This window comes from Calliphora vicina, chromosome 1 (genome assembly GCF_958450345.1).
Source record: "Calliphora vicina chromosome 1, idCalVici1.1, whole genome shotgun sequence".
Lineage (NCBI taxonomy): Eukaryota > Metazoa > Arthropoda > Insecta > Diptera > Calliphoridae > Calliphora > Calliphora vicina.
In genome coordinates, this window is record NC_088780.1 from 110575237 (window position 1) to 110647325 (window position 72089).

Below are 72089 nucleotides of genomic sequence, written 5' to 3' on the forward strand. Positions count from 1 at the left end.
ACAGACTTAGGTTTTTGACAATTCCGTCTCGTCTCTATGTTACCCTATGTAATCTAACTTTTGTATATATGTGTATATAAAATGAATTGTTTTTGCAGGAATTTAAAACAAATTATTTCAAATAAATCCACATGTTTATTGGTTTTCAAATCACATTCTTGTGTTAAAAATCTGATTCGAAAGTGTTTTAGAGGATAGTTATCGATTTTCATTTACATAGAAAACTAAATGATGAATGATTATATTTTGTAAATTGAAATGACAATGAATTGATATATTACGATCGAATGCAAATCAAATTATGTTGGCCAAGTTAATTCTAAAGCAACAGAAACTTTTTCGAAACTACAAAATTGAAATAAATCTGAAGAAGCTAAAATGAAAAAAACAGAATAGTAACTAAGGAATCAAAACCATTCGCAACAAATAGCGTTACAGGTCTAATAATATGGATCAGTTAATAGCTACGCAAACAATTTAAAAGAGTTCCCAGAGAAAAACAAAAACTGAACGTTACTAGCAGCTTTTGTAACACATACGAGCAAGTTAAACATTTACGATTGTGACTTGAACTCGCAATCTCAAGACTATTGGCGAGTTCATATTGCAATAATTTACTGAAATGAACTAAAACTTTAAAGAAACAGTAAAATTATGAATAAATTAAATGAAACAGAGCTTCTAATTAATTAAATCAATTTGAGCTTAATTCACTAAAAATTTAATTCGGCATTTAAAAATGTCAGCCATTCATTCCATAAATCCATTGCATTCATCTAATTCCTTAGCTTTATTCAAAGGCTTTTATTTAAATATAATTGATTCATCGTTGAATTAATTCATATCAGAATTTATTAAACCTATAAATTATGGAATTGTTTGTTAATTAATTTGCAACACAAATGAGATATGACAATCGTGAGATTGTCTAAACTGCAGGTTCGAAAGAATTAGTTCTTAATTACATTATCGAAATCAAATTAAACCATTGTGTTAATAAATTCAATATGAATTAATTCATAGGCTTAATTCCTTTGTACATCAAAACTATTGAATTAAATTCATTGAGAATTCATTCTTTATAGAATTTATTACTTATTAAATGTTCATGAATTCAAATATATTACAAAACACAGCTTTAAAAATGTATGAAAATTAATGATTAAATTTTTCTTCAATTCTAATAATTTTTTCAATTCATTTTGTAAATGATTAAAAGCAAACCAGTAACAAAACTGGGGCCAAATCAGCGCATTCGAAATCGAGTACTTTTTCATCGAAATGTAGTTAACGTGGATCACGGCAGTCGTTATCGAAACTTATATACTCGAAGTTGTACTCGATTGGTAATCTCATATCGAAAACAAACACTGCCGTTTTGTGGTAAAACTAAACAAATCAACCAAAACAATGATGTAAAATAATAAATAAATAAAAATATACGTATTTTTCTGATATTTTCTCAAAATTAGTGTAAAAAATATACATATTTTATTTAAAATTGTAAAATTTTGGGCCACAATTTGTTTTGTATTTTGTTTATGCTTTTCACAACTTTGCACATCGTACTTTGTGCTAATCAAAATAAAAAACATTCTGAAATTTCCCACTGGCCGATGATGAGGAATACAAAAAAATATTTGGATCCATTTTTATTAAAAGTTTTCTACATTTGATTTGCCCCCTGAATGAAGAAAAAATATTTCAATTCAATTTGTATTCAAAGGTTCAACGAATTAATTTGTTATGAATTAATTCAACGATAAATGAATTCTATTTGAAGATTTAGATGTTGGGAATTTTTTTAATTCCGAATTAAAATTTTAGTGAATTAATTCGAAGCTTTGATAACTGAAAATTGGTTTTAAAACACCTTTTGAGAGATTTTCCTTAACATTTCTTATATACACATATTTCTTAGGGTGGGTCAAAGTGTAGGGGGCGAACAAATGTACAAAGGCGTATCGCGATTCTTGTTCTATGGGACATTCCAAGAAATTTTGCCGAATAAACCATAGCTCAAAAAAGAATTCTGACATTCTTATGCTAAGGTATACACGTTACGATAAATCGTACAAGTATGAAATTAGTAATGTGTATCATGTTGTTGTACTAACGGAGTATGAAAATAAAAAAAGTTTTTGTTTTTTTGAGGGCGGATCATCGATAAGTACGATAATTGGTATCGTGCCTCATGCTGTCGTACTTCTAAATGTATTTCTTCAACAGCTTATTTATATACATGTCAGTTATCAGGCCTGTCACACATTTCGTTCGGAATGATTTCAATTCCGTAGTTTCATTCCGAAAGAAATTTTCTTTTTACTTTTTCTGAAGAAGCAAAAAATGGAATTATGTAATTCTACTTTCGATCGGAATGGAATTCTGTGACAGGCCTGTATATTAAATGAAATAGTACGATTTGTAGTAATGTCTATCACAAAACCGTACTTAAACTCGTACTACGATTAGTACGAAAATTAGTATCGTGTAAGTATAAAACGCTGTCAATAGTTACCAATTTTTATCGGTATCGACGGTATGACTTTGTGTCGACAACGACTTACATATTAGGGGTGAATATAATTTGAAATATTTAACATTCATAACCATTAAAAAATATCTAAAATGTTGAATTATTTTATTTAAATTCCACCTTAATGAATATTCAAGCAAATAGATGCAATTGTTTTCAAATAAAAACCAATCTCAACCAGATAACAACTAAACTTTTATTAGGTTATGAATACCATTAGTTTATTTTAATATTTGTTTTTATTTTTATTTTTCTATACAATCTTTTTGAAAAATATACTTCGAAAACACCTAAAAAACGTATACATATTTTGCCGAATGGGACCACTCAGGATATTTAATGGTTAGTAAAAATATTTTATGGACTTTTCAACAAACACAAACAAAATACCCATGATCAAATCTAAAAGAAGTTATATGTCTAAAATGAAATGGTCCATGTATGTAATGGCATCACGCGAGAACGGCTGGAGTGATTTGGCTGAATTTTTTTTATTCGATTCGAAATTTTCAGATGGTTTGTAAAGAAAAAAAATTCAAAAACTCGGAAATTTTAATTTTTAATAATTTACCTCGTATTCACTTCTCATTTTTCTTACCGGGCGAAGCCGGCGGTCATCTAGTTTTCAATAAAAAAGTAGTTTCCTATTTTGTAAATGGTGAATACGAATACGAGGTACTTTTATTTTTCTAATTTAGATGAAACAGCAACATTTTATGTTGATTATATACGATACAATTTAAAGATATTTATTTTTTTAATGTGAAAAAGCTTATTTATAGCGAATTTTCTTTCTAAACGTGGAAGTGTTGAAAATAAGGATTTCATTTTACAGCTAAAATATAGAAACAACTCACAATTCTGATAAAATAGTCAACATTTAGTGAATACCTTTACATTATTTGAAAAACTCAAATGCATTTTTATTTTTTTTGGAAGAAGTCATAATTTTGAAACACCTCTCATATGTTAAATTTAACTTACCAATATAATTTACAGACTTATTTAACAAACGGTCAAATAATTATAAAAATAATTAAATTTTAAACTAACAACTGCTTTTTGGGAGGGAAAAATTAAAATTCTATCTACATATTTCAATATCTTGTTTAAAATTGAGCAAAATGATTTATTTTTTATAGAGTAAAAACTAAAAATTAAAGAATTAAAACGTTTTGTTTGTTTTGTAAAATATTTTTAAAATATAAAAAATTTCATATATATTTTTTTTAAGTTTAAATGTAAAAGCTTGTTTTGTTTCTTTAAATTACAACATTTAAGCTTAAAAATTTCATTTTTTTTTTATTTTATAATACATATAATTATTTTTATATTTTTTCACACATTAAAATCTTAAAAATTATTTTCAATAATTACATTTAAAAGAAATAGAGAAAAATAAGCGTTTGTTTTTAACAGAAAAATACAATTTCAAAATATTACATTTTGTTTTTTTTTTTAAATATAAAATATAATAATAATAATAATTGTTTTCATATTTCAAATAAAATTCGAAAATATATTGTTTTAAAAGTAATAAAATTAATCAATTACGTGTTTTTTTTAAATTATAATTAAATTAAAAATAAGAATTTCTCACCAGGCAAACTATAAAATAACTTCTTTTCATCTTCTTCTTTAGTTTATTCTTTATGTTAACTTTAATTTACGTTTGCACTAAACCTCTAATATCCGTTCCTATCACTGCTCCACCACCTTGAGTTGCGTTTGTTGCTACTGCGCCAACCGTTGCAGCTCCTCCGCCGATAAATAAAGCTGATGTATCCAATATACTATTGGCTGTTGATCCATTACACAGGTCGCCATTGTCCATTAACATGTCATCATTGAAATCAAGAAAATCACCCAATTCAGAGCCAATAGTTTGTTGTAATGTTTTCAAATGTTTGTCGGCAAGTTCGATGGCGCGTTCGATTTCATCACTCTCATCTTGATGGACTGAAAATGACGAAGAGAAGAAATAATGTTAGAGAATGTTTCGTTTATATTTAATATTTTTATTAAAAAAAAAGTTTTCCGATTATCTTATTAGTAAGTTTTCCAGTAAAAAACAAGTATGTGGAATTATTGAAAAATGATCATAATTCAATAAGCTTAGTAATAGTGTATTATATTAATTGTTTAAGGTGAAGAACTGCTCATCTTTTGAGGCAACTACCAAATCAAGCCAATTTCGGATACTCTGTTCTGAAGTGAAGCGTATAGTTGTCGGAAACAAATAGTTGTCGGACGTGGCAAGGTTTGAACTATAAGGCGGGTGAAGCAAAACTTCCCAACCATTTCTTTCTAAATAGTTTTTAACAGGTATTGCTACATGTGGCCAAACGTTGTCATGATAGAATATTACGGTTTCATGTCTGGCCGCATATTCTGGACGTTTTTCGCCCAATGATCGCTTCAAACGAATCAGTTCCGTTCGGTACAGGTTTCCTGTGATGGTATGGCCACACCAAATACAGAGCATTAACTTAGCGCCATGGTTTCGATTCGGCTGGTTGGCCGGGCTTCACATAGTATCTCTTACGCTTCGAGTTATCGCAATGGATCCATTTTTCATCGCAAGTAATGATTTGGAGCAAAAATCATTTTCTTTTATCAGCATTTCAGACACACATAATCGTCTTTCAAGGTCTCTTGGCTTTAATTCGTATGGTACCCAATGACAGATATGTAATGCAGCACTTTTTAAACAGCAAAATGTCTAGTTTTACAACATTTAGAAGGTGCATAAAGAAAATTGCATAAATGGTAATGGTTTTTGTTCTATTACGAACGTTAAAAATGTAAAACATTATGAGGTTATGGGTAACCTTTAATAAATGCTACAATGTATATTGGCAACATTTTGTGTCAGAAAAGAAAACGCCATAATATTCAATACTGTATCCCAAAACCGAAAGCCATCGTTCTTAATTTTTTTTAAATCCGTAACCGCGATTATTAATTTTTGTCAGTTTTTTGAAAACTCTACAAAAGATATGTAAACTCATTTTCGATAGTGTTTAATGGTTTCAATTGTAATCAAGCTCTTAGGCTGATTATCAATTGCGACAATATCACAGAATATAAGACATTTTAATTTCAATCGCTCGTTAAACTCACCTGTTGTAAATAATTCTTTAAATGCATCTTCTGGCAGGGAATTTAAAACATTCTCCAAATCATGTTCTTCCAGTAAGTGGGTATCACCCAATGGTATATCATCTAAAAAATATAAATCAATTCAAGACTTAATAAATGCACACGGTTGATAAAATGCCGTAAACTACCTTCTGGACCGCCCAACATTAATTCGGGATCACTTAAACCACCCAAACCAGTATCCGCCGAACTGGCCGAACTATTTTCACATATACTCAACATATCCTGAGTAAGAAAATCATCGGCCGTAGGCAGCGAAGTGGTCGAACCCATACCCGAAGAGGTGAAATTTGAATTGGAGTTGGTGTTTAGCAAATTAATATCGGCCGTAGTAGTTTCGGCTTGAGCATGTTTTTGCGCAGCAAAGGAGAACTGTGAAATGAAATCTCTAAGTTCGGTTGGTGTGGAGGCTGTTGTCGCAGGCGTAGCCGTATTCGTGAAGGTGGTGGAGAAGGAATGTTTATCGTTAATATTACGGGCATGAAGATTTTGCGGCTGCTGGTGATGAGAATGATGATAGTGCTGGGGCTGTTGGTGATTATCATGACCAAAACTAAACAAATGTTGGGGTAAACCATGACCCACCATACCGCTAAGAGGTGCTAAAGCTGGTGGTGGTAAAGATGATGTTGTGTTAGCATTTGCTATAGATGAGGTTACGCCATACAAGTGCTGCTGTTGCAGCTGATGTTGTGGTTGTTGGCGTTGATATTGTTGTTGTTGTTGCGAGGTACTGGATGTTGTTGAATGTTGTGAATTGCTGGCTATAGATTCTAAAGATGTCGTACTACTTTTACGTTTCAAACTAGTCGATACTAAACGTGGCATTTGATGATTTGTTACTGCTGCCGCCGTTGTTGTAACCGATTTTTCTACAGTTTTCTTAACACGTTTTTGTGGTCTACCCACTGGATTGCCCGTAAAACCAACAGTCATTTTACGTTTACGTGCCTGTTGATTTACTAATGTTGGTCGTTTATTACCATTACCATTACTGTGTTGGTTTGCTGGTAATTGTTGTAATACATGTTGTTGTTGCTGCTGCTTCTGCTTATGTTGATAATTTTGTGTTTTAACTACAACACCTCCCGTTGCCGCAGTTGTTGCTACAACATCTGTGTTAATAGTGTTGTTGGCTGATAGTTTTGACGTTGATATTATTGACTCATTCATTATAATGGGATTTGTGGAGATTTTACGTGGTCTTTGCTCGTACAAAAGACGATTGTAAGCATCACGTTTGCGTGCATGTTCCATACACAAGGGCAAATCATGGGTTATATCAAATACTGGTACTCTACATTGTGTATTGTCGGCAAATTTGGCGGTACAGGGCAAGAAGACTTGTTGGGCTGAGTTATAAACGATATGTTGTTGGCAGTGTGAGGCCATTTCCAGGGTATAGGCATCACAACCATTTACGCAACAGCGTTTAACATTGGCGGGTAGTCTGAAATAGAAAATCAAATTAAACAAATTAATTTCTTGAAGTTTATAAATGTAAGTATGTATGTAAAAAAAAAAATAAATATCTTTAGAATTAAAAAGAAAGACAGATAAATTATACAAAACTATTAAATTTGTCCGGATTAATATACCCAGCAAAAACCGTTACTGATTTGGAAGCAGTAGTAATTGGTACAGCATCAAATACTATGCCTTAATGCCTCCAGGATGCAATAGGCAGTTATTTGCTTTACTTTACTGTATCTTTTCACAATTTTTGTAAGCTTAATATTGTGAAAAACTAAGAAAGCAAAAAATTAGCAACTGCTTCCAAAATTTGTATTTTATTCAATAAGCTAAACCGAGTTACGCGAATATATGTTTTGTAACCTCCTCCATTTTAGAAATAACGGTATATCTCGAAAACAAGAGCAAACTTTAAAAAACGGTTATCACCAGCGGATTCAGCGTACTCGAATTAGTTTATGCAGTGGAAACAGTGTCACTTACTGTATGTAAAATGAAACAAAAGTTTCATTCAAATGTGTTTAATTTAGAAATTAAAGTTTCGTTAAGTATTTAAGATAGAGGAAGTTGATTTTAATATTGAATTTAATTCGAGAACAAAAGTCAAGTTTCTCAAAAAGTTCGCTTAATAAGAAATACATATGAATAGTAATAATAGATACTTACTCTTTTTTATTTTGTTCACTCTGTTGATATTTTCTCAACAGACGATCGACGCACAACAGACGTCGTCTAGCAACTAGTTTGGGTAATTTTTGCAGAGATCTTGTGGAGAGTAGTTGCATTGCTTGTCGGCGCAGCTGTTGTTTGTACACAGCAATGCGCTCTTCTCGGGCCAATGAACGATTTATCGACTTGTCCATCAACAGGAATTCAGAAGATTTACGAAAATCATACGTGTTAAGCCAATATTGTTGCAGACAATAGGGTAAGCCAGTGGCGGTTGCTAAGTGTGTCGTATCCAAATCTACATGATGTTGGGACATTTTAACTATGGCCACGGCACCTTTGGTTGTGCTGCAACCCATTTGCCAATTGTAGGGTGGTAAATCATAATTGAGATTTGTTGTGTTGGATGAATTTATTTTGCGGGTTTTAGTTGTAATGTGCGTTGAATTTGTTTTTGTTTTTAAATTTTTTACAATTGTTGTAGTTGGGTCATCGTCGTTGACGTTGATTTTCGTTAAAGTTTCTGAATTTGTTGATATTTTATTATCATCAGCATCGAAATCGTTTGGCGTTTGATGTTGTTGAGAGTATAAAGCTGTAGTTGTTGTCGCATTTGTTGTATCATGTTGTATGGAAGACGTATTGATCTGTTGTTGTTTTATAAGTTGGTTTGTTGCGATTGTTTTCGAGGCGGGTATTGACAATTTCTTGTTCACATTTGTTTTGAGTTGTGTGGATAGTGATGAGGGTGGTGCTGTTGTTGGTGGCTGTGCATCAATTTCAGTTTGAGGTTTCACAAATTGTATATTATTCGAAGATTTCTCATTCTGTTGCGGCACCATGGCCATACGAAATATGACATTCACCGGTATTTCATTTAAATCTTCAGTTTCGGAATGTTTAACTGGACCACCACTTGCATTGTCCACCGGTTTTAAAGGAGCTGCCGTTGATGTGGATGTTAAGGGTGAAGTGGCTTTCAAAGGTGAAGTAATTGATTTGACATTGTCATTGCAAAGTATCGTTTCGGCCTCTGCGGATTTTTTCGACTTTTTTAAACACTCCACCTTGTGTAAATGCTGTGCCAATGTGTGATTATGAAATTTCGATGGAGGCAGACATTGGGTTGCTGATTGAGCAGGAGTTGGAGGAGGTGGCGGTGCTAACGGAGTATGTACGATAATAGGAGCTACTTTAGCCATGGCAGTTGTAGTCAGCGAGGAGGGATTCATGGTAGTTGTAGTGCTGCCAACAGTTTGTACTGTTGGCGTTACACAACCCATGATGATGGGTGTAGTTTGAGATGTCGTTGTTGTTGTTGTGGCTTTTGGTGACAACACCACATTGGTCACTTGTGGAGCCGTGGATGCCGTCGTTGTTTCCAAAAGCAATGGTGTTTGCCATAATGACGGTGTTGGCGGAGTATACAACGGTGGTGGTGATGTTGATTTTAAATCTCCCTCATACACAGTTGATGAATTAACATAGTTTTGATGTTGTTGATGTAGATGATGGTAATGTGGCTGTTGTTGTTGCAATTGTGGTCTCACAATACAAACATTAGTTAGTTTTTTACTATTACAATTGTTATTTGCTGTTGCAGTTGTTACTGTTAGAGATTGTATTACATTAGTTTTAGATGTGGGTGCTGTGCAAGTATTTATTGTTGTTAATGTGGTTGATGATGATGTTGATGATGACGACGATGATAAAAAAGACGCCTGCGTCTTTAGTGTATTTGATGTTATCTTTCCATTTGTTTCTGTTAAAGGTAATTTTTGTTGTTGCTGTTGTTGCAATTTTCCAATACTTAATGTTGTTGCTGTAGTCAGATCATTTAATCTGGTACGCGTTTTCTGTAAAGGAGATTCAAAATTTATTAATGATTTCGAATGAGAATTATGAAAGCATAGGCTTTTAATTAGTTTTTTTTTTATTGCATCATTGAAAATTTGTTATTCCAAAAAATTTTAAAATTATAGGTAAGAAATGGTGATTGTGACACGGAAGACAAAGATCGCCCAGACTATCCAGAAAAGATTGAAGACCAATAATAGGCGTCATTACTGCATGAAGATTGTTGTCGTTATGTATTCATACACTGAGGAAAATATTCCTCTAGTTTAGAAATTCCAGCACGATAAATGGTTACAATCCAATAAGGTACGTGTTTTGAAGTGGCATGCCTAATAGTCAGATCTCAAGCTAATTGGAAAAAAAATTGTAAAAACCTAAAATTTTAGACACCAAAATACGGACTCAAAATTTTGGAGTTATAATGGAATGGCAAAATATTTTAAAAGATACGATGCAATCTTTAATTGGTTCAAAGCATGGTCGTTCTGAAACAGTAAAAACAAGGGACATCCAACGAAATTCTGAGAGATAGTTTTTTACTTGTCAGTTAAACGTAGCATAACACGCTGTTAAGTTAAACATGAAACAAAATTAGCCGGCCTTTAAATTTTATAAGAATTGCCATACTCTTCAGTCAAAATTACCTCAAAATTGTTCATAAACATATTACAATATTTTAAATTTTACAACAAAGGCAACCACTGTTTGTGTTTTGACAGTTCTATCTTAGGTTTAAGGTTTAACTGGACAATGATTCTCAGTTAAGCCTAGTACTCTGTTCATATTTGCGAAAAATTATGGTTTTTTCATGCGAAAAATTTTATATGAAAGAACATGATCAGCTGTTGGTTTTAATTTCGTGCGAAAGAAGTGCTGCTTATTAGGGTTCTATTAGTCGATTGTTCGAACAATCGACTATTTCCTGAAAAAAGTCGAAAAGTCCCCTAAAATATGCAGTACAAATTTAGATATTTTATTTGCAAATAAATAAGAACAGGCAGGTGTATGTGGGTTGGAGAAACTTGAAGAACTAACATTAGTAAATAGGTACCGGGCGAAGCTGGGTCGGTCAACTAGTAAACAATAAGAGAAAAACTAAGATTTTAGTTTAGGCTAACTTTAAGTGACAAACTGTCGACTGTACTACATGTAGTTCTTGTTTACAGGATACGTCATGTTTATCAAAATATCATTTTTTTTGTTCACATACTTAGTACTCACCAATACCTCATGGGAGATTGTGTGATCGCATTATTTTTTGCTACTATTTTTGAGTTATTGAATTTTTAATTTGTGATATTTTCATAATGCCCATATTCAGTCATTATCAGTGTTGCCAATTCATGGTGAACAAAAAGGGCTAAATACTTAGAAAAAAGGCTAAAAAAGGGCTAAAAAGTGGCTAAAAAAGGGCTAATATTTTTAATTAAAAAAATACATACATTTGACACAAAAAACAACTTAGAATGTTACATTTGGCTATGCCGAATAGACAAACAAAAAATGTATGAATATAACATACGTTCAAATGCAAGAAAATAAGAATATCTATTCATGTATGTTGATCCTTAACATTAAAATAACGTAATATGGGGCCACACGTATATCATATGCCGATGTTTTTTAAGCCTCGTATTTATCACCTGGCCTGCAAAATGCTCCTAGGCAAATTTTTTTATATGAAAGACAAATTATGTATAAAGTAATCCTTTGTGATAACTTCGATGGATAATAGTTTGATAAGTGAATATATGGCAAATATGCCTCTCATGTAATGCAGAAAAAAAATTCTAAAAATTATACACGACGCCGGACAGAATTGATTTTCATTGGCAAAAACATACATTTTGCCATTAGTTAGTAAACATATCAAAACTAAGATAGCCAAAATATGTAAACATAAATATTTAATTTAAATTTTAAAAAAAATTAATTTTCTATATTTGATCAGATAAAAATGATCATAGCTAAATTATTATCGATAATGAACTGAATTTTTCTTTCTAAATTGGTTGGATTGAAAACGGTATACTACATGGCATGTGTTATAAAATATTCGTTAAAGTACTATATTTACGTCAATACATCGCCCAGATAAAGTTAAAAGTATTCTCTTTAACCCTATTTATGATTTTGTAAACGCCCGGACCCGCGCGTAAAACATTAACAATTTTATTAACAATTTTTATTCAAATAACGTCCATTTTCTCTATATTAGTTATGGCATTTTTTTAATGTATGGAAGGTACAACAATTTGTATGTGCTTAAATTGTTTACTGGTTCAACATTTTTAGTTAATTTTTGTCATAATATCCCTGCCAATTTTTTTGAACTGATTTTACTAATTTTCAACAGCAAAAATTTCAGATCATTAGAGTAAATATATAATTTTTATTAGAGTAAATATATATGGCTAAATGAAAATAAAAAAGGCTAAAAAAATGGCTAAAGGCTAAATTAATTTTTTTGTGGCTAAACAAGATTGAAAAGGGCTAAATTTAGCCCAAAAAGGGTTAAATTGGCAACACTGGTCATTATAGACATATCTCGTTTGTACGGAAAGTAAAATTTTGTACATTTACAAATGAATAAATACTATATTTTTTTGGAATTTATATTTATGAAGAGTGGCTTGATTGTTATATGCATGAATGTTTCATTATTGCGTTTTAGTTTTGTTGTTGTGACCCCAATGTCCTCTATATTGGACGACTTAAAAAACCACTTTTCTCAATAAATTTTTAAAAACTATAATTGCACTGTTTTTTATTTCTCATTTGCTTCCAAAATAATATAAAAGTAATTTTAAAATGATCAAGCTCAAGCAATCGGCATATCTGGGTTAAGTTTCCATTGTTTTGCCAATACCACAGGCGCGGATCCACGGGGGGAAGGAAATTTCCCCCCAAAAACCAATTTTTTTTAAATAAATAATAAACCGAATAAAGAAAAGAAAGGAGGAATAATCAATTTTAAAAATTTTTAAATAAAAATATATTTTGATGAAAAAGCATAACATTTTTACAAGTTTATTGTTTTTTATATATGGAAATGTAACGTTGTTCTCAATGATAGTGGTGATATCTATATGCGATAAATAATTTGTTGCATTAGTTTGTGTCTAAACTATTTGTGTGGTATATAAGTGTGTCATCTACATGCAAAACCATTAGTCATCGAATTGTAGGTCCAAAATTCCGATATTTTTGTTTGAATTCGTAATACAAAATTAAACAATTGTTTATAATCAAAACACTTGTTTGTTGAAAGTTTTAAAAATGCAAGTGAATTTTTAAAGTGGAAGTATGTGCAATATTTATTATTCATGATTTTTCTAAAAGTATTTTTTTAAATACAGTGAATTCGCAGAAAAAAAAAACGTCAAAACGGTTAATGTAAACCATTTTTTTTTTATTTTACATGTCCGAAATCTAACCATAAAAGCATTTTGGATCTTGTTCAGTCGTTCCATGTAAAACTTTTAAAAAAATTTACAAGAAATGTTTGAAAACTTCTAGATTTATTACTTTTGCTATACATTTCATGATTCTACATATTTCTATCAATGTGCAAAAGTTTGCTAAAAATTAAAATCGGAACTTGAAAAAAATTTAAAATGAAATTTGGCTAGAAAAATAATATCCATATACACATCTGCTCAAAATAATAGATACACCTAATTGGAAAAAATTTAAATGGCGGTAACATTGAAAATTTCCTCGCAAGCGTTAAGAATACATCATATTATTAAAATTTCTATCTGGCAATGTCATGTCAGTCAAAAATCTGGCAACTATTTGCTTTCATGTTGATTTTTAAAAACGAATTTATTTGAATTACAAAAAATTATTTGCTCATAAAAATAGATACACATCAGTAATTTGTAATTTGTTTATATACAATTTTTTTTTGTGCAATTTTTTGTTCCTATTTACGTGAAACAGTAAGTATAATTTAAATTTTAGCAACAATTTTATAAAAAATAGGACTCTTTTGAAGAAAATGGGACGAAATCATCATTGTACCGAAGATGAGAAAAAAATTGTTCAAACGATGAGAAATCAAGGAAAATCATTACGGGAAATAGCAAAGAGCATAGGAAGATCTTTACATTTTGTCCAAAATGCTTTATCTAAAAAACAAAAAAGAGAAACTCGCGGTAGACCAAAGAAAACCAGTCCAGAAACAGATAGGCGGATCGTCCTTATGGTTAAAAAAGACCCTTTCATATCATCGAAAGCTATTTCTGCGGAGCTATGTAACGAAATCAGTCCACAAACAGTTCGTCGTCATCTTTTACAAGCTAAATTGCCGGGAAGAATTGCCAGAAAAGTGCCACTAATGCGCCAAAAAAATATCAAGACAAGATTAGAATTTGCTAAAGAGCACTTACAATGGTCCGGGTGTGAAGGCGAACAAAAATGGAGAAATATTTTATGGAGCGACGAAACAAAAATAAATTTGTTTGGAAACGACTGCCAAAGAAATGTACGCCGACCAAAAGGAAAAGAATTCCACGTTAAATTTACAAAAAAGACGGTAAAACATGGCGGGGGAAACATAATGGTTTGGGGTTGCTTTTCATGGAATGGTGTTGGTCCGATATTCCGAATAGAAGATACCATGAATGCTAGTGGGTATAGAGACATATTGGAAAACGTAATGCTTCCATATGCATCGGAAAATATGCCATTAATATGGACATTCCAGCAGGACAACGACCCAAAACATAGTTCAAGATTAGTTAAAAACTGGTTCTTGGAGAATAACGTACCTGTTTTAAGCTGGCCCAGCCAATCCCCTGATTTAAACCCAATAGAAAACTTGTGGAGTGAATTAAAGATAAGGCTTTCGAAGGAAGTTTTCAAAAATAAAGACGATTTATGGGAGAAAACGCAAAAAAATATGGTACGAGATTCCATTGGAGAAGTGTCAGAACTTGATATCCAGTATGCCCAGAAGAGTGGAGAAAGTTTTACAAAACAAAGGTAGATATACTGGATACTAGCTTTACTTTAATAATAAACTAATTTTTTTAAGATAAAATTTATTAGCTTTTGTTTAATAAGAATTTTTAAAAATGTATCTATTATTATGAGCACCAAATTTTTCGAAATTTAAGAAATTTAATTTACTTTATAATATTTATTATTAATTATGAAATATTTTGTTTTTGTTTTTTACTCTCCTTTTAACTATAAATAAAAATCGACTGAATTTTTTTTATAATTTTACAATATACCATTATTTTTTTTCGTTTTTAAAAAATAAATTTTGGTGTATCTATTATTTTGAGCAGATGTGTATGTACATTTGTGTTTTGTTATTACCTTCAGCACAAATCGGCCGATTAGATGGAGTTGTGAGGATATATTTAATGATCCTAATGAAACTAAGAGCTTATTTTCTAAATCCCGGCACCAAAAACTAAATACATATTAAAAAATAAGAAAATTTGATTTTGATTTCACGAAAAGGATAAGCAATACATACAAATTCTGGCGTTTCATTTGATTTTTTATTTGTATTGACAACTAATTTTTGAATATTTAATGTTTTGTTTTTCCATATAAACTTGAGCTGGCTTTAGAAAATAAGACCCCAATAAAAACACTAAGGCCCTAATTTTGTAAATCACGGCACAAAGTGATATTTATATGGAAAGCAAAAACAAAATTTTAAAAATTTGTTTTTGTTTTATATACAAATTCTTAACACAACAAACGCACCAAAATTCAAGCGTGGTTTGCCTTTCATAATTTGAAAATTTTGTATATAAAACAAAAACAAATTTTTAAAATTTTTGAAATTTTTGAAATTTTGTTTTTGTTTTCCATATAAATATCACTTTGGTGACGTGATTTACAAAATTAGGGCCTAAATACAACACAGCCTTCACACAATATTGAGTTTTGGTATAAAAGAAAAAAATTGTTTTTAAATAATTAAAATAAGTAATAAACATAAATTTCAAAACTTAAAAACGAAAAGCACATAAATTTTCAAAACAAACTTTTAAAAGCCAAGATTTCAGCACAATCATACAAAATTGCATTGTTAGTCTCAGTATTGAAAAATATTCGTTATTCTGAAGATATTTTAAATCTTCTTAAAAAAAATATAATAAAACTTTCATATATTGAGATACAAAATGTCGCTGATCAAACTATTGATGAAATTGGAAATTTAAAACGCATAAAGAAATTTAAAAAGCTAAATTTCTATATCAAATTTTTCAAAAATGCAGAAATATTACATGTGAAAATTTAAAGGCATTTACCCCATAAAATATTAAAAGTAGTCATTTCAATGTCAGTGAGTAATACTACAGCATTCTCAAAGTCCTTACAAAATTATTGAAAAAATGTATCCAAAGGTATCCATAAAGTCATTTTATAAAACAATTCTAAACATTAGTTGAAAAGGGTTCCTCCTAATTTGATCACGCTTATCACAACTTTGCAAATATTTTAAGAGGTTCTGTCAGTTTTCGAGTGTTTTCACTAAAAGTCTTGTTTTTCTAACAGATTTACATTAAGAACTTGAAGATTATCTTACAAATATTTGTCGAATTCTAAAATTTGTCATCAGCGTGATATAAATGTATGAAACAAATGTTTTGGATGAGTAGACCTCTTCAACTTTTTTTTATTTATTTAAATCTATCGTCCGTTCTTTATTTTTATAAATAAATAATATTGTTTTGAATAAAATGTATGAATGTTTTATAAATATGATATAAAATCGAATACAAAATTAATTTCCCCCCCAAACTTTTTGGCTGGATGCGCCCCTGCAATACCATAATAATGAATATTGGCATAATAGGAATGGTTCAACAAAAATACAACACCATATCTATGGACTGGCGATAAAATAAATCAGCATAAAAATATCTACCTCTGGTAAAAATTTGGTATCTATTCGGATTGGTGCCCATAAATTTGAGTTTAGCCAAAACAAAATTCAGTTCATGATGTTAAAAAAAGATTAATGGATTGATGTAAAGTGGGTGCTCTAAAAATAAAATATTTTTTTAGGAAATTAATAGTACATTTGGAATATTTCGGTTTGTTTTGGTTTATACAGAATACTGATTTTGTTGGCCGGATATTAGGTTCGCTTCGGTTTAGTCCTGAAAAAACGGGTTTCGTTCGGACTCTAAATATTTTATAGTTATTTTTTTTTTTTGTAAATTTTAATTTTACCTGTGTATTAAATAATATGGGTGGTGTTGTTGGCACTGATTCTGTGAACACATACGGATCTTCTTGTTGAACCACTACTCCACGTTTGTTACGGTTTCCTTTAATAATGATGTTGTTGTTGTGGTTGTGGCTGTTGCTGATGTTATTTAAATTTTTACAATTGCTGTTGTTATGGTTGTTTTTGCTGTTGTTGTTAATGTTGCTGCTGTTTGTTATAAATCTTGATGCTTGCTGACATGACATGTCCCGGTAAAAAAGTTCAATGTTTTTTTTTATTTATTTTTTCGCTTCTATTATGCGTTTTTCCTGCTTTGTTTAATATTCAATCTCTTCTTTCTATATATATAATTAATTTTTAAATAAATTTCCACAATTTACAATTCAAATTAGTTTACAAATATTAATTTAGCTGCGTTTAAAAACATATAATAATTTTTTAAGAAAAAAAAACAATAAAAAATGTTTTTAATTTTTCCGTAATGAATACTTGAGAAGCAAAATATTAAAACCTGTAATGAGAGAAAAAAGAACAAAGAAAAACATTTAGAAATATGTAACAACCATAATATAAAGTACAAAGATAAATGGAAAATAAATACATATGTATGCTTAAAAAAAAGATAATTACATTAATGTTTTATTAAAGTAGTAACTATACAACTACATACATACTATAATTGTTATATAGAGAAAATCCCAAAGACATTTAAGCCTACATCTAGATGTTTACCACGCCATGAAGGAAACATGTAAAAATATACATACATATAGAGACTTGTATTCTCTTTCTATAGCTCTCTTATGAAATACACCGACTTTGAAACTGACTGACTCATTTAAGTAATTAATAAAAACAAACAAATAATCGTAATTTAATTGTTAGAACCGAATTTATATAACCTTAGCTATTCGGGGTTGTCATAGAATCCAATCATTGTCGGAATCGGCTTTGAAAACGACAGAAAAAAGTACATTGGTCTCGTGAAATCGATAGTTAAATTCTTTATCGATTAAACAAAAAATTACATTGGATTTCATAAGTCAAATGTTTGATTGTTTTTCTGATATTTTCAAAATTTAAATCGATTTCAGGACGTTAATTGTTACATTTTGAACAGCGAAATATCTCTATTAATGATTTCTATAGTATAGTGATCTAGTATTGATAAAAATTTGGTTTAATCGAAAACAAAATTAACACATCTTAATTTGTTTTGCTTCCTCCAAGCCACCGGATCAGTTTTACGTTCATATGTATATGAAAGCAATGTCTGAATCACTTTTAATTGAAACTTCATTTTGAATTATTAAAGAAATTGTCTAAAGTAGCGTGTATCAAATGATATGACCCACAATTGTTATCAACTACAAACACAGTAGAGTATTCGTGTTTAAAAACAATATTTGTTCAAATAGATTTAACTATTAAGTAAATCTATACGCCTACAATAGTTTTGCCAAGATTTTGAAAGTACGTTGTGTTTGATAAATTAATGTTGTTTTTTAGATTTTTTGTTTACAATTTAAAGATATCTAAAAAAGATAAAAGTTTTTTAATTATGAAATAAATGAAAAATAATATTAGAAATATGTACATATGTAAATAAGAAAATCAAGCACAAGTGGCTTTGCCTCCCTGCACTATAACATAAATTTCTCAAATACATTGTGGGTTTCTGGCCGGAAAACCTACCTATCCCCACAATTATTTTTCAAAAACTAACAATGTTGTGTACAGTGTTGCCATAAATTTTTTGAAGAAAACTTTTTATTTCTAAAAAAAAAACTTTTTTTTCAACAAAAAAACTTTTTTTAACTACATACATACTAAAATTTCAAAACCCAATTCGTACATATAATTAGACTGAGATAATTTATGTGAATTTAGTGGTGGAGACACTTCAGCTCCTAAATAAATCAATTACCATATTTAGTAAATGAATTTGGGAACATCATTTTGAAATAAACGGTTCAACTTATTGATATCATAAATTTACAATTTTCCAAAAAACTTTTTTTTAAAAAAATAAAACTTTTTGCATCTCAAAAACCTTGCAAAAAAAGGGAAAACTTGACATATGGTAACGCTGGTTGTGTATCAGTGCAGAGTTTGTACAGGTCCTGTAGACCAGATATTGTTCAGGAATATTATCAACGTAACAACTCGATGGAAATTTCCTTATGAAGTAAATTATCTCAATTGCGTCAAATGGGTTCAATTCGGAAATAGGTACTTACTAGTTTTTCTCGATCACTTCGTTTAGTAACTTTTTATTAGCAAACGATATTCTTAAAGTTACAAACTAAAAAAATCATAAGTATGTATGTACCTATGTTGTTGTTTCGAAATTGATTTTAAACAATGTTTTACCTTCCAAATAGATGAGAAATCGGATGGAAAATGGCTGGGTTACGATCATTTAAGTTTCCTAAAACTTGGCACTCTAAGTCAATCGTGAGGCAGTAAAATATTTAAACATTTTTGAAATTAGTACATATCAAATAAATTATTTGCCCAATTCACAATCGAAGTCGTAGCGTTGTAAGTTGTTTGTGAAAAATATTTTCCAAACTAAATTTTTTGAAACAAAAACAAAATATTAATAAAAAAAATTACGACATACAACGCTACAACACTACGACACCAATTGTGAATTGGGCAATTTATTAAATTTTGAAGTTGTAACCGATATTTGACTGTCCTATTGTATTTTAAATATTGAACTATCATGATGTTTTTTAAACTGACCTTTTGGGGATAATTAGCTTCCGCCAGTTAGGTAGATATTAAGATACGTTGTCTATTTGTAATCTATATATGGTCAATTGGTCCTTTGCTTAGGACACAGATATTTTGATGCAACTAGTCACGTAGCTACTTGTGTAACTAGGACCATCTATGATAGATAACAGGACAGTCACCCAAAACTGCTGGGTATATAAAATATATTGCCACAGCAAAAACACGCAAAAAAAGAGAAATTCTAGGTATACGAATTTAAAGAAATAAATAATTAAATGAAACGCTGTACGTTATTGTGTTTGTCACGTTATTTGATCACCTTGTACAATGTGGTCATAACACGTTTTCTTTTTGCTAACTTTCGTCGTACATACATCAAATTACTCCACATTTAAAGGTATGGTTTGTTTCGTTATAAAAAGAACTTTTAATTGTAAAGAAAACATAAAAGTATTTATAAACTTTTATTTGCAATACATACAACTAAAACATGGAAAATTAATTGAAATTTTAAAAATATTTGTAGGTACAATGTATAGGTACCTATACAAAAATGTACCTACATATGAATTGCGTACTTCAATTTTTTATAGGTACATATGTACATATTCCTTTCTTTAAAATTGAAAATGTAAAAAAACTACTTTACGATGTTTTCACAAGAAAATTTAGGTAAGTATATGTACTGTTCTTTGGCCGGATTGTTTTTGTGTTTTTGTTTGTTTATTTTGTTTTTATAATAATTTATAACAGTTCTTTGTTTGTTAATTTGTTATTGTTTTGTTTTGATTTTTTTTTTTTTGCGTCATTTCCCCATTTGAGAGAGAATTGTTTACATATTTTGTTTAAAGTTGAATTCTTAGTGCATTTGTATTTAGCTCTTTTTCTCTTTTAAATTAAATAACACGAAATACATAGTATGTATGTATATATTCATATGTAAATAAAAAACTTTATAGAAAACAAAACAAAAAACAATGTTATCTATCAATGGCGCAGTAGAGTTGCAATTTTTGCGGACTATTATTTTTGCTTTTATCTTTGTATGTATTCGTCATCGTAGTAAAACATTTTGTTGTCTCCACAAAATTATTTCATTGCTCCCTTGTTCATCAGTTTTGTTTGTATGCATTCACATACTTATGTTTTGTTTTTGCTTTTTTGTTTTTTCATACATATTATTTGATTATTGTTTTTCTATTTTGTTGTTGTTTGATGTTGATATTGTTTTTAGTCACCCATCAACGTAATTCGTTAAGTGGAACCACTTGTTTGCTGATTTTTTTTTTATTATTACTTACAAACCATAAAACACTGTATGCGATATTTAAATTTATACTACTAGTTTGTCAATTGTAACACGGAACAATAAATTATTATTATTGTTACTTTCTAAATGCATTTTTCATTTCATCTTCACTCATTGAATCTAAAACAATAGAAATTACTTTATTTTTATGTAGGTATAAACCTAGACCACCAAAGTATCTCTAATATTTTTATTTGTTACTAGGTATATATTTGTTGTAAGTTTCGGAGATTTGGTACCTATCATTTATCTGTTATTTTTGCTAAATTAGGACATAAACAAATTGTCATAACGGATTATCTAATGGCTAAATGGATGTTTTTGTTGCTTGTCTGTATACCTACATATATATTCGCAGAATTACCGGGAATGTGGCTATTTTAGGAATGGAGATATTTTACACTAGTCAATTTTACATTTCCCGCCAATCTTGTGAGTACAGATTTTATTATTTAACTTTATTGTTCCTGTATCCATGACATTTTTAAAATTTTCAAAATAACGCTAAATGATAAAAGTTTCCTTTAGATTGTTTTCTACAGGAATTAAAGTGCAGATTCAATGCACTTTAGTTCAGTGTTGGTTAAAACAAACGATGAAAGCAATTCAAATAGATACATACATATATCGTCACCTTAAATGTAAACGGACGTAACTACAATTTTATTTTTTTACATGAGAAGCAAAAAACGTTATTAAATCAATAATAAAGTATTCTTGGCAATTTTTTGCGTTTGAATTTCTTTAATAAAGTTGTATTTTTGATCGCAGGGGTCTATAAAATTTACGTGAGCATGTAGTTTGATCAATTAAAAACTCGTTTTTGAATTTATGTGTATCTAGTTACGCCCGTTTGTATTTAAGGTAACGATATGTACTTGTATGAGGTAACACATCTTACTTTTCAACCTATAGGTATCTAAATCAAATGATATTCTTTATAGGAAGATAGGTGCTCATTTCGAAATAACTTTTCAAATTGTGTTCGAATTTAAAATAAGTTATTTCTCTTATAGGTACATACCTATCTTATTTTTTTTTTACAAGTTTTGATCAATTTTATTTATAGGTAGGTTCATATTACAGGTATCAATACCTACAACGTCATAGTGCAATGAACATTTTCCATTAATCAACTTCAATAATTAACAACCCTATGATAAATGTTTTAAACAGTTACTTTTATATTGAATTAATATACAATAGAAATTTAAATAGCTCAATATTATAAAAAAATAATAAATTTCAAAAGAATTTTTTCAAAAATGGAAAAGTACTTAAGCAATTGAATTATACAACATTTCTAATATTACTTGATAATTACGTTGTTTTGAAATTTATCATTTTCCAAAACGCCACAAAAACAAATTATGTACATATGTATGTATGTATCTATATACCTATACATATTCATTAAATTTGCTTTTGTTTATTTATTGTGTATTTAAAGTGAAATCTCTGTGCTTTTGTTGTTTTTGTTTTCTTTGATTACTCATTGATCCAATTCAAAGAACGCCAGACCGACAACCACTCACTTTACAACAACAACTATGACCACAACATTTTGGCAATCACTACAATCATTTTTTGTTTTTGGTTTAGGGTAAATAAAATATTGTACTTTTTATTTTATTTACAAAAAAAAAATCACATTTTCTTGTGTATTTAGTTTTTTAGCTTTAAAAATAAAACAAAAAAATCAGCAGGGTATTCGTCATCATATTTGTACAGAACAGCAACAATAACAAAAAACCGCAAACTAGACAGAAAAAAGAAACAAAATATTTGCACTAACAACGGCAACAACATCAGCAAAAAAGTATGCATTTTTTTTAAATTCTGTTGTGGCATCTCATTCATTGCCATTAACCTCATTATTACGATCAAACCAAAACAACACGTCTTTTAAACTCAATTATGATGTTGACGATCGTCATTATCATCATTGTTTTTATCGTTTGTCATTAGGTTCAACATCATTATATTATAAGCAACGAAAGAATTCTATTATCAACAGCAGCAGCAGAAACGTTGTACTCTAGTACTTTTCAACATCAACAACTTTTAACCACATTCAACCGAAGAAATACAGTAATTTTAAAGACTTTAATTTACACAGCATTTATTTCTGGAAAAATTAAGAAAAGAATTTGGTTTTCTGTTCCTCAAAACTTAATATTGTCGAATTTTATTTGAATTATTGTAAACCTATTTTCTTGTCGATCTTATGTTAGCTATATGTTTAAAACGCAAAATTTTTGGCTTTGGCAATGTTATGGTGAAGGGCTGTTTTTCAGGGCAAGATATGGGTCCAATTTATATCGTAGATATACTATGACCGAAATTGGATTCAGATCCATTTTAAACAATGTTATGTATCCATATATCTCTAGTTTGGAGGTTCCAGCATATATCTGGGGTTGTAACCGAGTGGTTACAATCCAATGTGATATGTATTTTGAAGTGGCCCGTCCAATACCCAGATCGCAGTCCCATGGAAAACCTATAGGAATTTGTAGATAGCAAAATACGGAGTCAAATTTATACCATAAAGAACTACAAGTAGAACTTTCGAACTACTAAAATTTTCTAAGAAGTTTTTAAAATTGAAAAAAATATATTTCAGTAATTACATTTTTTTGAGTCGAGACTTGTTTGTTCTTTTGTGTAATAGCTCTTGACCATTTTCGTGAGCATATTGACAAGTTCTGTCAATATTCTGTAGCCCGTTTCTGTATTTCTCGAATCGAAAAACTTTCCGAATGAAACGATTGAATTGCAACAAAAACAGTGTAAAATGAAACAAAATATGTTTTTTCTCGCACAAGTGTTTCCGTATCTTGAGTTTGCGAGAATTATCTGTCATTTAAATAATTTTCCAGCAATTATTGGAAGGATGTGAGAAAAAGTGTTTCTGTAACAATATTTTGCGAAAAGTTTCTCACAAGAACTGTCAAAACAAGTCACATTTGAAATTGGTGTGAGAAAAATTAATTTAAAAAAAAATACATATTTTTAACTTCGTATGTATAAATATGGAACCCAAATCAGCCGAAAATGTAAGTAGCACATAGTTTGAATAAAATAATTATAAATACACATGTAATTACACAAAAATGTGTTTCTAAATTATTTTTTTAAATTCAGCAGTTTTAAGCGCCACACATTACTTTTTGTTTTATATTTAAATGATGACAATCAATAAAACACAATTGTTATATTTTGGCATTTTAAATTTTTTTAGCCTTTCACTTTTTTGGATTTATTATAATTTCTTTCTTTCGTTGACGTTTGTCTTGCATTTGACACTTAATTACTGGAAATATTCCAGTAAGAACAGAATCTGTGTTGTCTGTTTTCGCATTCAAATACAGAAACACTTTTTTCTCGCACATCGAGAAAAGATGGAATTTTTTGTTTCACACTTCATGTGAGAAGTTTTCCGATGCGAGAAATAAGGAAACGAGCTACTGATTATGATTATCTTTCAATGTCATCAATGCTGTTGTCAACATTTTCACCCAACTTCGACCACAAGACTTGAACTTCTCGAAGTGTATCGTCATCCGCTCGAAAAATTTAACTAAAAATTTAATTTTTTTGAGCGGCACGTGGACGCTGAAATTAGGTTAACTTAGCCGAGCGATTAAATTTTACGCAAGTTAACTTTTAGAGATTCTACCGTACATATATTTCATATATTCTACCGTAAGAAATTTCAGCAAAAAAAAATTCAAATTTAAATTCAAAATTAAAACAGTTTTTCACACATAAGTTCAATCTTTATCTATCAATTATTTAACAATCTTTATTTAACATATTCATAAAAAAAATTTTAAATTTAAACAATGTTTTAAATCAAAATATCCATACAAAATATGATTTTAAAACGTTGTTTAAATTTAGAAATTGTTTATGAATAATGCCTTAAAAATATAAATTTCTTAAGGGTTTATTGTTTGATTGTAAACTTTAAATTGAATATTCAGAAAAATATCCATTGTATTTCCGACAAAATTATTATGAAGTTTTTAGTTTTTTTTGAAAATTCTTTGAATTTATTTAAAGATCTGTTGAGGCACCACAACCACATTCACAAAGCAACCCAGCAGTTAAGCAAGTATTCAATGTATCCCTTAGGGCACTGTTACACGTTCAATATATATTGACCGCGATCCAGTATCGCGATATCATGCAGTATTGATGGATCGCGATCCAAATTGCAGAATAACCTAATTTTGCGTGATCCAATAAAATGGATCGCGATCCAAATATCACAATATATATTGAACGTGTAGCAGTGCCCTTAAAGACAGTAATTGCCACAAATTTCTTATCACTTGGCTGATTCCAATTTATATATTTTGGTCATTTGACACGTATGTGCTCTCTGTAGTGCAGAGAGAAGACAATTGGTTATTTTATAGATGCCAAGTAATCTATCGTGAAGACAATTGACACTTAAGTGTCTCTATGTAATCTGGAGTGTAGTCACTTTAAACGTTTTGTGAGTAATTCGTACAAACTGGTTTTATACAAATTGTGTTGATATAATTCTCATTTTTATTTTTGATTAAGTATCTGGTATCCCATATAACATAACATGAAGTCAATAGTCACTTAGTAACCTATGGTGAAGTCACTTCAAACTTTTTTTGTACTGCTCTTTATTGTATCCACCAGAAGCGTTGACTACTTTCGATCAGCTATCAAATAGTCTCATTGTAATCAAAAGAGTCATGCTTATTACATGCACGTGTTAAAATAACTAGTCAAGTAGCTGATCAAGTAACCAGTTACAAAGCTAGTAAGGTAACTGACGCTATGTAACTAGTATGTGAATCCAAAGCGTTGCCTACTTGACTCCCTGCTTAGGACATGCCCGTGTTAAAATAACTAGATCCCACCCTAAATGATTGGTAAAATCACTAGTTCGCTACTGTCTCCTAGAACTGCTGGTATTGTATTTTAAAAGTATTTTAAAAAGTTTTCGTAATATGTATTTTGCTTTCATTGTTGTCATTCTTTGAAAGAGTTGACTGGAATCGTGCAATTACACCAGTCTTATTGTATTTGTTTTACCTTTTTTTGTTATTATTTTTCTTGGTCTAATATGGTTCAAATTTCTGTCAAACTTTGATTTTACTTCAAGCATAAACGAAAACAAAAATATAAAAACTAAATCCATACAAATGTTACCATGACGTTCTATTTGTTGGTTTGGTTCGTTGGTTGGTAAATAACTGACTAGCTGGTTAGTTGAAGTCGTTAGTTGAACAATATAGTTGGTTCTATGGTTGGCTTGGCTGGTAAGTGTTATTATAGTTTGATCGTCATAGAATATGCTGGTAGTAGACCTAACTCTTCTTTGTACACACTAATTCACTATCATCAAAACCAGTTAAGAAATGTGGGAATGAAATAATGGTCATGTACACAAAGTAGTATTTCCTATTAATGTTTTTCTTTAATTTTTTTTTTATTCTTTTGTTTGTTTTTTCACTTCAAGAATTTCCTCTCTAATGATCCATGGCTGAAGACAAATAAAATAAAAGGAACCAGAATGTGTTTTATTATGGCAGTCGTATACAGACGAGTTATTAAATGGTAGTTACTACGAGGGCGAACTGAAAACCGCTATCGAAGTAGATATTAAAGTGGCAGCAGAAGGGGCCAGCAAATTGGAAACAACTTGAAATAAGTATTAGTTGAAATACATATACAAAATATTTGAAACATATAAACAATTGCCCAATTCACAATTGATGTCGTAGTGTTGTAGCATTGTATGTCATAAATATTTTTCAAAATAATTTTTTGAAACAAAAACAAAACATTAATAAAAAATTTACGACATACAACGATACGACGCTACGACACCAATTGTGAATTGGGCAAATATGTCTTACAAAAAAGAAAAGTAATAAAGTATTATTCAGAATAAACTATTAATGTTGCCAAATGTCTCAATTGTTGGGATAGTCATTGAATCCGCCGTACATCACGGGAATCGTAATTCCCGTTTTTTTATGATTTCCACAACTAATACTACTTACCTAGCGTCAATACATTTTTCTTTTTTATATTAAATCTTTTTGGTTTTGGAAGGGTGAATTTCCTTTTTTCACCCCCTGGATCGACGCCTGATTTAGGATGACAACTAGTTCCGTGACTAGTTATTTCAACACGTGACTTTCCTAAGCAGGTGGTCAATTGACCATTTTGATTACAATACCACTGTCTGATAGCTGGTCCAAAGTAGTCAACACATTAAATTCATATACCGGTTACATAGACTCTGTTATAATACAAGCTACCTAACTGGTTACTTGATCATCTACATAACTAGTTATTTTAACATATACGGGAACTGAAATAGTTAAAAAGACATCTTATAGCAATGATGTTCATTTCATTGTGCTTTCGCGCTGAGTAACAACACACATATTCTTATTCTCTTTAAAAGAGCATAACAAATGTCTAATTTTTTTAAGAAATTCATTAAGCATTGTTGTTGGTTGGTTTTTGGACGAAGCATAGCAAACACACGCGTTTCAATTACAATTGAACACAAAACAACAAAGTCAGAAATAAATAAAAAATTTGAGAGAATTTCGGCCGTATAATGTATATTCTTTTATTTCCTTAAAATTTAAATTACATTCATTTAATAAATTGGTTGTATCTGGCAAAAATTCTAAATCTAAACATTATTTATTTTGTTCTTAAGTGTTTGACATTATGTTTGCTGGGTAGCTCTCTCACCCATACATCTTCATTTTTATTTTTGAACATCACTGTCTTAAGGCCCAACTATAATATGCATACACTAGCTTAAGTCAGCTTAAGCAAATGTGCAAATACATATAAAACGTATGTGACAAACTATAATGTACTTAAGAGAGTTTCGTCGAGTTTCGTCGAATTTTATTTGCTTAAGCAAAGTGCGAAGCTGGTCGCACATTCCGTACGGAATCAGCTGTTTATTTATTTTATACAAAGAAAATAAAGAAATAAATGAAAAGGATGAAGAAAATTTATATATTTTGATAAAATAATAAGAAATACGTATTTTTTTAATTGCAAGTTGCACATAAATGTTCAAATGGGGCTAAATAGTTTTGAATGCACGTAAGTACATTATAGCCACCTAAAAGTTTCTTTGAATTTCCTTAAGCATTTGACAGACTTTTCGTTCGGTTTTGACATTACCTTAAGCTAGCTTATGCATGTTATAGTTGGGCCTTTATAGTCAAGCCAATAACCGACTGCACCATCCTCTAACAACTCTCCAATAATTTATTTCTGGTGGGTAAATAAACGTTTAAAGTGACTACAATCTAGAATACTTAGATGTATTTTTTTTCGACCCTATTACATATTTTCTATTTTTAACAATTTACTTGCATGTGTAAATTAAGGGATACTTGGCATTAATGTATTAAAGAACAGTTGATTTTGAACCTAATAATTATTAAATTGAAAAAAAAAACCTAATTTATTTTGAAAATGTATAAGATTAAAATTAAAAAAGCAAGTAAATTGAGCTGATATGTATGAATAATTTGAAAATTTTATGTTTCTGTCATAGAGAAACAAATGCGGAAACTAGAAAAAAACTCAACAAAAAATTACTCAAAATAATCACACATGCGAATTTTGTTTTTCTCACCACTTAGGTTTCTCCTAACTCTTTGACAGGAGAGTTTCCGCTCTATGTCTATTCTCTATGGTTTCTGTGTTTAAATAATAAAAAAAGTATGTATTTGAGTGACTTCGTGTTGTCCCGCAGTTATCAATCAACCAATGTTGAATTTCTTGTATGTTTTGAAAATCCCCCATTTGTTCACCTGATTAGAAAATTGTGCCGCTTTTGTATATAGTTAAGTCTAAATATGTAATATTTTATTCCTTTAGTTTTATTTTTTTTTTGTAAGAACTTTTCGTATCACCCTCGTACTATTACCGCTGTATGTGTTTGTATGTGTAAATAACACTAATAACCTAAAAGTTCATATACCCCATTCTTTCTTTAGCTTCGTCTTTGCGGCTATTGTTGCTGTTAGTTTTTGTTATTGTTCTTTAGATGTTGTTGTTTTATATGTTCGTTTTTATGATGGCACTTCTTTCTATCCACAATTCTTGATTTCCTATTAAAACGTGATTAAATGATTTTGTAATGTCATTTTCTAAATTGTTTCCCCTTATTTAGCTGGAAACTAGTTGAATCTACTCAAACTTTAAAGCACATGTTTTTTTTTCTTAAAGACAGGGAATATAACTACATGCTATACATACTACCATAAAGTAAAAAATTAACTAGCAAGTACTGAATTTACCTTACGATTTTCAGAAACGAGTATTTGGTTTCTGAAAAAAGAAAGGATTTCATTTTATTTTCCGATTTCTATAATGGGCGAATTTTACATTAGTTGTGTTCGCGTACTTGATAATTTGTAATAATTTGTACAAATTATCACTGGAAGTTACGGGATTCCGTTCGTTTACTTTTAAAAACTTGTAACGAGAGAGCAAGAGAGTGTTAAAAGTGACAGTTCGTAGATAGAGAACATGATATTTTTTACTGGACAAAAAATGTCCAATATCAACATAAAAATATGTTTAAAACTTATGGTTGGAAATGTAAATAAAAAGTTGAAAATTATTACAATTTACAAGTTTTGCAAAGAAAAGAAGTAAAATAGCCCAAAACAAACGTTTTAAATTAATTTATAATAAAATACAACTTATTTTTGCAAATTGTTGTTCGCGTACTCTTTTTTTTGTTACTTTTCATATCGAGAGTAATTTATTTTTAATTTCTAAAATAAAGTTACTGGATATTTTTTACTGGAAGTACGCGAACACACCTACTATCTAGGAATAGATCAAATGTCTTTTGAACACCGCACATACATATGTATATAAACCATTAGCGAAGGAACGTGGACTAGAATAGCTTCAGATACTTAACTAACTGCATATTGAACCTCCTGATGTCTACAATACCGAAAGGATACCGTATCGACCCAGGGCGTACAATTGGCCAAAATCTGGAAATATATTTTATACCTCGGAATTTTTGTTTACCAAACAAAATTTATTTCAAATTAATTTAAAAAAAATTAAATATGTACATTAGGCTGGGTCAAATTGTATGGACGATCCAAAAGTAAAAAAATCGTATAGCAGAAATGCAATCTACGGAAAATTCTATGAAAGTTTCCCCAAGAAACCATAGGTCTAAAATCAAAACCTATCTTGCGCATTTCGTCTTTTATCCAATAAAAAACAAGTAAGAGAGATACAGTAGTGGCCAGGAATTTAAGACAGAAATTGTTTGCTAAATTCGACGTGATTGTCAATTATTTTTTCAAATATTTCCACAAATATGTATGCATGAGGACTGTTTTAACACACAAGTGTGTTTTATTCGACTGTGTCAATTCATACATATGAACACATAAAATTTTTCTACAACTTGACCAAAATTTTTTTTTTTAAATAAACATATTTTCTCACATTTATATCATTATAATTTTATTATTATAAAATATTCGGACCAAATTTCGTATTTTTAGTTCCATTAGTTTCGGTCATATCATGTTATTAACAGCGAATGTTCGCTGAGGTGGTTCAATGTATTTCCACATATCTTTGTCCATACATGTTTTACCAATTTTTTCAAACATTTTTCAGAAACTAGAAACATTAATAATAAATTTCATACCCTTAGAGGTCCTTTTATTTTGGCTCTATCGCACTTAAAATTCAGTTGATTAAAAAAATTCAAGTATTTGTCTTGAATTGGTGGCCACCATTGTATATTCGGCTGTGCCGAATCTTATATACCCTTCACCAAATTATACTTCAAAATACAAATTTTAAATATTTTTAGGTAAACAAATTTTATTTTTTTTTTCAAAGTTGTTCTTTTAATTTTTTGGAAAACAATTTTTTAAATTTAAAAAGAAAAGATAAACTCACTGTTTATTGTTGGTGTTTTGGTTAAGCTTTGATATTTTTACAAATAAAGCTTGAGTCTCTGTAATTCTCATTCACTCTAGTGTTTTATTTGTATAATGTCTTTAGTTTTTCTAAAGCCTTTTGGGAAAATGTTTCCTGATGATCTGGCCTAATAACCAGTGAAATGCGCATAGGAACTAGCTTATCCCCCAACAATAAATTTCAGTGAATTTATCACTTATTGGGAATTCAGCACACTAATTCTTAACATTACATTTTGTTTTTTAAAAAAATTAAAATTTTTTTTTTTTAAAAAATTCAAATTTTTTTTGTTAATATAAAAATAAATCGCATTGATTCCTTTTATGAATTTCATTTTTATGTGCTGGTTTTAAATACACATATGGGCATTTCCTGGGGTAACGAAAGTACGTTCGTACGCTTTTGATGTCCAAAGAATATAGAAAACAAAACTTTTTTTTTGCGATTCGATAGCATTTTGGTAGCTCTATATTTAGTGCAAAAGACGGATTCAATCGAGTTTAAGTTTTCATAATGATAGTTATAAACATGTGGTAACGAACGTTTAATTGTCTTAATATTTTATTAAATTATTCCAATATTCGAATAATTGACAAGCCTATGTGAGACCTTTAAAAAACTAATGCTATGATACCACATTTAACCTTGTACATTTAATTATACACAAATAAATCACAATTTACCGGGCCAATTGTTGTGCATGTCTGAGACAGACACAAAGAAAAATAAAGTTAATAGATTATGGCTTATTTTTTAGGCAATTTAAAAATTTTGGCAAACATGAAAAAGACAATTAAAATACAAGTTATATTAGGCTGGCCGGGTATACAAGTTATGGTTAAAGCGAGGGAAAAAACACACAGAAAAAAGCCTATAGGCCTTTGATTAACCTTCAGCTGTTGCTTAATGGCAAAAAATAACAAACAAAAAAATACACCAAGAAAGAGAGATAACGAAGAAAAAACGTGCGCATGTCTACAATACAATTAAGGAACCAGAAGTTGCAGGAAAACAAAAGGAATACAGCAAAGACAGTATATTATAAAAAACAAAAACTTCTGGTACCTATAAAAAAGTTTATATTTTTCTGTTTAAAGATTTCCTCTTATGACCTGGCAAAGAAGAGCTACAAAAAGGAAAAGCTGCTAAAAGATAAAATAACGAGAAGAAAAGGTGAGATGTTAATGTTAATGTTTTTTTTTCTTCTTATAATTTTATACTTTTTAAGGCGTAGGTCGTGTTAGCATGTTCAATTAAGTTGAGAGAATGAAAAAAGAAAACTGAAACTAAAAACTTACATATAAAACCCACTTAAATTTCAAGAGATGTTTGGTAACTTTTTATATTAAATTAAATACAAACAGAAATGAAACAGATACCATAAGATAAAACACACAGCTGCCCTGGCAGCTGCAAAAGATGTTAGTAGTACATACAAGAAATTTACAGCAGCTTTTTATTTGTTGTTAGTAAGTTTTTTGTTTCACAAACTATAAGTTTTATTTAGTAGGTTTAAAATGAGAGCTTGGACAGAGAATTTAGTAACAAAAAATTGCCATTAATATAGAGAAATGATATACATATGAAAGTATCCTACATGTTTATCACATTGACCATTGACATATTATTACACTTGGAGCAAAAATTTTACCGGCTTTTTAATTTCGCAAATTAAAATGACCCCTTCTTTCCGTTCTGTTAAGTTTACTGTTTATATGCTTTATGAGCCCCTCCTTTTTTAGAAACACACACAAATGAAAAACGCATTTAATGTTGTATGCTAGCGTAGAATGACAAACATAGAAATTAAACAAACAGAAAATAACAAAAATAAATAAATAAATAAATTAAGCTGATATGACTGACTCATTCGTATTCATTAACCGCAGTCAGCCATTCACTTACAAATGTACTGACTTGACTTTCTGCCACACCGACAGAATTAACAATAGGGTTTCAGTGAAGCCAATATTTAAAAAAAACAGAAAACAAAAATTTAGCAGGTACCTATGCTGAAAAATTAAGTTAAATGTTTAATGCCCAGTTTTTGGCTTGTTATTTTAAACGTTTTTAGTTAATTTTTACTTAAAATTAAGTTGTATTTAAATTACAGTGCTACATAATTTGTCTTATTTAAATAAGATAAAAGTATGGTAGCACTACTAAATATCAAAAATTTATCGATAGTTTGGCTTAAAACAGCTGTTCAACCAAAACAAAAATTGATACATTTTGCCCAATGAGAAATAAAAGTTTATTAAACAATAAAATTATTGGTAGGAAAATGTACAAAAGAAGCTCCAATTGCCCCGCTTCGGAATTGTAGTTTTAGCAAGACGCTGTTGTTTGGTTTTTTTCACTACGACTCAGAATCACACTCTAAGGGCCGTTTTCTCATTGGGTGATTATCTTTTTCCCAACGAAAAACTGCAGATTAAAGAAATTTGGTTTTCTCAATGTCTCATTTGCTTCTATTCTGTCGCAAAGCTAACCCGACCTCATCTGCCAATTATTTATTTATCGTACAGATAAATTCAATCAGCTGACTGCTGTTCATAGTTTGTATGTGTTTGTGTTTTTGTAAACGAAATTAAATAGATTTTAGAAAAAAAAAGTTTAATAGAGGAATTAACATTAATTTGAATGCTGAAAAATTTTATCATGCCAGGCCTAACTACCTGGCAGACATAGAGGATAATGAATATTTCAAAAGATTCCGGCTGTCGATGGCCACGTTAAACAGCTGATTTTTGTAAACATGTTGTCAATTGAAGGCAGGGTTCCCAACTTTCACATATATTTTGAGAGGTATTGCCAACTGAAAATAATCTTTTTTGTCGGTATATTGAGAAAAACAAAATTGTTAACGGACAGTTTATCAGCCTAATAAATTTATGTCGACATTTAGTAACAGGCAGTTTGTCGATACATTGAGAAAACGGGCCTAAGTCGATTAAAAAATGTCCGTCCATATGCGCAAAGTACAGATCGCAATTTTGAATATGTATATTTCGATGGCTAGTTCATAGTTCACATATTCATATATAGAGGATACAAAACCCAAAACCATTCAACCGGTTCTACGCACCGGAATGACCCGAGTTCACTCGGCCAAGGGCTGTCAACTTAGCAAACACTGCTGCTACAACAACAACCATTCAACAGGTTTTTTCATTGTTGTAAACACTACCTGTTTGGACATTTTTTAACTTTTAAAACACACTTTTCGGTTAAACCGGAAACGGGGTTTTTAATATGTCTTTTTTTAACTACATATAATGTTATATCTTTATTAAATTATTTATGAGATCCGACTAAGCTAAATCAGAAATACTGTGTATGTAATTCGTTTCGATAGAGAACTTTTTATAAATGAATATTCTTAGAAGCTTTATTACTGTTAAGAATCTTAATAATTTTTTATTTTAAATAAAAGCAGTTTATTATGTTTTTTTATTTTAATTACTAACAACTACTTTTTTAAACTAAAAAAGGTTCCATTAAATTTTCATTAAGACTGCAAAAAATATTCAATTGCAACAAATTTATTAAAAAAAAATATGGATACCTACTACCTAAAATAAGGTAAAAACGATTTATTAATTAATTACGTTATTTTGTTTAAGAAAATCAAATACTTGATGATACTTTAGTTTCAATTTTGGCTATAACTTGGTTATTTTTGATAGTAAAAGTTTAAAATGTTGTACACATACTATGTAATATGATGTAGTAAATCGTAATCAATAATAAAACCTATTTCGAATTTTTTGATGATACCTACATTGTTTTGCATTTTAGGTGACGATATGTACAATTTCAAAAAACATAAATTTATTTATTTAATCATACATGACATCCTATCAGCCGAGACAAAAAGCAAACAACATAAATACAAATGCATACACAAAAACACAGCAACTGTTACTCGAGATGGTAACCTAAGCAACCCTCCCCCCACATCCATCCCCCTCGAAAACTATGGAAAAATGATAAATATCTACCGTTGCAATAAAAACAAGAAATATGTATATAATATTCCCGTCAGGCATAAAAGCAACCAAAGAAATGTAAATAACAAAATCACAACAACATACCGGTCCGACCTTTTGTCGTCATTCACTTGCACAAACAACAATAACAATACATACACACAAACCATTCTGGCAGCAAAAACAAAATAATAATAACTTGTATAGGTATAAAAATTCAAACACAAGAACAACTGCAAAAACAAAAAAAACTACAATTTAACACAAATTTCCTTTATTTTGTTTTTGGCGTCGCCCTTTCTTGGTTTTTTCAACTTATTTATATACTTGTTTTTGGTTTTATTTACCCTTTTTGTTTTTGTACTTCTCCAATTTCCTTTATTCCTCTATTCACTTGTTTTATGTATGTATGTTTGTGTGTGTATATATGGTATCCACAATTATGTATAAGAAAAAAATATATAGATTCACAATTTTTTCCTTTTGTTTTCTTCCTGTCTGGGGTCTGGTTTCCACATGAAATTCTTTAAAAATTTCTTATGTACATTAAAATTTAATAATTTAAATTGTATACTTTTGCAATATATTAACACAATTATATTTTATAAATATACGTAGTAGGTTTAATTAATACTTTAGTATTAAATTTCTATTTTTCTTTCTTTATTTTATTAATATGCACTAATTTGTTTAATACTTTTTTATTTTATTATTATAATATGTATGAATGTGTATGTATATATAATATTGTATATACTATTCAACGTCACTTTTGTTTTTTGTTAAACTTTACGCGATTTTTCCGTGCAAACAAACGTTGTTCTGCGATAAATACGTCAAAACTGAACTAAAAACCAGAGTATACGCCTGGCAAAAGCAAAGCAAACACACAAAACGAAAACAAAACGCTCTCTTGTTTTTCAATGTATCTTTTTGTGCTCTTCTCTGCAAAAGAATAACAGAGAAAAACTAAAATTAAGAAATTTTATTTAGGGTGTTCAGTAGTTGCAGGAATTTTAACCGAACTGAGTTTAGGAATAAAATTAATTATATGCAAATCTGTTTTGTATGAACTGTGAGGCAATGTAAAATAATTGTTTAATTTATAAAATTATTTACTTAATATTAAAAGCGTAATGCATAAATTTAAGACAACTACCTGTAACTTCAAACGAAATTTCTTTCCAAAAATGTTCAAAACGCAATTTCTTTGTTACAATATTTCTTGATTGTGAAATATTTCGTATTTTGACAATAATATATTGTTTATGGACAATGAAATAATAAACATTATTTTTTTTTTTTTATTTTTCTTCATAAATATGTTTATGTGTAAGCATTTTGCATTAATATTCTACGCCGTTAAATCTTCAACCGTATATGCATATGTATATTTACTGAATATGTATGGATATAACGCTACTTTATCATTTATACATACTCGTATTCACATGTTATCAATTTTTTTTCTACGACTACTATTTTATTTATATTTTATATCAACGATATGAAAATAGATTTGATACAAAAATTACTCACGCTCTTTCATACAATTCTATAATGCATTGTGGCGCTAAATCGGTTCTGTTTGTGGTGCTCCACATTTGAAGTAAAATATTTAAAAGTTACCATAGTCGACTATCGTATGCTCTATGCCATAAGGATGAATATATTCAAATGAAGACAATTTTTAATTAATATAAATAATATTTATTATTTTGAAAATAACATTTTTAGAATTCCATTTATGTATCTATGCATCATGTTTTTTATATAGTATTTAATTTCCAAAAAATTTCCATATATACTTCATAATTTTATATTTGGTCAATTCACAAGGTCTCTTATAAGTCATATTGCCATAATGTCTTAATATATCTCGACTCGGCAGCTCGGCTTAACCTGGTTGGTTACGATAACACAGTAAACATAGAAAATATTCTTCGACCCTATTCATAGTGGCAGGTTTGTACACTGTGCTGCAAAAGTGAGATAATGTTTATGAAAATTGCAGACATTTCGATATGAAATTTACAAAAAATTGCACTGTTAAAAGGATATAAGTCGCAAGTGGTATATTTCAGCATAAAGACAATACATATTTACAATTATTACATAGTAAAATAATTTATTTCAACTTTTATTTTACGTAAATTATCTCAAAGAAGCGTAGATATACTGAACACTATCACTGAATAATGATTTTGCGCAACATTGGAGCAAACGTCATTGTCTCACGTTGCGCTGTAAAAATATCCATATAGGTACCTATTCAGACAAGGAGGAGTGCAGGGCACACTTAGTAAGGCGACTGCGATGAAACAGCTGATTATTTTTTTTATTCAGTTTGAATTGTCAATTCAATTGTGGTTGTTGTGGCGAAAAATACAACTAACCCAAAAGCAAAAACAACAACAGGCAACTTTGACAGTTCACCTACTTTTTAACAAAAACAAAGTACCTGTTGTTTTTGTATTGTTGTAGTGATACAGTCACCTTTCTAAGTGTGCCCTGGAGGAGTGTAAGTAAATAGAAGCCATGTTCATAGTTCTCTTAGAATGTAAATAAATTGCCCTGAAAATTTTTGGAAAATTGTCTAAAACCTTTATAAGCATAACCTCACTTTTGCACTACTGTGTATGGTTGAGAAGTATCTTCATACATTCATATAATACATGCATTCAATGTAAATAATATTTTCCAATATACAAATTTTAAATGTATAGTGGCGGCAAAGTTTTATGAAAAAAGCCGCTTATTTACACAATTTGTATCAGATGTTTGAAGGTAAAAAATCTTCAATTTTGTTCTTTGTTTGTATCAGATGTTTGAAGGTAGACAATCTTCAATTTTGTTTATATTTATTTAATAAATTGATTTAAAAAATATATATTATTCCTAGCAATGAAATGTAATCAGGATCTGCTACTTTTTGAAATAGTTAAGAGATGGATTGCTTCGGTAACGGTATTTTGTGTTACCGATTGCCCAAACGATTTTTGAAGTAAAAATACACTTTACTCTTCCAAATGTTGCTTTTGCGAGTCATTTTGACGATTGTTTAACGAGTTAATTGTCGATAAAGCATTTTGTCGACCATTGCACGATTGTTATTTCACCGTAATCGTATATCAATCTTGTAAATGATGTTTTTGCGAGTCATTTTGATGATTGTTGGATGAGTGTTTATGTTATTCCACAATCGTCGTTTAAGTATGTATTCTGACGACAATTGAACGATTTTTATTTTATCGTAATCGTATATTACTCTTGTAAATGATGTGTTTGAGAGCCTTTTTGTTGTTAATGTGTCTTTAAAATCGCCGTATACGCATTATGGCGACATTATGGCGAATTTATCCGTTATGTTTATAAAAGTTTGGCAAGAAAAAGTTATTTATTCATCTAAAATCAGTTTTTGATCAAAGCAGACGTGAAGAGTGAGATAAAAGTGTTTTTTTAAATAAATTGTTTTCTTTTGCATAAAAGTGTTTTTTTATAAAATTAAACTGATTTTTTTAAAATATAACAAATCAATAATTAAAATATATTATATAAGATTAGAGTTTCCAAAAAACGAAGAATTTACAAACCACGGTTTCGGTCGGTTTTGTGAAGAAGATAAAGGAAAATTGGTACATTTTCTTTTAATGGTACTTTTTTAATATATTAAATTAGTTAGCTTATATACATCAAAGTTGGATCAATAAAGAAATAATCAAGAAAAAGAGAACTAAAACAAACTAAGGAGTACTTTTTCGTTCTTTAAAATTGTACTTTTTGAACTTTCTATAATATTGAACCTATAATCAGGAAATTACTTTGATTTCAAACTTGACGGGGATTCTATTGTGGAATATTGGTACTTTATCATCTAATTGTACTTTTTATTATATTAAATTATTTTACTTATGTACATAATAGTTGGCAATAGTAATATTTCTTTATTGTAATAGTACTTTTGGAATATTTTATAATAATAAACCTAAAAATTAGACACATATGATTCTGAATGAGTTAGAATTTGTAAAAGTTGACTACTTTAGTGATGCATTTTTAATAATAATGGGCCCAGAAATATGAAATTAGGCATTCATGATGCTGAGTGGGAATACAAAATGTGGGTCTTAATGGTAGTTTTTTAATTCAAGCAACTTGCAGACATTTCGATGTATTTTCCGGCATTTTCGATAATAATACGTATTGTAAACTTGCAACAAATTAACTTGTCTGAGTAAAAACATAGCGGAAACGGTAGTCCACCTGAAAATGTACATATTTTAGGGGTAAAGATAGCCACGAGCTGGTAGTCGGAGCCGGTAACCACGATTTTAATTGGGAATAACTTTCTTATCAACTAATTTTCTTTTGAAATGTTATAAAAATAATATTATTAATGAGACTCACTAAAAATAAACATCAGCCGGTATGAGTATATGCGGCTGTGTAAAATATTTTTGTTTAAAAAAAAAAAACGTTATTGAAAAATTTTGTATTAAACAAATTTGAGTGAAACATGTTGGTGAAAAAATCAAGGTAGTCGCTGTTTTTTTTTATATGCTGGAGAAATACACACAGATTTCTCTGTATCATATACATATATCATTCAAAAGGACTGCGTTTATTCTTTTTAAATCCACTGAGAGACTTAAAATCATTTTATATTCAACTAAGTCACGATTTTGAAGGAGTTTGGAAAATTTCAAAAAAAAACTTGTACTCAACAACCAGCGTTGCCGCTTTGGTCCAATTGGACCAAAATTGGTAGTTTCAAGTTAACAAATTGACTTTTGGTATTTTGGTTGGTTTGTTCCGATATTTGTCGTATTTTGGTAGGCTACGATATTGCTGAATGCATAAGTATTTTTAAGAACATAATAATTAAAATAATAACGAAAAACTACTTATGTTATGCCAAAATAATAAAACTACATATTTGCAAAATATGAAGATAGCATTTTCTTAAATATTTAGTTTAGTCAGGTAAATGTGTATTTATTTATTAGTGTTGAGTTCAAAAAATGCCAAAGGGCTCTCAAAACTTTTATTTTCTAATAATATGTGTTAAACTCTGCTTCAATATTTCAGTTTCATCTGACACTTTAAATATCCAATTATGGAAATTAGGACTCGTACTTTATTTCTATATGAAACTTATTTGTGTTGAATTTTTTCGAGATACCAACACTTTTAGGTGTTTTATGCTCGTTTAAGTAATTTTCGGAAGGGGTCTTATATGGGAGCTATGGTCAATTATGAATTGAATTTTTAGGTGTAATTTTATTTGTAAAAATGTTATTTAATATCTATATAAATCAAGCACTTATGACGGATAATGTCTTATTTCTGGAGGACATTTATATGGGGGCTATGTGAAATACATGGACAACCAGCCAGACAGACGTACGGAAGGATATCGTTAAATCGACTCAAAAATAAAATCTCGAAAACTGAACGATTTTAACATATTTATGATTGTAGTGTAATTAAATGACTTTCTTCCTCTGGGTAATTTTATAGCAGCAATAATATTATAATTTTAAGTTAACTATTAATTTTGAAACGAATCCATATAGCATTTCTCAAATATTTAAAATTTGGTAGGTTTTGGTAGTTTTTAATTAGAAATTTGGTAGGAAAAATATTTTATGAGTGGCAACGCTGTCAACAACACCTACCAGAAAAATAGTAACACTTCCCAGATATTTTTTGTCGCACAGTGTAATCAGTTGTTGATTTTTTCTACCTTTATTTACTCACGTCTTAAAGCTTTATTTTTTTTCGTATAGTTGTATGTACGACCGTATTTGTTTTTGTTATAATTTTATTTAATGTGTTTTTGTTGTGTTTAACTATTTATTTTTGCAAAATATTTTTTTTCGCTGTATGGATTTCTTTTTTTACAACCACGTTAATTTTTGGACGATCTCTTTGTTATTGTGGGAATTTGTATTTTGTTTATCAAGAGAAGCGAGGAGCAAGAAAGGTTTTTGGTAGAGCTGAGTTGCTGAATAAGATGAGAAAGAAAAATAATAATAATGCTGCTGTTTGTTGCTTATTTTTTTTTGAATGATGATCACATTAATTGCTTAAGTATGTGTTGTTCTATTTACCAGCAAGTTGTATTTGTATAAAAAATCTTTTCTTTTTGTTGTTTTAAGTCACTGACCATATAAACAATTTGGAAAAATAACAAAACAAATTAAAAAGCACAACAAATTAATAACGGTATAAGCAAATATGTATGTACATATGTATAATAGTGTTCATCACGACAACGATTTATGGAAATATTTGTTGGATATATCTCGGATAGGTACCTACTAAGTTTTGAATATAGACAATCAGCACTGTTTTTTTTTTTTTGTAAATCGAGTGATTTCAAATCAAATTCAAAATAGTATGTAGGTACCTAATTGACAAATTAATGTTCAGCAAATTGCACGATTTTGTACATTGAAAAAAGAGCCCAATTACCGCTTTCATGATCGAATGAGCTATCGTGTTAGAAGATGATTTTGATATCGAAATAATAATAAAATGTACAAATTTCATGATCGAATGTCATAATCACGAATAAGAAAATTACGATCAGTTTTACTCGATATCGAATGCCCCCAGGTTTGAGATTCGGTTTACAGAATCGGAAAGGAATATTTCATAGGCACCAATTTTTTTTCTTCAAAATTTCAAACTTTTATTTAAGAGATGACCTCTTCCGAAACATTAAATATCCTCAGGTGAGTTAAATGGGAGTATAAACACTTTTTATATCCAATTGTTTACCTCTTAATGATTGTTATAATTTCATTAATGAATTCATAAAAAAACCCCGTATTTTTCCATAATTGTTTTTTTATTTTCATCTACGCTAAAGCTCAAAGCTAAAAAATCGTTTGTTTAAATAATTAAAATAATAACAAAAAAGCTTTATTCAATTGAGGTAGTAATGCTATTCTGCACTTTTTCCAACTCTAGAAACGAAAGCGGCCAAGGACAAAACACATTTAATTTAATTAACAAATAAATTTAAAGTACAAATGGGCAATAAGAAAGCTGAAATATGTATAAATGTAGGCACAATGTATAGTACAAACAACATAGGTATAAAAAAAGACATGCAAAAAACGATGGAATAATCAAAATAGGTGAATAGGTATTTAACATACCTACCTACTTAACTAAAATGTTACATGTTTTATATTTGTTTTCTGCAATCTCTCAAATCTAAAATTTGTCAGGTATAGACAGGGGTTAATAGCTGTATAGTAGCAAAGTAATAATGATTTATATTGTTTGGTAGTAGGCAGGTATAAAGAAAAAAATAAGTTTGCTGAATTTGTTAGAAAAAAAAACAATTTACAATAGCGATGACATTGTACATTACATTGGCTTTGCTGAATCTTATTTTATTTTTGTTTCAGATTTCGTTCTTTTAAAAAATATAAAACAAAATTGTATAAAAATATACAAAAATTTTCAAATTGTGTACTCTAATGGAAAAATTATTATTAGCTAATTTAAGATAAATAAATGCGAAATGTTTATAAAGCAAAATAGACATTTTTTAATACATAATTGCAGTTAATCTTATTTATTTAATTTTTAATAAAAAAAAATGGACGCACTTACCCTAAAATACTTTACAATTTCTAAAATACAACAAATTCATTTCAGTTAAACTAAAGTACATCTTGCAATATTTAACGCAAAATAATTAACATTTTCAATACTTTTGTTTATTTTATGAGATAAATGAAAAAATTTTAATTACATAATAGGTATAACATTTATTTTACTTCTTTATAGATATTTTAGGTAAAAACAACTTGTAATCGGGATGAAAATAAGATTCCAAAAAATTTAAATAAATTGGAACTAAATTTAATTTCGAATTACGGAAAAATCCGTTTCAATGAAATTAAATGTTCAATCTATTACATCACTAACTGGCTGTTTCTCTAAATGCGAACGAAAACGTTCGTTTTTTTAAATTAAAAACAAATAAATTTTAAATTTGTTTCGTTCACATTTAGAGAAACTGGCAGTAAATCACACTGATGTAATTCATTAAAAAATAAAATAAAAATTCAGTATAAATGTTGGTAATGGGGTCTTTACTCGATCGGGGGTACAATGGTACATTTCAGTATGAAATTGTATCAACAAAAAATTACGATATTAACTTTTCCATCCCTGCGTTAGGTACATTATTTTCTCCTTTTATCAGCAGAATAGAAAAAAAAGTGAGAACGCTGAATTTGCAATAAAAAATTGCGCCAATTTACTGGGCACTTCTGTCAATACAATCAATCGTACGTTTAGCAAAATAAACTGGTTTGTTTTTTTTTGTTCTTATTTTTATGTTTGTTTTGTGGTGGTGTCATTCTCAATTCAAAAAATAAATACAATTTTAATTAGAGTTGCCAGAAAAATTATTCAATACTAAATAAAAAAAATATATATCAATACATATATTAAAACTTGGTTACATTTTATAATCTACAGCGTGAAGTAGCACTATAGATGTCCTATGTTTTCAGTTGCATATAAAGATATATATTTTTAATTACATATTTTTATTAATTTTAGTTATTTAAAAGAAATTAATTGAAATCATTGGAATGCTCCTTCCATATTAAAAATGTTATTCATCTATTAGTAAAGAAATCATTGTTCTGATTTGCTTTTACGATTTGTATTATTAATTTTCTATACAAAAAGTAAACATTTTTTTAAATAGTAAAACTGGCATGTGATAAAAATTTAAAAAATCGCCACTTAGGAGACAAAAAACGACTTCAAAAACATTAAATCACTACAAAATTATTCTTCTGGCAACGCCGCACTTGTGGTTTCTTTTTATAAATTCTATATATTTATCTCTTTTACTCTCATACGCAATTAAGATATTTTAGTTATTTTTCTATATTGTAAAAACAGACCTGCCTGGGAATTTATTTCTTCTTCACTGCTCGCTCCCCTTCAATAGATAGGTTGTTAATAAAAATTTTTTCTTGCTTCCCTCACTTCTTTCGAAAGAAAAAAAAAATATGGTATTTTCACGCCCGTTTTTTGGCTTTAAATACTTTGCAGAAAAGTAAATGTTTTTGAAATCGTTAAATTAACCAATATATTTTCAAAATATGGTAGATTTTAAGCGTTTGTAAAACTTTTAACTAGGTTTTTCGTAAATTGAAAAATTTTTTCAATGCGACATTAGTTGAGAGATGACAACACGCAACTAAAATGGCGGATAATTCGTCAGGTTTGGCTACTTCGGTTACAATAACGAATGCGCTCTCGCTCTCACAGCTGAATTGAAAATTATTTGTTATCGTGTTGCCTGACTGTATAATATTTGATTTGCATTTTAAAGTAAACTATTTAAGAAATAGTATTTTAATGATGATTTTACAAGTTGCATTTAATAATAATAACCTTAAGCGATATTGTATTTGTTCTAATTATAATAATGTATGTTAAAATTATGTTTATCAAATAAATAGGTATGTTTAGCTAGAATTTGCAGTTAGTGCATGTGGCAGCATTGTATCTTATATTAATATTACCAGACTTTATTACTTAAAAAAGATAAAAGCATATTTTTAGGCGTAAATATAATATTAAGGGTAAATTGTACATATATATTAATAATTGTGTAATTAATATATTATTAATATGTAATTATTGATTTTAAATTTGTATAATTTTCTTTAGTAAATGTAAAGAAAATTCACAACATTTAATTTTTATCCGAATTAAACGTATAAATATGTACTACTTAGTACGCTTTCTTACATCTCTGAAATAAGTACGAGAGCTATATTCGACTGTACCGAATTGTATATACTGTAAAAAAATTTAAAAAAAAAATTTCACTACAAATTTAAAAAAAAAAAACAATTTTAAATTTTGGAAAAAAAAATAAATTTTGTGTACCTAAAAGTATTTAAAATTTGTATTTTAAAGTATAATTTAAATTTCTTTGCAAATTATACTTTAAAATACAAATTTTAAATATTTTAGGTACACAAAATTATTTTTTTTTTCAATATTTAAAATGGTTTTTTTTTTGTTAATTTTTTAGTAAAAAATTTTTTTAAATTTCTTTTTTAATTTTGTAAAAAAAAAATTAAACTTATTAGTGAAAAAAAAATTACAAAATATTTTGTTGGTGATAAAATACTTTTTCCGATTTTGATCCATTGTCGTTCCGACTTACTTTGGAGTTATATACGTCGTTGCAAAGGTCTTTAAAATATCTATCATTAGATATCCATATTGTCTATATTAATGACTTAGTAATCCAGATATAGATCAAAAATCGAGGTTGTCCTGATTTTTTTATTATACCTGAGCCATTTGTGGGCCGATTTAAACCTGATCTAGAGCGGATATATTGATGAATGAGTGAATCATTTATATAAGTTATATGGGGGCTACAGAACGTTATTTTCCACATACATACGGGCAGACGGACATGGCTATATCCTTTCCGATATCTATAACGATCCAGAATATATATAATTTATGGAATATATATAATTTATATAAATTACAAATGGAATGGAAAATGAAAAGATTTTTCTTGTATGAACATAATATTCAAATGGTACTTTTTCCAACCACAGAGTCTAAAATTGAAAATTTTAATTAAGTAGTTTAGTGATGCAAATCCTATATAAAAATACTTTTATAATAAAGATAAAAATACTATTATACTGATGATTTCGTCTATAGAAAATACTGTTATACACAAGAATTTCTACAGAAAATACTGTTATACACAAGAATTTGTATACAAAATACAAGATTTTCTATAGAAACATGGTATTGAAATCTTATATTGAAGATTTTCTATAGAAAATACTGTTATAAACAAGAGTTTCTATATAAAATACTGCTATACATAGAATTTTCTATAACAAATCGTATGTATAAACAAGATTTTTTTCTATTACTGTTATAACAATATTTTCTATAGAAAATACTGTTATACACACAATTTTCTATAGATAGTTATAGTTAGCTATTGCAGAAAATGATTGTAAATCTATAGGAATTTTGTAAATAAGTTTTTATACATGATATACTGAAAACAATTTGAAAGTACATATGTATCAAATGAGTCCCGGAAATACCATTGTACTTTTCTATATTATCAAAAAAATGTACGTTCGTATAAACTTTTACATTCCTGGGTGGAATATAAACAAGTTTCATTTGTCTCACTTTTAGAACTACATTTTGATAAAGGCGAATTCATACAAGGTGGTGTCAGTTCTACAAAAACAACGATTGGTCTTAACAAATGTCAAAAAACCAAAATGATAAATTAAATAAATAAGCATTTAAACTTAATATAGTTGAATAGTGAGGGCTTTACTTATTTATGTAAACAATAAATATTTGGTTAATAAGCTTAGAATATGTAGATATTTAGATATAGAAACAAGCTTTGACAGTTGTTAGAACCATAAAGCGAAAAAAAAAATTATCAGATGTTTGACTGACTCCACCTTGTATAAATTCGGTTTGTCATTAACCTAGTGTTTACACATGCAAGTAACAGTTGCAAAAACTCAACACATTCATATCTTTGCACTAACACAATTGTGTGAATTTACACATGCATAGTGATTGTGTTAGTGCAAACGTATGAATGTGTTCAGTTACTTGCATGTGTAAACGCCAGGTAAGCTTCAAGCTCATTTAAAATCTTGAATCCTATAAATATTCCGCCTTTTGAGGAACAATTTTCATATGTGAGTTTCTTCCAATTGGAAAAATCTATGCGGTTTTCCAAGGCGAATTTATTGAAGGTGACCACAGAAGGACAGCTGATTATTTTTTATTCAGTTTAGACAATTGAAACTCAGTAGTTCTGTCGTCACCTTCTATAAATTCGTCTTGCTGTTTTCGTTGTACTTTCAATCACAGCTTTATAGGGTGGTAAATTAAAGTAAAACAAAACTTTTAAAATTGGCGCTTTTTATAATAAAATTGAATGCGATTTTTTGGAGAAACGTTGGTAACAGTGTCTACTCTGCCGAAGTGTGCCACAAATTTAGTAGTTTTGTAGCTTTTTTGTTCTTTTTTTCTACATTTTAGTTTCTTCGTAATTTCTATGAAGGGGACGTTTATTATTGAGAAAATGGCGATAGAATTCAAATCAAGCAGATACATCGCGGACAATTCAAGTGATTTAATTAAAGTCGAAAAGTGAAGTGATATAGAGTTAATATTTGCATTTTGAAAAGGTTTAAAATCGTTACGCGTTACAAAATAACTTGGTTCAAGTTTTCGACAAAAACAAAATACTATGGAAATAGCAATAAAAAACGGTAAGCTTTTAATAAATAATTTAGAACATTTACTTAGCCCTCCCGTTCGTTGAGATACGACAAATGGCGACTATTGAGAATTTAGATTTTTAATTTTGTTGCTGTGTTTTTTTGTTTTGCTTTTTGTACGATATTTTGTAGTTGTGTCGTATGGATGTCGGTTTATTTTTAATCGTCAGGGTTGCCATTGTATCGGTGGTGCTATTTCGAAAGGGTTGTATTTAATAGGTATTAGGAGGAAATGGAATATTTGTACTATACCCCCAAGATGGTGTCGACTGTTGTAATTTGTCGATTTTAACAAATTTAGTAGACATTTTATGTATTCTCTATATATAATAAACTTTATGGATACTAATATAATGGGAAAATGTACTAACATACTAAAGTGCCGAAATTAAATTCTTTATGTTATGGGAACGTTACCAAATTGTTACCAGAGTTACATGTTTTATCCTGTACATGACGGTATATATTGGTTTTGTCTATATTTCCCGAGATATGGGACTCCATAATTCGAATATTTGATATCTTTGGTTTCCTGTTTAATTTATCAAGAACAAATGCAATAGAAAAATTGTATATATACATATGTACATTAGGGATATAACTTTTGAAATTTTTTGCAAATATGCAAATTGGCATAGCATAGTCGAATAGAGCATTAAAAAATAACAAAAACCACGGTATTATTTTTTCGCGGTTAAAAAAGTTCACGCACCAAACGCAATAAAGTTTTTCAATTATTTTGAAAAACAATATATTTTATTTTAATAATAACTGCGGACATACTTCAAAAGATAATTTTTAAATAAGGGAAGTATTCCTCACACTTGCAAAAAAAAAAATGAAATTATTTATATAATTTTTCACAGAGAAAAAAATTTGGTTTATTTTAGAAATTGGTGTTGGTGCGTGATGTTTTTGATTCCAAATGACCTAAAAAAATTATTTTCATCACTAATACAACATTGGCCATCACGTGGTGGTATGCCAAAAATTTCGCCAAAATTAGTTATATACCTAATGTACATATGTATGTATATATAATACGAATAAACTCCATTTTTATTGAGTTTCGTTTAATTGCGTTAACCTCTTAATTGTTAATCTTAATTATAAATTGTAATCCTATTTTAAAAAATTACGCTTTATTACACTGTGCTCGAATTTTACACTTTATTCTGTCTTGCGGGGAACCCGACGTGTTTACATAATCCGAGTACGATGAATCCAGTGGTGCTAACCGTTTTTTTAGGTTAGCTCTTGTTTTCGATATATACAGTTATTTTAAAATGGAGTATGTTGCACAACATATATTAGCGTAACTCAAAAACGGTTTAGCTTATTAAATAAACTAAGAAACCGAAGTTCCGTAACAAAATTACCTTTAAGTAAGTCTAACGTGTTTTTAATCTGCGCAGTCGTGTTAGAAATATAGGTAATTTGTTTGGCAAAAAGAAATATACATATTTTAATAAAAGGTGCTATATATTTTTTAAATTAAAGCTATACAATTTTTTAAAGCTCATTTCGAAGCTTTCAGACGATATAAAGAATATTGCGATCATATAATTAATATTGGCGTTTCAACTTCTTAGGCCCATAACCCTGAAAAGAATTTTTGTTAACTAAAATTATCTTCCTACTAACTATTTATTTTACTTATTTAATATATTCATTTCAATCAGAATCCAAAAAGTTTTTAATTTTTTTTACTTTCCTTGGGGCCCATAAACTAGAATTGTTACCATAACTCTATTGTATATGTCAATTAAGGCTCTTTAAGTTCTGTCCATATCTTGGTGATGGAATAATTATTATAGAAATTATTTAAGATTTAAAAAATATGTTAGCGATATCCAATGAGTTCCATTTCTGTTTAAATTCTAATTGGTAATTTATGATATCAAAGAATTATTAAAAAATAAAAAATACCTAAGCACTTCTTGTTGCTTTTTGACTAAATAGTACACATGGAAACAAATACTGCACCGATTCGAAACGATTTTAATCGCAAAGCTAATTTTAATCATATTAATCGGCAGAGTCCGAGCGAATATTCGTTTTCTGATTAGGTTAAAAATCGGCGTAATACCAGTATTAGCACTAAATTTAACTGAATACCGAAATTTTTAAATTAAAATAAACATTGTTTCAACTAACTACTAATCTTAATTTCATATCGTTGCAGTAAATTCCCCCGAAAAATTAACTGAATCCCCAATCCAAGATGAAGTGGTTGTATTACCGTCAGAGGGACCCCCTAAAGGACCATCACTGGTTAGTCCACCCGGCCACCAACATCAACAACAGCCACAGCTAAAAACAAAACGAAAGCATAGACGCGGCAAACCGAAAGCTAAAAATGTCAATAAACCGTACAAGAAAACCAATTGGAGATTCCAAATGCCACGCATCAACTACAGTAAATGTGGTTCAGCCGGCGGCAGTGGTGGTGGCAATCGACGCGAAAAACTGCAACGTTCTCGCTCTTTAGTACCCTACAATACCAATAAATTCTTGATGGAAGAACATTTAGCAGAAGTACCCAGTGCTCTTCTAACACCCACGGGCAGAACACGAGACTCAAGTTTCTCTATGGACTCGGAAGACAATTATTTTTTCTCTTTACCCGAAGATGAAGAAGAATTTCTGACAAAAGAATTTGCCAATGTTTACGAAAAGGCTAGAGTTGAACGTTTAGAGAGCTTGAGTAAACAGGAACTTATTGAGGAGTGTTTGCAAATTGAGGATCGTTACTCCAAAGATCAGGGTAACCAAAGACAACAGCAACTGAATATACAACGTATAGCACAAGAATATATGGCTAAAATACGACTCCTAGATGAGAAAGTCAAAGCGCTGTCGAGTGAGAATCATAGTAAGTTGGATCAGTGGAATAGAACCATTTTAAAATATATAACATTTATTTGTTCTTCTCATTGCAGATCTGCGCTGTCAGTTAATGCGTTCGGCGGCTTTTGCGGCCGCTGCAGCAGCCTCACCACCTTCGGCAGCTGCTCCTATGGGAGCGGCCTGCCAACCTACCCCCATGGATTCTTCGAGTGAGGACAGCGAAAGTGATAGTTCTACATCCAGCTCGTCATCGTCCTCTTCATCTTCGTCGAGCAACGAGGAGCGCCAACCAGTCCGTCGCAGACGTAGTTGTTCTTCACACAGTTCTTTAAGTGAGTACAATGGCTATATAGAAAATAACTATATGCACAATAATCTAGCTGAAGACCGCGTTAGTGGTGCAGTAAATAATAATGCGCAACAGCCACCACCTGCTGCCGCACGTATGGCCAGTGTCAATGAAGAAGAAGATTGTGAACGCCGCCAATTGCTGGATGATCATATGGACGACGAAGATGATGTTGAAGGTGATGATGAGTATGAAGAAAATTCGCCCAAACTTAATGGTTTTCGTAAGGAAAAACCACAGCAAGCTCAACAAGCAAGTGTTAATATATCACCAAATGTAAATAGAGCCATTGAAAATAATGCCGGCATTCAAAATGTAGCTAATAACGATGGTGGTAATATTGATGTAGTAGTAGTAGAAAATCCTTCAAACTAGTTACTCATTAAAGTGTGAATAATGTCAAATTCATAACATTTACGGACACACAATCACACACACATACCCACCCTTATTGTTCCTCGAAAGCAACAAACTTTATTCTAATATTTCCCTTGACCCTCTCCCCCTCACCAAACAAATTATATGTGATTAAGAAAAACTAACTCTTTTTGATAAAAAGAAAGTATAATTAATAATAAAGTTGAATATTTCTTAGTTCACTATTTTTATTTTCATGTTTTTTTCATCTCATATTCAAAATTTTATAAATATTTTTTGTTGTATTTAAAAAAATATGTAATAATTTTTCAAATAATTTTTGTTTAATTAATTTTCATGTTTATTATTTTTTTTTTATAAATATTTTATAAAACGCTAAGAAAAAATTAAGCTATGATTTTTTAATTTTTATTCTTGTAAAAAATTAATTGGAAAAATTAAAAAAAAATATATTTAATATATACATACATACATTCGTAACAAGATCTGTAACGGTTTATAATTTTTACTACTTATGAGTCATTGAGAATTATACATAGAGACACTTTGTTATGTCAAACAAAAATAAAACAAATCGTATGTCCGATACAACAACAAAATTCATTTATATTCATGTATTTTGTTGTTGCTATCATAGATAAATAAATACACATAGATCGGAAACTCTTCTGTCGAAGACCTAACTCAGTGATCAAAAACCGAAGTGGCGAGAATTTATTAGTAAAAAATCTATGTGAAAACAATATTCTTATATGGGATTTTTTGAGTTATTTTTTTGTTTGAGTTTTTTTCTAGTTTCATTATGGTTGCAAGATTTAGGGTTTTAGACAATAAACTACGTCTCGTCTTTATGTTAGCCTAGCAGCATTTTGAAAATATATGTTTACAGTCTAATTATGTTCTTTACACTTGTTTAATATCTATTATTGTTTATAATAATAGTCAATATGTTTGTTTAGCTGATAGTTTTACTATATTTACTTTTTGTATTGAAAATTTCTAGGGTCCGAACGGAACCAAACTGAATATAATAATAACAGCTTTTACATGATGCTTAGATATTATACAATAAAATATACGTTTTTGTATTCTATTAATTATATTCATAACATATTTCTTCTTTAAAATTCCATAATCTTTTTAAAAGTTTCAATTTGAGCGAATACCGACTCGTAGTGGGCCGATTTTTGGACTAATATCCTCTCGGACTCTTAAATGTCGAAAGCTAGTAAAAGTATGTAGTTAAAACTCCAATTTATTTCCAAAATTGCAAAAAAAAAACAAAAAAAAACGGAAAAACTGAATACGAGAGTTAATCAATATTTATGTTCTTAACTGGCATGTTTCAAATTTCCATCGTATAATTAAACTTTTTAAAACACATGTGCTTTGAGTGAAAACTTTGTGGTACGTAATGCATTGGGTATTTAAGTAAATGAAAAAAATATTAGCACATTCTAAAGTAATACGACTTTTTGAACTATGTTTATTGTTTTGTCACAAAATATCACTTTTTTGTTTGAAGCACAACAACAAATAATAGTTTAAACATATCATAATATATTAGGACATTATGACAATATGTCTTAATAGCAACAAACCGTTTGTTTGAATCCTCCAAATGTCCATAGGGCATACAAATTCGAAGGATTTTCTTTTCTAAAGGAGTTACAAAATAATCCCCAGAACTTTTGTTTCAATTTTCGAAAATTAAATTTAAAGAAAATTTACGACGTATTTCAAAAATTTATTTATTAACATTTAGAAAAAGAATTAGAATTTGGACAACAAGCTCACAACTTTTTTCAAAGAATCCAACAAAATTATACAGTACATACATTTACAATTAATTCGAAAATACAAAATTGGTTTAAATTCAAAAATATTTTATTTTGAATAATTTTAATGATTACAATAGAATTATAGACAAACAGTTGTTAAAATATTTGTTTGTAACACAGTGAAATAGTTAAACTATAAAAATGTGCATTTTTTTAAAACATGTTAAATTTTTTAATTGTTTTCTTTTGTTTCTTTTAAACTTTATAAAGATTTTATTTATGTATGTATTTAAGTGAACAAAGAACATAATTTCAACGCTCAACTAAAATTGTAGTAATTATCATAAAACCCCTCTGATTTTGTATCTATATATACATATATATGTATAACTATTCAAAAACTTTTCTATATAAAAATTAAAAATATGAATTAAATATGTGATATTTTTTAAAAAAAGAACTTACATATAAAATTTAATAAAAAACATTTTTTATACAAAATTCAACTCGTGAAAAGTTTTTGATTATAAACAAAACAATTTAATATTAAAAATTATTTTCAAGTTTTGGTTTATTTTCTAACCAAAATAATTTTCTTTTTATAAAACTGTACCAATTAGTTATATAATTTATTTAGTTTTGTAATTGAAATAAAATATAACAAATAAAAAAATGTTTATTTTACCAGAAAATGCCCAATTGTTTTAATTACCGTTGATATATTGTTTTACATACTATTTTAAGAATTTAATTTTGAGTAACCTGGCAACCCTTAATTTATAACGAATAGAGAAAGTGACGAATAAGAACATCAAAAGTAAACGTCAAAACAATCTGCAGCAGCAACCACATTGTAAAAAATATTTTTTTCGTGGCTTGGCATTATTTTCGGTTTTACACCAAAAAATACTAAAATAAATTAATAGATTTCCATAAAATATTGTTAATTATTGCCAAGATTATATATAAAAAGAATATTAAATAAAATGGCTCGTAAAGGTGGAGCACCCGCAGAGGACTTGTCAAATGTAGAATTTGAGACCAGTGAAGATGTTGAAGTCATACCCAGTTTTAATGCCATGGGCCTCAAAGAAGAATTACTCAGAGGCATTTATGCATATGGTAAGAAAATGGGGGAAATTGTACAGCACACCGAACAAAAAATAACCAATATATTTGTTTTTTTTAGGTTTTGAAAAACCCTCCGCCATTCAGCAGCGTAGTATCAAGCCCATTGTAAAAGGTCGCGATGTCATTGCCCAGGCCCAATCTGGTACCGGTAAAACAGCCACTTTCTCCATATCCATATTACAGAGTCTGGACACGTCTCTGCGTGAAACACAAGTTTTATGTTTATCACCAACACGCGAGTTGGCTGTACAAATTCAAAAAGTAATTTTGGCCTTGGGTGATCTAATGAATGTCCAGTGTCATGTTTGCATAGGAGGCACAAATTTGGGTGAAGATATACGCAAATTGGACTATGGTCAACATATTGTTAGTGGCACGCCGGGTAGAGTATTCGATATGATTAAACGACGTGTTTTGCGTACCAGAGCCATTAAAATGTTGGTCTTGGACGAAGCTGACGAGATGTTGAACAAGGGTTTTAAAGAACAAATCTATGATGTGTATCGTTATTTGCCACCCGCCACACAAGTCGTTTTGATATCGGCTACATTGCCCCATGAAATTTTGGAAATGACCTCGAAATTTATGACAGATCCTATTAGGATTTTGGTAAAGCGGTAAGTGGCAACATAGATTGTAATAAATTTCTAAAATATAACAATTCTGCCTTGATTTCTTATATTATAAAACTATTTTCAACTAAATTTAAATTTCATCATCTATTCTTTCAGTGATGAATTGACATTGGAAGGAATTAAACAATTCTTTGTAGCCGTCGAACGTGAAGAATGGAAATTCGATACCTTATGTGATCTCTACGATACCTTGACCATAACTCAAGCTGTTATATTCTGTAATACAAAACGTAAAGTGGATTGGTTGACGGAAAAAATGCGTGAAGCTAATTTTACCGTCAGCTCCATGCACGGTGATATGCCACAAAAAGAACGTGATGAAATTATGAAGGAATTCCGTGCTGGCCAATCACGTGTACTCATTACCACAGATGTTTGGGCACGTGGTATTGATGTACAGCAAGTGTCGCTGGTCATAAACTACGATTTACCCAACAATCGTGAATTATATATACATCGTATTGGTCGCTCGGGTCGTTTTGGACGCAAAGGTGTGGCAATTAATTTTGTCAAATCTGATGATATTCGTATTTTACGTGATATTGAACAGTACTATTCAACACAAATTGATGAAATGCCAATGAATGTGGCTGATTTGATTTAAGTTGCAGATAAAAGAGAGTATAAATATCATACCTACTACATATTCAATGTAGTTTGTAAGTTGAGGTTATTTTCTAATAATATTTAATCTATATTTAAAATTAGATTATAGATATTAATGATTTTGAAATTTAATCAAGAACTTTTGAACAAAATTAAGCATTTCTCTAATATCTAAATGGATTTATTCGTGTATGTGAATATTACAAGATATGCATAATTTATTTTAAGAACTTTTGTCATTTTTCAAATAAATTAACAACTTTTGTATAAGAGACCCTATAAACATTTTTCTAAATAAAGTAGTGTAATAAATAACAAAAAAACAACTCTGAATTGGGTGTGGGGGAGGTGTTGGTAAAAAATCGAAAACCCAAATTTTAAGCGATATGTGCTTTTCAGAACATGGGCGATTGATATGTAAATCATTTTTTGTAAGACATTGAAGTTGATTTCAATAGATGGACATGGCTATATCGACAGCGCTTTCTATAACGATTCAGAATATATACATACATATATGTACTTTAAAGGTTCATAAATGAAAAATGGAATGACAAACATATCCTTACCATCATTCATGGTGAAGGGCATAGATAATTATATATAGAGACGAGACACTCCGTTTTGGCAAACAAAAAAAACACAAATCATACGTCTGATACAACAACAAAATATATTGACCATAGTGAAATACACATAGAGCGGTAACTAGAATAATACCCAAATTAATTGAAGTCAAATGACAAATAACAGTTTTAAAATATACTCATAAATGTAAAACTTAAAAATTGTTTCACACACCCCCTTTGCTTACATTTGAAATATCTGGATACAATAATCTGCAAGCCCAACTCCTAATCTATTGATGTTTCAATTTTCAAACAGTTGACAGTTGCTCTATGTAGTTCTATTTTGAAAATAAATAAGCGATTTTTTTTATTTGAGTGCTTTTACCAACAAAGTATACAACTCTGTTATTTTCTGTCATCCGTTTCGTCCTTCTTCCGACAATAACTTCACTTTAGTAGTAAATTCGGCGCGTATTAAATTAGTTGTGGCTGTTACAATGTTACATTACAATTAAGTGAAATTTATTAAAATCTATAGAAATTGTTGCAAATAAGTAAAAATATAAAGAAAATACCATATTCGTATGTAAATATAAAAAATTTGGTAGACATATTTGTAACTAACGTAATTTTAATGTAAAATCGAGCGGGTATTGCATGCAGTTGTGTCGGGGTGTTGTTAATAAAATACTTTCAAAATCGATACAATAATAGTTTAACTATAAAGAAAATGTGTTATATCAATGAAAATATATAAAAATTATTAATAAATGCGCCAATAAATATTTTAAAAAGTTATAAAATTATTGGCCAATTTCTAGATGAAAGAAGAAGAGTTGTGAGCTTCTTGCTGTTTCTTATAAGAAAAGAGTGCACAATTGTTTGAATGTATGTATGTGTATTAAGTGCAACAAGTGCAAATAAATAATAATTAAATGTCAATGGAAAATTATTAAGTAATTTTAATGTAATAAAAGTTATAATAAATTTAAAGAAACAAAATCATCATCAGCTGCTGTTATGACTTCATAATTTTCAACCTATTATATTTATGTAAGGTATGTAAATCATTTCAGAATTTTAAAACAATCTTAAAATCGAATTCTTTGACTTTTGAAACCTGAATATGGGCACTTCCTGGGGTCACGAACATACGTTCGTACCCTTTTGATGTCCAAAGAATATAGAAAAAAATTTGTTTGTGATTCGATACCAATTTGTTAGCTTTATGTTTAGTGCAATAGATGGATTCCATCGAGTTTCATAATGATAGTTTTCATACTGATAGTTATAAATATGTGGTAACGAACGTACGCAAAATTGAAACGTACGCTGACAGATGTGAAATGTAAAAATCTGCGAAATGGAACGGAATATTTAAAAGCGATTAATTTATTTTAAAAGTGTATTAATGTAGGTCTCTATCCGGTATTTACACAATTAAATTACTCTATTGGTTTTTATTTAATTGGCTAAAGTACCGGTATCGAACGTACGATATTTCCATACGTTTTTTATTATTATTACATGCATTTTCCCATAAATATCTTCAAATTTCACACATATTTATGACCAAAAATCGATTTTTTGTATAAAAACTCAAAATATCTAAATTCGCTAATAACTAGGCCAATAAGCGTTGAATCAAGAAAAGGAGCTCGATCTGTGATTACTCATATTTCTGACCAAAATTCGATTTTTTTATATAAAAACTCAAAATATCTAAATTCGCTAATAACTTGGTCAATAAGCGTTTAATCAAAAAAAAGCTCGATCTGTGATCACTCATATTTCTGACCAAAAATCGATTTTTTATATAAAAACTCAAAATATCTAAATTCGCTAATAACTTGGTCAATAAGCGTTGAATCAAGAAAATGAGCTCGATCTGTGATCACTCATTATTCAATATTCTGTCCAAAAATTGATTTTTTATATAAAAACTCAAAATATCTAAATTCGCTAATAACTAGGCCAATAAGCATTGAATCAATAAATGGAGCTCTATCTGTGATCACTCATATTTCTGAACAAAATTCGATTTTTTATATAAAAACTCAAAATATCTAAATTCGCTAATAACTTGGCCAATAAGCGTTTAATCAAAAAAAGCAGCTCGGTCTGTGATCACTCATATTTCTGACCAAAAATCGATTTTTTATATAAAAACTCAAAATATCTAAATTCGCTAATAACTTGGCCAATAAGCGTTTAATCAAGAAAAGGAGCTCGATCTGTGATCACCAGGGAAACCAAAATATGCAAATGCATGTTTTTTCTGGTGAGTCTAATGAAAACATGGATAAGATATTTACACGTTTCAGAACTATTTAAGAATTTTGGCATCGATTTGTTAGTGCATGTTTTTGCATATTTTACCCTTAAATGCATATTTTTGCATATATTTGTTTTAAGAGCAGACTTATGTCATATTTTTGCGTTTTTAGAGCATATTTTACTGTTTAATAGCATATTTTGGCTTTATCAAAAACAAATTTTGTCTTACTTATTTTTCGCAGTTGTGTTACAGGTTTTTAATTCCTTTGTTTAAAATTCAAAATTGAAAAATATATGGCTTTTTTAATATAAAATAAGCACTATTTTAATAATAGCGGCATCTAAATATCAAATTTTTATTCTAATTCAAACTTAACCGTTCTAAGTGTTAAAGAAATATTATCTTTTAAATTTGCTCCTATAACATCAGTTGATGTCGAAAGAACATTCTCTATGTATAAAAATGTTTTCAGATCCAATAGACAACGATTTTTATTTGAAAATTTAAGTCAATATTTTGTAATTTATTGCAATAATTACCTTAATTGAAGAAGTGACTTTATATTTATATAAAATATCATCAAAAAATATCTCTCGAGACCTTTTCATAGCTTAAGTTCCTATTGTTTTTATGTTGTACATATTTATTTTTTGTTATACTTGTTTTAGTTCATGTTATTTTGGTTTATTTTATGTTACTTTACCTTTTTAGAAATGAATTGTATGTTTTTTAAGAGCATATTTTTTAAATTTTAAGAGCATATTTTAAAGTTTTTACTGCATATTTAAAGCGCTTAAAACTCTTTTTTTAGAGCATATTTCCGGTTTCCCTGGTGATCACTCATATTTCTGACCAAAAATCGATTTTTTATATAAAAACACAAGATATTTAAATTCGCTAATAACTTGGTCAATAAGCGTTTAATCAAGAAACGCAGATCGATCTGTGGTCATTCATATTTCTGACCAAAAATCGATTTTTTATATAAAAACTCAAAATATCTAAATTCGCTAATAACTTGGCCAATAAGCGTTTAATCAAGAAAAGGAGCTCGATCTGTGATCACTCATATTTCTGACCAAAAATCGATTTTTTATATAAAAACTCAAAATATCTAAATTCTCTTATAACATGGCCAATGAGCGTTTAATCAAGAAAAAGACCTCGATCTGTGATCACTCATATTTCTGACAAAAACTGGATTTTTTATATAAAACTCAAAATATCTAAATGCGCTAATAACTTGGCCAATAAGCGTTTAATCAAGAAAATGAGCTCGATCTGTGATCACTCATATTTCTGACCAAAAATCGATTTTTTATATAAAAACTCAAAATATCTAAATTCGCTAATAACTTGGCCAATAAGCGTTTAATCAAGAAAAGGAGCTCGATCTGTGATCACTCATATTTCTGACCAAAATTCGATTTTTTATATAAAAACTCAAAATATCTAAATTCGCTTATAACTTGGCCAATGAGCGTTTAATCAAGAAAAAGACCCCGATCTGTGATCACTCATATTTCTGACAAAAACTGGATTTTTTATATAAAACTCAAAATATCTAAATGCGCTAATAACTTGGCCAATAAGCGTTTAATCAAGAAACGCAGATCGATCTGTGGTCATTCATATTTCTGACCAAAAATCGATTTTTTATATAAAAACTCAAAATATCTAAATTCGCTAATAACTTGGCCAATAAGCGTTTAATCAAGAAAAGGAGCTCGATCTGTGATCACTCATATTTCTGACCAAAAATCGATTTTTTATATAAAAACTCAAAATATCTAAATTCTCTTATAACATGGCCATTGAGCGTTTAATCAAGAAAAAGACCTCGTTCTGTGATCACTCATATTTCTGACAAAAACTGGATTTTTTATATAAAACTCAAAATATCTAAATGCGCTAATAACTTGGCCAATAAGCGTTTAATCAAGAAAATGAGCTCGGTCTGTGATCACTCATATTTCTGACCAAAAATCGATTTTTTATATAAAAACTCAAAATATCTAAATTCGCTAATAACTTGGCCAATAAGCGTTTAATCAATAAAAGGAGCTCGATCTGTGATCACTCATATTTCTGACCAAAATTCGATTTTTTTATATAAAAACTCAAAATATCTAAATTCGCTAATAACTTGGACAATAAGCGTTGAATCAAGAAAAGGAGCTCGATCTGTAATCACTCATATTTCTGACCAAAATTTGATTTTTCAATATAAAAACTCAAAATATCTAAATTTGCTAATAACTTGGCCAATAAGCGTTTAATCAAGAAAAGGAGCTCGATCTGTGATCACTCATATATCTGACCAAAAATCGATTTTTTATATAAAAACTCAAGATATCTAAATTCGCTAATAACTTGGTCAATAAGCGTTTAATCAAGAATGATCACAGATCGAGATCTTTTTCTTCATTAAACGCTTATTGGCCAAGTTATTAGCGAATTTAGATATTTTGTTGTTGTGTCAGCCATAAAATTTTACTCTCAGTTTACTCCATGATACATGATGAAACTTGAAGAAAATATACATTGGGGTCTAAAATTTACAACAACAGTGCAAAAACGGATTTTAACCTGTAAGAGCACTTGGTCAAAATGGCTGTGTTTTTCGAGATTTTAAAAGTTGAGTGTCATTTTAACCCCAAGTGCCATTAAGGGTTAATTTCCATTAATAACATTAAGGAATTAGGCACATTCGCCAAAATATGGCCATAAATTAGTTTTTCTTGAAAATCGCAAAATTTAAATCGCAGGTACGGAAAAACTGTAATTGGTATTTACATATTTTTTTCATATTTTTATTCCCTATCAAAAAATTTTTAAAAATTTGAAAATGAAGATTCGAAACAGCCGTTAAAAAAAATATTTTTTTTTGGCTATACCTGCGAATAGGTTAACGGTATCCTACGAAGACAAAAACTCATACACAAGTAAATACGGATATATTTTAAATAAAAATTAGCTTTTGTTTTAATTTTCCTCGAAATATGTTAATTTTTTTTCTAAATTTCTTGTTTAAGTGGACTTAGACACGTTAATGGTCTGGCGAATTTTTAATAACTTTAACATTTTTTAACCAAATAATTCATAACAACGATAATTATGTACACATTGCGATTATTTTTCATTCAATTGCAAAAATATTTATTAGCAAAATTTTTACAAAAACTGAAAAATTTTCATTTTTTCCGAATTTTGGCGATATACAGTTTTTGGGTAATTTTGACCTAAAGGAGATACAGGGTTAATTTCCAAAAAAAAAAATTAATGTAATATTCATTAATATAAATAAATCTACATACATATTTCTATAAAACAATGCAGAAAGTTAATGTGTCATTTTGTTACCATTTTAGTTAGGTATATAAAATATATTCAAATGGGTGGGATAAGAACTGTGGAATGGTATCTCCCATCAAACTATATAGCTATTTTCGATTATCAAACAGTTTAATATGTATAAAAAAAATCGTTTTTATTTAAGTATGTACAAAAAATTATTACTCTGCTTAAATTAAAATAAATAACTTAAAAATCAGTATGTATATGTAATTAAAGTAAATAAGTACGTAATTAAGACTCTATAATTAAATTATAATTCCGTTGTTTCTAATTTCCTTGCTAATATTTGAGCATTATTTGTTAGTTTGTCTATTTGATTATAGACATTAAAATGACGATTCAAATCATTGGTATGATTAAATAATTTTGCAGTACCCTTTAAAGTTTCATGTATGTCCTGGGAGCCAATCGCCAGAAAATTATCATCCAAAGAATCATGACCACTTTGGCTGTAAATAACAAAATGCAAAAAATTAAATATTTAAAAATGAATATTAAATACAAACCTTAAATTTTCTTCAGTTTTGAACCATTCATTTTCGTAGCCTTTCAGCCATATGGGATTGGAACCCTGCACGCTGTGTTTATTGGTGTTAGGTACTCGGGTGGTGGGTTCATTTGGATTTTGTAAAGATAAAGAAGAATTTCCTGTAATATTAACACAAAGTTATATGAATCTTTTAAGCTTTACGTCGTTTTTAAACTTACGGAATATATTTACTTTTGCCGCTCTCAATTGGCGTTTGTAGCCATTTCGTTGTGAAGCACATAAAGCCAAAGTAACCACCAATAGAGTGGCCAAAAAAAGATTGGTAAATATCAACCAAACATACATGGCATTAACCTGAGGTCCGGACTGCAACAATTGAGCTTCAGCCGCTTGGGTATCTAAAACATTAAGTTCTTTAAACAGCTCATCCAAGTGCTCTATGTGGGAATCAATCAGATTTAAAACTTCTGCCACTTCATATATAGAATTGTCTTCTTTTCCCACTAAATGCATATATAAATCGGTTTTGGTTTTATCCACCGAACCATCCTTATTTTCGTGAACCTTAATTTCATCTATATTAACTATGGTATCGGTGATATTGCTTAAAGTTCTAAAAATAATTTCAAGCCATAAGTTAATCTATTTAATGGACTTATTTTAACAAATATAAACTTACTCTCTGAACACATCAATTTTATTTCTCAATTCATTGGGTTGCAAACGAAATACAAATCTAACTTTTTGATCTTCTCTTAATAAATATATAAAAACATGAGCCACATCTTTCATGCCAGCCGTATCATTGGCCAATACCATAAAATCAAAATATCCTTTCATGCCCTTTTGAGGATCAAAATTCAGTTGAATTTCTCCAGTTTCTTGATCCACCAGAAAGGGTGAGCTGCGTACATTTTCCAAACCCTCCGACAATGTTTGTCTTATATCACCCACTTGATAGTAATTTATTTTAGCATTAAGTCCTTCATCTAAATCCACTGCCTCTATGCGCATAAATCTGGTGCCAAAGTCTGCATTTGTTGTTATACCACCGGTGAAAATTTTCGTACGAAATCTGGGAGGATTATCATTGACATCCAGTACTTTTACCTTCACTCTAACAATAGTACTATCAGACATTAGAAATTCCTCACTGGTCAATGAACCATTTAGCGAGCCTTCATTGTTTTCTTTATGAAATAATTCCTCCTTAATCGATCTTAAACTTCTAGAGTGTTTATAACGATCATAGAATTCTGAATTCCGTAAAAAGCCACCTTGTCTTCGACTAAAAGGTTTCAAAGGTTCATTGTCAATTTCTATTTCCATTTTCTTGCTCATGGCAAGTTCTAGGGAATTATCTTGTTCTATACAATTTTCTGTAGCTCTTACGTAGAGATGATAACAGGCTTTGACTTCACGATCCAATTCTTTTTGTGTAGTTAGTATATGTGTTTCAGGATCTAAATTGAAAAATTGTTCTTCATTGCCTCTGACAATGAAATAACACACTTGACTTGGTGGATCATCCAAGTCATCGACTTCATCTTTGTCTATGGTATCGGGAAGTTTAACACGTTCGGAACCGGGATCAGAATGTTCTGAAACGGGGAAAAAATATAAAAAACAAGTTATATTCGGTACTGTACTTTTGAAAGAAAATATTTTTGTAAACAAATTTCGTTTTGACTGAGATCTAATAAGCTGGGGACTTTCAATGTAGTCTTCCTGAAAGCACAATTTGGGGAAGTAGAAAATAGTATAATGATGGATCTAAACTGTTATGAGTTGGGGATACAGTAGTCTTTTTTATCAAAGAGGAGGTTAGTGTGCAAACGATTGACTGTCCTCCAAAAAGTAATTCCTTAGAATAACGTTTTGAAGTTGTATTTTATTTTCTCTAGGATATATATTCTCTTTTGAAATCCATGTCTTCATGAGATTTAAACATTAGACGTTGAATTGATTTTCTTCTGAAACTTTTTATTATTAAATTGAAATGTCGTTGAAGTAAAATCCGATAGATTGTACATAGTATCTATGATTAAGAAGGACAAATTAAGCTGATAGATATTTTCGGATAAGTTTCAATGTATTCTTTCTGATAGCAGAATTTGGGGAAATGTGATCCTGCTGTGGACACCAAAAAATAGTAAATGAATGGTTTGGGGCCTTTGGATAAAAAGATGATATGAGAGCAAATGACTTACTGACCTACTCACTAAAGACAAGTTGTTTTGTATTTTTCGAAAAACTATTTATGTGAAATAAAGCATTTTTAAATAATGGATTTATAACACACCAGAGGTCATTTCGACTTAAATATTTCCTTATGAAGGATTATGCGAATGAGTTTCCCATATGCCGCTTATGTTGAGTGAATGGATGAAATTAACTTTTTCTGGTATTGAAATCTATCAAATAACTTACCTGTAAAATTGACAAATATTTCATCAACTATAAATTGTGGTTCATATTCATTGACATTGCGTATGTAAATTGTTAAATCCAAATCAGCACTTAAAGATGTTGGCAGTCCTTGATCATAGGCCTCAATTCTGATCTAATAAATACAAATTAAAACCAAATATTTTTCACATTGCTTAGCAATCGTTCTTCATACTAACCTCATGTATCTTCTGCTTATTGCGATCCAAGGACTCTCTCAAAAATAAATGGCCCGATTCAGCATCCATTTCAAAAAGTTTATAACTACCTAAGGGATCGGGTTTTAAACGATAGCGTACCAAAGCATTCATACCAATATCCTCGTCCGTGGCCAAAACCTGTAGAATTAAAGAACCCACAGTGGTATTTTCTGGAACTCTAACAGTGGTATTATGCAAAGGTTGTATAAAAACGGGAGCATGATCATTGAAATCCGAAATGCAGATATCTAATGTTTTCGTTACAATATTGGAGGGCACACCCAAATCTCGTGTTGTAATAGATAGGGAGTGATTGCCATAACGATTGCGCAAAGAGGAACGAGCATATACATAAGCATTCCAGGCATCAATTTGTCGTAGTTCAAATAATTCTGAAATAAGTTTGTTTTTTATTTTTGAGGTTCTTTAGCTTATGTTGATGTTAAAAACTTGCCATCTTTATTTCCTTTAATTATTTTAAATTCTAGTCTACCATTCGGTGTTTGAGGATCGTCCAAATCTTTGCCTTTGATTGTGGCTATTTTCTCATTTAGCTCATGATATTCTGTTATTAAAACACATGCCGAGGGCATAAAAACCTCAGGAGTATTATCATTTTCATCTAATATAGTTATGCTTTAAGAAATATTGAAATAAACTTAATAAATAACTGAAGAGAGAGTTATTTTAATCTACTTACAAAACTTGTTTAAATGCATTTCTACTTTCTCCTGCCAGAAAACCAAATTGATAATTATCCCAGGCTTCTATCACAAGCATATAAAAATCCTTAGTTTCTCTATCCAATACATCGGTAACCGTCAAAACTCCGGTATCAGCATCAATAGAGAATTTACCCTGCGAACTTATGCGATCCATGAGAAAGGTAATTTTACCAAAATCCCCTGAATCGGCATCGGCCGCCTGTATAGTACCAATTCTAGTACCCACCACAGCCGATTCACTAATGCTATAGTTCTTTGCTCCACCAATAAAATACGGGTTGTTATCGTTTTCATCCAAAACAGTTATAAAAACATCGACTAAAGACGATCTGGCCGGTACACCAGAATCAGTAGCTCTAACGGAAAAATTCAACCATTGATATTGCTCATGATCAATTTTATTAGCCACCACTAATTCGCCTGTATGAGAGTCTAAGTGTATTAATTGGCGTATTAACGGATTTCCCTCCAGACTATATGTTATAGTACGATTCTTATCTATATCATAAGCTATAACACTGGTTATTAACACACCATTCATACTATTTTCGGTAATGGATCTCTTGTAGAAGGGCTGTTTAAACTTGGGATTATTATCATTTTCATCTTCGATTTGTATGTTAAGGAAACCTTCAACAATTTGTTTACCTTTGGCCGCTGCCAGATCCTCTGCAATAATGGCCAGTTTAATATGTTCTACTCGTTCACGATCGATTACTTTGACCACCTGCAACGTACCATCAATGGGATCTAAATCATATGCAGATATATAATCATATTCTGCTAACTTTACTACAGATCCCTCCTCATTACGTGCTTCGGAATTGAGAGGATTTATTTTATAACGTATTATGGGTGTCTCGTCTGAATCATTGGCTTGAGTTTTATAGATTTCAGTTCCCACGGGAGTATTTTCCATAATGTGAAGTGTGGGTAATTCGGGCAGTATGGGAGGTTTGTTATTTACATCCTTGATTGTAATATTAACTGTAGCCGAATTCATCAGTTGGGTGTTACCGATGCCACCATCTATGGCGAGCTGTAAGTTAAATAAGATTGATAATTTTATTCCTTCTTTCAGTTCGTTTTAAAAATTTGAAAAGGTCACTTAAACATTGTCTTAAAGTTTCCCAACAAGAATTGTTAACAGTTACCATAGGTTTGTTAAATGAAATTTGTCTGGTGAAACATTTTTTTGAAGGATTTTTCGAATACTCAAATGATAATTTTTACGTATACGTGGGAATAATCAAATAATTAATTATATTGACCTAAAATGAATACAACATTTTATACCTACCACTGTTAAAGAGTAATCCATTGTCTTGTTATCCGTCAAATCCGGATCCAAATTAGCACCTTGAGCCACAGATATCACACCAGTTTCCGAATTAATAACAAACTTATCCTTAGCGCCAGATTGTATACGATAAACTATAACATTATTGGGAGCGGAACCATCACGATCAGCAGCTGTTACTTGCATGACAGAACTGCCACCAGGCAAATCTTCTGGAATATTTTTTGAATAAAAATTCTTATGAAATATCGGAGGATTATCATTGATGTCTTGAACATAAATTAATACAGGCACCACAGTTGACAGCATTGGTATGCCAGAGTCTCGGGCTCTCACTAATAAATCTAATAATCTTACACCCTTATCATCTACGTTTTCTTCATTAGCACCGAAACGTCTCTGAGAATTTTGCTTATGCTCCACCAATTCTTCATAGTCAAAGGTGTTCAAGGGTTTTAGGATGCCCAATTCAGGATCAATGGTAAAGTTAGAGCGATACATGCCCTCGACAATTTCATAAGTTATTTGGCTGTTTTCCGTGCCATTTAGATCGATATCGCGAGCTTCCAGCTGTAAAGAATGCTCAAATTCCAGTTTATTTTCCATAAGGATAGTTTCATATTGCCTTTGTAAAAAAGTGGGAGCATTATCATTAATATCTTCTATGTTTATGATCAACTGAGCTGTATTGCGATTGCCCATTCCCAAATTATCAATGGCTTCTACTGTTAAATAATGACGCGAGATTATTTCCCGATCAAAAGCTGAACCACCAGGTTGTTTTATGGTTACCAAACCGGTAATGGCATTTAAATGCAATCTAAAAGTTTAAATTGAAAAAGTTCCAAAAATATTTGAAATATTGAATGACATTTTAATAAAATACTTACAAATTCGCTATGCCGCCTCTTAAATTTTTGTATCTAATACCCATTGTGCCAAAATCTCCCGAATCCTCGTCGTAAGCCACCAATTTAGCCACATTTGTACCCATTTCACTATTTTCCGCTACAGACACATTATAAACGGATTGTGTAAATTCTGGAAAGTTGTCATTCTGATCGCGTATAAAAATCTGCACATGGGCCGATGAATAACGACTTGGTTCGTCCACTTCTCGAGCAAATAATGTAAAATTGATCTCCTTTAACTGTTCATAATCTAAAGATTTTGGATTTTTTACTCTTATCATGAAACTAGCCTCATTAACAGCTATATCGGGCACTATTTCAAAGATATCATTTTGTGGATCCAAAAATAAGCGAAATGTGCCATTGTTACCCAAATCGTGATCAAAAACATAATGTCTGACATCACCATCGATGAAGTTTAGCGGGGTATTAGCTTGAGCATTTTCATTCACTTCACATCGATACAGTGATTCACCAAACGTGGGAATTTCATCATTTACATCGGATACAATTATGGTAACTTCAGTTTTGACCGATGTCATGGTTAGAGGTAATTGTGATGCAGTCTAGAAGAATTTATTTTAATTAATGTTAAAAAATGTGTTGTGATTCACTTACCTTTGATATTTCTGCAGCTGTTATTTTTAAAATATAAGCACCATTAACTTGATTAATCGGATCCTCACGATCAAGTTCATGTATCGTATAGATCCAACCGGTATGACGTTCTATGCTAAACAACTCATTGGTTTCCAATTCATAAGCTATGGGATTGTTAATGCCACGATCGCCATCCACACATAAAACCCGCATTACCTTAGTACCCACTGGCGCATCCTCTGCAATTCTAGCTACCGGTTGAACTTTAACAAATTCCGGTGGCTGATCTTCTATATCTTTGACCTTAATCAATATAGCTGCTGTTCCTGTGTTAACAGGTCCCTGATTGGCTCTATCCACCGCCAGCACACGTAACTGATACAAAGCTTTTGTTTCATAATCCAGGCCACTCATAAGACTTAAAATTCCTTTGCCCTGATTAGTAGTTATGGAAAACACATCATTATCGCCCTCGGATTCTTGCAAATAATAGACCACTTGACCGTAAGCGCCTTCATCGGCATCAATCGCCTCCAGTGATGTTATAATGCCTGGAGCACTATTTTCAGGTATCTCAATAGCACTTTGGTAGGGTAAAAATATGGGAGCATTATCGTTAATATCTTCTACAAGAAGTAAAAAACTTTGTGTTACATAATTAAAGTCGTTGTAATGATTATCGGTTAATGTTAAAACTATAGAGTATTCATCCTGAGTTTCTCTATCTAGTTCTTTGGCTAAATATACATAGGCTTCATTGGAACCCTTGTTCTCTATGCGTATGACTTCGCTGTCGGGCGAAGGACGTTTGCCAAATGTTAAAGGATCATTGTCAGGATCAAAACCTTTGAGGGTGTATATTAAAGTGCCTAAAACAAGAGATTTACTTTAACTTTATCTCATTTCTATTTATTTTTTTTTGTTTTCTGATACTTACCCACTTGTGTTTCTGGACTTTCTTTTAATCTCAATACAATTTCCGATTGTCCCTCTATGATAAACCTTGGTGGACGATTGGCTTCAGTGGTTTGCAATAGTATTAAAAGTATTATTAATTGACTTAGTTGATTAACTCGTATGATTCTGTTTCGTTTTAAACGAACTTTATTTTGTTTTCTTTTATATTCGGGAGTTGATTGCTTTAAATTTAATACCGGCCTTAGAGACCTTCTTATAGTTCGATGCATTGCCTTAGCTTATTGTAATATTTTGAATGTTTATTATAAGGATTTCATGTTGGTTTAATCTGAAAATGATATAAGTTGTTTTAAAGATAGCATTGAGAGATAAAATCATATTTAATAAAATTAAAATTTATAAATAAAATAAACGAGACAAATTAAAAAAGCTGTACTAAAACTGTACCAAAGTTAGTAATTTGAAAAATAGATAAGATACAATATCTTTCTCTTCTTCATTACGATATCAGTATCTATATGAAGAACAATAATATATAAGAGCAATTTCAGAGTCGTCGTACCTGGCTGACTAATTTATCCGCTATACAGTTGAAAAGTAGTCGATTATATGGATTTTTACGAGAAACCAAGCCAATCATTTTAATTTATTCTTTATTAAAATATAGCAATTTTTTTAGCAACTTTTTAGAAATTTTTAGCCATTTTTTTGCAAAGAATTTTGACATTTTTTCATCAAGAACTGGCAACACTGATGACGACCGATATATGCTCCAGTTTGGTCACCTTCGTTGAGTGATACTCATTGGAGAAATATTCAAAGCTGTCAAAACGCAGCCTTAAGGACCGTCACAGGTTGCCTTTAAATTACCTCCAACAGTTCTTTCTGGGATGTCACCGGAGGAGTCATCCAAACTCCAACATCACACAGTTGGAGTCTTCACCGAGGCATGTCAGACAGGACCTACGGAAATACGAGGAGAGCATACAGAGGTATGTGCAGGTTCCATTTGATCGCCGCTCGTATATGTTAGCTTTGATCGACCGCGGTAGCAGGATACCTTATGAATGTCGTACTTGGAGGTCTCCCACCACCGATAGCTGACGCTGAGAAGATTCTGCCGCGTAAAACAAGAATCGTTCTGGCACAACTTAGATCAGGATGGAGCAACAGACTTAATGCCTTTTGGTCCCGCATAGACCGAGCCGTCCTCAACTTATGCCCAGCATGTGGTCAGGGTCCTCATGACACCCTACACATATTTAACTGTTCAGCCAACCCTACATCAGTACGTCATATGGATTTATGGACTCATCCTGTTGAGTAGCTCAATTTCTTGGACTTGAACAACAGTGTTAAACTGATTGAATACACAGGGCAACAAAATCGAAAAAATTTTAGAGGCTTTTTAAACCACTACACAATTTTGATGTATTGTGGTTCCAGTAGTACAAATATGGTCCAAATTTTAAATTCTATGGAGAAGTTTTTTTTTTTTATTTTTTTTTCTAAAATTGCGAATTTTTGTAAATTTTTCTCCACATAATTTATGAACTCAAAAAGGGTTAGTCAAAGTACACGCTTTTACGCACTTACAATTTTCTGAAAATAAGCGAATTCACTTAATTGTGAATAATTTCGAAAATAATCAATCGATTTTTATGATCAATATCTCATTTTGTTGCTATTACATCGATTTCGATGCAATAAATCTGAACAATTTCTGCCGATTTCGATTTTTCATCAGTTTTTTAAAACAAAAAAATTGTATTTTTCACATAAAAAATATATTTTTTGCTTCAATTTGTTATTATAACTCCGAAACTACTGAGTTGATTGAAACGCAATATATATGTGAAAATTTGAACATAGCATGGGGAAAATGTTTTCAAAATTCAATCAATCGAAAGAAGATTATTAACTACTTAATTTTATGTATATAAAATAAAAAATTAAAATTTTGTAAAAATTACCGAATTCACTTAATTGTGAATAAATTCGGAAATAAATTATCTATTTTTATGATCGATATCTCATTTAGTTGCTATGGGTTTGCTATATGGGTTTGCGATAAAGAAATAAACCTGAACCATTTCTGCCGTTTTCGATTTTTCATGAGTTTTTTAAAACAAAAAAAATTCTATTTTCAAGTAAAAAATATATTTTTTGCTTCAATTTGTTATTATAACTCCGAAACTACTGAGCCGATTAAAACGCAATATATAAACAGATTAAAGGTTATATAAATTTGAACTTTTTTAAGTTTATTTTAGTAACTTCGGACTAATCCTTTTTGAATTATCATAAATTATGTAAAGAAACATCTACAAAAATTCGAAATTTTAGAAAAAAAAATCTATCCATAGAATTAAAAAATTTTACCATTTTTGTACTTAGGTAACCATGATGCATCAAATCTATATAGTGGTTAGTGAAGCCTTTTTTTACTGTTGACCTGTGATATTAACAATCCGTTCCGAATGACATACAATTACTTTATGGGCAGGGGCAAATTATTTGTCATTACATATTTCTTATTATTCTTTGAGTCACAATAAAACTTTTTTATTACTTATATCATTAAAAAATTAATAAAAATTATGTGCTAATATGATTAATATGATTAATATGTACAGTATTTCTTAAAATAATCAAGTGCAGAGCAATAATTAATTTTAATAATCAATTATCATATAATATATTATGTACAAAAAATTGCTAATTATATTCCGTACTCAAATGTATTTAAGAAAATCTGTTATTGTGCCAATTTCCTAATTATTTAAAGTAATTTATATGTTGTATACAACAACATACACACATGTTCCGGTAATTAAGCTGATTTCACATACTCTACATTTTCAGTTTTTAACAAAAAATCTTTTAAAAAAATCATAAATTAAAGTCAAAGTACTCATAAAAAAACCAGACAACAAACACATTGACATGTGTGGTTATTGCAACAGAAAGATCTCTGTTGTCAAAGAAGAAACGAAACAAAAAAAAAGTGACCAACCAGCCAACCTGTCTTTCGACCACTTCTACTGATTTGAACTGCTAGTCGTAGTATCACATTAATGTACGTGATTTAAACAAAAGAATCAAATAATATTAATTCGAATAAATCACATTAAGAGTATGTTTACAATACGTACTAGTGTTATGGTTACTGCGCATGCTTAACATGTGATTCTTGAACGTTATAGTAAAACTATCAAGATACTCAAGATACTAGTATAATAAAAACAT

General features: G+C 29.8%; 4 protein-coding genes across 4 annotated transcripts; 2 read left to right on the forward strand and 2 right to left on the reverse strand.

Annotated features, from left to right (window-relative positions):
• Positions 1-3709: 3709 nt before the first annotated feature.
• l(3)L1231 (lethal (3) L1231) lies at positions 3710-35863 on the reverse strand. The gene is made up of 6 exons (XM_065515508.1): positions 35306-35863; positions 16907-17415; positions 7838-9696; positions 5827-7148; positions 5660-5761; positions 3710-4495 (listed from the first exon to the last, which is right to left on the reverse strand). Exons 2-6 carry the CDS (start codon positions 17147-17149, stop codon positions 4203-4205), a joined length of 3819 nt encoding a protein of 1272 aa, XP_065371580.1. The 5' UTR covers positions 17150-17415; positions 35306-35863; the 3' UTR covers positions 3710-4202.
• An 11224-nt stretch (positions 35864-47087) lies between these two features.
• Hexim (Hexamethylene bisacetamide inducible) lies at positions 47088-51376 on the forward strand. Its single transcript, XM_065515509.1, has 3 exons — positions 47088-47305; positions 49500-50189; positions 50257-51376. Exons 1-3 carry the CDS (start codon positions 47284-47286, stop codon positions 50886-50888), a joined length of 1344 nt encoding a protein of 447 aa, XP_065371581.1. The 5' UTR covers positions 47088-47283; the 3' UTR covers positions 50889-51376.
• A 2213-nt stretch (positions 51377-53589) lies between these two features.
• On the forward strand, positions 53590-55067 carry LOC135963590 (eukaryotic initiation factor 4A-III). Its single transcript, XM_065515510.1, has 3 exons — positions 53590-53794; positions 53862-54420; positions 54535-55067. The coding sequence occupies exons 1-3, from the start codon at positions 53659-53661 to the stop codon at positions 55040-55042; spliced, it is 1203 nt and encodes a 400-aa protein (XP_065371582.1). The 5' UTR covers positions 53590-53658; the 3' UTR covers positions 55043-55067.
• A 6427-nt stretch (positions 55068-61494) lies between these two features.
• Positions 61495-69109, reverse strand: Cad88C (cadherin-88C). The gene is given in 11 exon segments (XM_065501893.1): positions 61495-61697; positions 61755-62351; positions 62418-63339; positions 64169-64301; positions 64366-64778; positions 64841-65022; positions 65087-66150; positions 66412-67231; positions 67302-67888; positions 67941-68791; positions 68860-69109. Coding segments are annotated over 11 exon segments (6018 nt in total). The 3' UTR covers positions 61495-61498.
• Between the last annotated feature and the right edge of the window lie 2980 nt (positions 69110-72089).

Coding starts and splice junctions, on each gene's coding strand:
- LOC135963590 (XM_065515510.1), top strand. CDS start 53,659: ATGGCTCGTAAAGGTGGAGCACCCGCAGAGGACTTGTCAAATGTAGAA. Junction 53,795..53,861: donor CAGAGGCATTTATGCATATG/GTAAGAAAATGG, acceptor TGTTTTTTTTAG/GTTTTGAAAAACCCTCCGCC. Junction 54,421..54,534: donor ATTAGGATTTTGGTAAAGCG/GTAAGTGGCAAC, acceptor CTATTCTTTCAG/TGATGAATTGACATTGGAAG.
- Hexim (XM_065515509.1), top strand. CDS start 47,284: ATGGAAATAGCAATAAAAAACG. Junction 47,306..49,499: donor GGAAATAGCAATAAAAAACG/GTAAGCTTTTAA, acceptor ATATCGTTGCAG/TAAATTCCCCCGAAAAATTA. Junction 50,190..50,256: donor GCTGTCGAGTGAGAATCATA/GTAAGTTGGATC, acceptor TTCTCATTGCAG/ATCTGCGCTGTCAGTTAATG.